General features: G+C 41.1%; 2 protein-coding genes across 3 annotated transcripts; one reads left to right on the forward strand and one right to left on the reverse strand.

The window, feature by feature from the left end:
• The first annotated feature begins 573 nt into the window (after positions 1-573).
• On the forward strand, positions 574-14,685 carry cenpj (centromere protein J). Of its 2 annotated transcripts, none has more exons than XM_017702999.1 (17): positions 574-677; positions 2,009-2,359; positions 4,648-4,762; positions 4,896-5,039; positions 5,814-5,967; positions 6,056-6,140; positions 7,155-8,508; positions 8,830-8,953; positions 9,750-9,915; positions 11,395-11,658; positions 11,739-11,850; positions 11,949-12,079; positions 12,837-12,911; positions 12,999-13,139; positions 13,294-13,378; positions 13,456-13,576; positions 14,302-14,685. In XM_017702999.1, the coding sequence occupies exons 2-17, from the start codon at positions 2,021-2,023 to the stop codon at positions 14,492-14,494; spliced, it is 3,603 nt and encodes a 1,200-aa protein (XP_017558488.1). In that variant the 5' UTR covers positions 574-677; positions 2,009-2,020; the 3' UTR covers positions 14,495-14,685. The 2 variants fall into 2 exon arrangements, with proteins under 2 accessions (XP_017558488.1, XP_017558489.1); XM_017703000.1 differs by having other exon boundaries at positions 4,899-5,039.
• rnf17 (ring finger protein 17) lies at positions 14,686-50,237 on the reverse strand. Its single transcript, XM_037539673.1, has 37 exons — positions 50,144-50,237; positions 47,084-47,199; positions 46,471-46,568; positions 45,999-46,086; positions 45,804-45,884; positions 45,582-45,685; positions 43,604-43,772; positions 43,013-43,089; positions 41,217-41,291; positions 38,792-39,060; positions 38,465-38,554; positions 36,888-37,049; positions 35,751-35,922; positions 34,915-35,041; positions 33,828-34,006; positions 32,451-32,586; positions 32,027-32,183; positions 31,817-31,932; positions 31,212-31,326; positions 30,912-31,035; positions 28,541-28,771; positions 27,863-28,007; positions 27,579-27,691; positions 26,797-26,887; positions 26,594-26,712; positions 24,615-24,931; positions 23,580-23,743; positions 23,357-23,476; positions 23,183-23,263; positions 21,466-21,588; positions 21,320-21,376; positions 20,494-20,601; positions 20,288-20,402; positions 19,480-19,618; positions 18,223-18,409; positions 15,143-15,252; positions 14,686-14,909 (listed from the first exon to the last, which is right to left on the reverse strand). Exons 1-36 carry the CDS (start codon positions 50,196-50,198, stop codon positions 15,157-15,159), a joined length of 4,716 nt encoding a protein of 1,571 aa, XP_037395570.1. The 5' UTR covers positions 50,199-50,237; the 3' UTR covers positions 14,686-14,909; positions 15,143-15,156.
• Between the last annotated feature and the right edge of the window lie 2,344 nt (positions 50,238-52,581).

A 52,581-nucleotide genomic window follows, 5' to 3' on the forward strand; every position in this document is an offset into this window, starting at 1 on the left:
TGCACTGGGTCGGTATGACCAACAGGTCAAAACCAGCTCTAAACAAAGTGACCGCTGGGCCCTGATTGGTGCTCTGGCTTTACGCTTCTTTTGTTTTGACATGTTACATTTTTATACATATTTTATAAATACGTCAGTAAATTGAGGTAAATCTGCAGTGTCTGAGTGAAATTTGTCAGTAAATTGAGGTAAATCTGCAGTGTCTGAGTGAAATTTGTCAGTAAATTGAGGTAAATCTGCAGTGTCTGAGTGAAATATGTCAGTAAATTGAGGTAAATCCGCAGTGTCTGAGTGAAATATGTCAGTAAATTGAGGTAAATCTGCAGTGTCTGACTGAAATATGTCAGAAACTGAGAACATTTCATCGGTTATCTGAATCAGTAAAATTTTAATGTGGGATCCTTATGTATAAATAACATGACTAAAGTAACAACAAAGACATTATAAAAATATCTGTGTGTTGTAAACAAAAGAGTGGCCGGCGTTTGCGTGTTTCCATGGTGACCAGCCACTCTCCGCGCTGTGACTACATTGCCCATAATGCTCAGCGCGGAGTCTCGCGGGCTTCCTGTTGTTATGGCGGTTTGTTTGGAGAGTCGATGCGGAGTTGAGGAGAAAACTTTAAATGTCCAAATCACAGCGCGACTTTAAACACACAAGTCAGAAAACGAGCTCAGGTAGGACAATCGGCACATGGCTGTCGGTGTACAGGTGTACACGGAGGCAGTAACCGAAAAACTCATTTTCTCTCGTTTCTTTCACGGGGTGGGAGCTTCAGTCGTTCTGCCTCTCGGTAGCGACCTTCTGTTTAGCTCTGAGTCCTTCAGCTGCGCGGCATTGACGTTCTAGTGACTATTTCTTCACCTAAAGTACACAGTATTAGTGTTATATTAATGTTTTATGAGTGGTTTAATGTGATATAACTCTAAACGTGGCGCCCCCCCCCCCCCCCCCCAGACTTAACAATGCTAACAGTGTTGAAGGGAAATTCCACCAATTTTCCCAAAATTCTCGCTACATGATTAAACGGTTGAGACGTAAACAAACTCATTCAGAGCGGTTTGGAGTGAAATGCTCTGTTCTAGAGAAACTGACCGAGTCAGAATGGATCACAGTGGTGGTGATGGGAACCAGACGTCCACCTCTAAAAGCTCCTCACAGAAAGTTTTTGCATGAAATGGTTAGATATATGGTGCCTGGTGTCTGACACGTTGGTAGTTTTGCGAAGTTTTGACCTCAAATGTGATCAGATCCATTCAATGCAGAGGGGTTCATGCAGGGTGTTGTGAGGCTAAATAGTCCCCAAAGAAAACTTATATTTTTCAGATTTATAGCAGTTTTACCCCAGTCAGTATTACATATTGAATTTTAGAAGATGTGTTCAGACAAGGTTTACTGGTTGCTTTGCATAGTAAATATAATGGCTATATTTGTGTTGTAGACATTGTGACCCCGGGTTCCCATCACCACCCCATCCCAACAAATCTGAGTCTTTAAGTTTCTCTACAATGAACCATTTCACACCAAGCCCCTCTGAATGGCTCTGCTTACTTCTCAGGATCTGACTTAATTCAGTTTTGAAACATGGTGGAATTCTCCTTTAACAATGAACAGTCAGGTTATCTAACCTAACACAGCTTGATATTAATCACTTGTACATTAATAACATTAAATAGTTGAGACATTTTTAAACATTTGGGGAGAGTCAGTCATATTTTGTGTGTTATTTTGTGTAACTGAATAAAACTATTGTATAAAGTGGACACAAGCGAGAAAACCATACTTTTTTTCTATATAACCAATAGTTATATAGACCAACCAACCATAAGTCTCAGTTCCTGTCCCGTTTCTGCTTTCTTCATTGTTTTGGAAGCAAAGTCATCAGTGATTTCTAATTATTGGCTGCTTATACTACTTGTAGCAAGAAGTCTTGTTTGCATTGATGGAGTGGAGGCTGTTGTGGTGATTGTCACAATGTCAGATGTTGCTGTAACCTTTCGTTCTGCAGTGTGCCGCAGTCATGTCCTCTCCAGCTGGACCGCAGCCATCCCAGTCTCGCTTCCTGTCCCGCTGGATCCCGAGCAGCTCCCGGGCTGGTGTCTTCCTCAGCGGCTCTCCTGGAGAGGTCAGCTCACTCCAGAGCAGCTGCAGTTCTGTGGCTCAGGAGGTCTCGCTGGATGATTCGTTCTGCTCCCAATTCGCCCCCCTGCCCGTGTCCTGCAGCAGCAGTCTGGACTCGGCCGTGCCCAAAGTGTCTGAAACGGACCCTGAGGCCGAGCCTTCCAGCAGCGAGCTCGATGGTGTCCACAACGTTCTGAAAAAGGCACAAGGGCTTCCACTGATTGAGAAGCTTGAGCAGGTAAATACAGGAACACTTCCATTCAAAAGTTTGGAGTCACTTGTCACGTTGGGCACTGAAGTTCTCGAATCTCAAGTTTCACACATGACTAGATGTCACACAGGCTAAGAATATGAGGAATATTTCTGTCGTCAGTGCGGACTGACAGCTTGGCTGAATGCGCAGTGTGTTCGATTGGCCTCTTGGTCATAACATACTTTTATTTTCTGTGTAAAAATGTGTTGATTTATAGTGGTGAAAGAAATAATCAGCTATACTAAGCTTTAGGGATGCAGATTGATATCAGTCATATCGCATTTTATTTATTTATTTTTAAATTGTGGTCAGACACGGTCTAGCTCAAATCTTTGTTTTTGACATTTAACATTAACTACTTTTGCCCTGATGATGGTTTGTACACTGTGTGAGTTGTAGGAATAAGTGTGTAATCACAGAACCAACCAAACTATAGCTACGTTCACACTACAAGCCTCGTTTCTCAAATCCGATCTCTCTAACTCGATGGTTCACACTCGTTTAAGTAAGTGATTCAAATCTGGCATTAATGTGATGAACCCGCGTCCTGAAATGAGCCTCATGAGCTCCTCCTACTCAGTAACGTCACCGTCAGAAATGGTCCGAAAAAGAGGAAATATCCAGTGAGCGGTCAGTCGTGTGGACGAAAATGCCTTGTTGATGTGAGAGGTCAGAGGAGAACGGGCAGACTGGTTCCAGATGATAGAAAGGCAACAGGAACTCAAATAACCAACCTGAATCTCTGAGGAACGTTTCCAACACCTTGTTGAAAGTCTGCCACGAAGAATTAAGGCAGTTCGGGAGGCAAAAGGGGGTCCAACCTTTTACTAGCAAGGTGTACCTATGTCTGTTTTTCTAAAATTAGGGCAAAATAGCAAAACTGCCTTGCTCACTGTATGGCAATATATCGCAATATGTTGGATCGTAAACCCTGTATCGTGATATGTATCGTTTTGCCAAGTTCATGCCAGTAGGCAGTCCTAGTGCCTGACCAACGACATGGCATTTTTTTTCCAGCTTCCTTTTATTAAGCTGCATAAAACATTGATGCCCCAACCTTTTGAATGGCATTGTAGCTGCTTCCTAACTTTGTGTTGGTGTTTGTGTTCCTGTTTGTTTGGAATTATAACCTGCAGCCGTACTGGCCTTCTGTGGATAGGATTGGAGACCCTGCCATTAAATTATACTGAGCTTTTCACAGAAAGCACAGGACGTCCTGAGTTATCTACACCCGCTTGTAATGTTTGTTTTTGGTTCATTGAATAACAAATTTTGGCCTTGACCTTCTTTAAACAGGCTTTTCTGCTACTGTGCCTTTAAGACTGATATATGAGCTCTGTTCTAATTGGGTGCCCTCAATCAAAAAACCATCCAAATGAAAACAATCTTTATCATTTCAGCATAAATGATAGTAGCTATACTATCACTGACTGAATATGCATATTATGTATATATGTATACATGGATATATGTAAATGCAGTTTATTTGTGTGACATCAAAAAACTCAATTCAATAAGCTTGGTTTCCATATATGAACTGTGTGAACACTGATCAACAGCGTTTACAGGCTACATCAGGCTTTGTTATTTACAAAAAAAAAAAAGGATAGGAGCGTCCAGTTCTTCATGGTGTGAGCGCTTTATCTCTGTCATGCACGTTTCATGGACAATCGGCATCTTCATCTTCATAGTCTTTAACCGCTCAGTCCAGATAGGGTCGCAGTAGCCGTTGGGAGAGCAGAGAATCCCAGATGACCCTGTCCCCCGCAACTTCCTCCAGCTCATTCCCGGAGACCCCAAGTCGCTCCCAGGCCAACTTGCCAATCCTAGGACGACCCTGGGCTCTAGGGATCTTCAGAGCTAAGTTGTCGGGAGTAATATGCTCCTGGTAGGGTCTCCCAGGGCGAACAGGTCTGGAGTGAAGACCCAGACTAACTTGATCCGAAAACTCCATGCACAAAGGACGCAATCAGTCATGTACCCTGCCCGGAAGAGGGTCACCAGGACCTACCCCTGGAGCCAGGCCTGGGGATAGCGTTCCTTGGCGATTGCCTGGTTGCCGGGCAGCCCACGTAACACAGCCGGGCCTAGCCCGAAGAGGCAACGTGACTAGACCATGTGGGCCCACCACCTGCAAGGTCCAGCATGGAGGAGTGGTGCAGTGCCGTATAGGCAGTAGGAGATTGCAGGGAAGCCCTTGGTGGCCTAGGCCCCTGCGGCAGAAACTGGCAATCAGCAAGTAACATTGAAATATGTGAAATGTATTTTTCTAGCTGAAACAACTGCAGCAGCGCATGCAGGAGCAGCTGAAGGTGCATCAGCAGGAGCAGTTGCAAAAATTGCAAACTGAACAGCAAAAGCTCCTGGGGATGGTACAGACTGGCGCAGGTAACGTCACCTTTTTTGGCAGATTGTACCATATTTTTGTTCAGATTTCAAAACGATTTCAAAAATGATACTTTATTCCAAAAAAACTGGTGATACCCAACCTGTAATAGACTTTTTTTGGCTGCTTTTTCAGCAGAATACAGCCAAGAAAAACAGCCATACAACAAAACCACAAACATGTTGCAGCCACTCCAGACAGCATCTACGCTCTCAAACCCTCAAGGCAGTGTTCCATGGGCCCAGATCACACGCCAGCAAGAAGCCGCAAAGGCACTTGGTAAAAGTGGCAAGAGCGTACATCACAATATGCAGTGCTGACGCAGCATGATATGTATTGCATTCTCTTTTTTCCCCCAAAACTAAATAATTTCATTTTTATGGTTTATAAAAAGCTTTTGAATACAGTGATAAAGTAAATAAACCTATTTAAAAAACGAACTGTGGGGGGGATCAAACTGGTAAACATAAATTAATAAAATAATTGCAAAATGGACGGACTATCCAGTGTATACATTACTGTACACTGGCTGTTGTATTGTACTGATTGTTGTATTGATTAGTTGTGGAACACTCCAGCTCATCCCAAAGTTATTGGATGGTGCTCCATCATTCCAAAGACAGGAAATTCACCACTCCATAGACCAATGCTAACCCTAACCCCAGTGCTGGCAGCTTTAGACCCATATTGCTACAATTTGGCATTGGGCATGGTGACCTTCAGCTCATATTCAGCTAATCCAGAGCATCCCATTCCATTGGTCGGTGCTTTTCTATGAAGATTATGCAAGCTGTCTGTACTAAATTCACTAATAGTCTGGATAGTTGTGAACATACATTGTTCAGTCTTCTAGAAATACTTATGATGTCCATGCTTTACTCAGAATAGCATATTTTGCAGTTTTACAGTTTATCATGATAACCATAGTTTATTACCATTACCCCTTTCAAACTACTCATTACAATACTATGTACTTTTTTCATGCTTGTCATTCAAATTATTGTAATGCTTTAAGAAGAATGGTATTTAAATTGAAGAAATGTGGCCCAATAGTGTCAAGTATGTGGGACCATCAACCAAGTGTGGAGCAGTCAAGATCTGGACACGAAGTTGAGGAAGATGCTATTCATGAAGAAGAATCACTACAGTCAACAACTGAGGACCAAAGTGTGCACGGACAAGACAGCATAACTGAACTGCAAGACAGGTTTGTCTCGTCAGTGCTGGACAAATAGGAAAGAGCACTGTTATAGTGTAATTGGATGTTTTGTATAACGTGACATTCCTGACTGCAGGCCTATCAGATCAGCTACCAGTGGGAAGACATTTGAAGAGATGCTTGAAGAGCAGCTGAAACTGGAGAACGAGAGGCTAAACAAGGTGGGATCTCATACGCGCCCTGTCGTAATCATGGCTTTTTCATGGCATAATAATGGCTTTTTTCTTTGCTGGTTTCATCGTTACGCTATTTTACGGATGGCCTGGTTGATGGAATATTAGTGTAATAATATACTGGTTAATAAGGTTTTTGTAGTTGAGATTAAAATGTAAGTTTTGTCAAGTTGTCAGCAGAACGGTCAGGTACAGACAACCTCATAAGCTCTAGCTGCAGGCAGTCATGTTTATTTTTTTTATAATGTTTATTATATTTGGTGGGGTCGTAGCTATATTGGCAAGGGTACAGTCATTCCCATTTGTCTACTGCAAGTCACCTAGACTTGCAGCTTCAATAGAAATCTATGTTTTCTGTGGAGTAAACAAACGTTTTAATTGTGAATCACAAAATTACTGCTGCAATAAACCATCTGAAACGCAAAATACATCAGAATTTGTACGTAGACACATTTGTGTCTGTTTAAAACGCAGAGGAGGAGGATTTAAAGAAGGATATAAAGTTTGAATCGGCATCAAATCCACAGAACTTAGTATTTCCACAGACACTTGACCAGAGAATGTGAGCGGTGTTTCCTCTCTTTGTTCACACATTAGAGAAAACCTGCGCCGAGTTTGCTCCATATCACTTTTTTCTCATATTTATTTTATGTCCAGGCAGGAAGGACATAAGACAGTTTTTCATTAGTTATATAATTTATGGCTGTTAAATAAACTAAAACATTTTACACAGGCTTTTTCTGGAAGGTAACGGCTTGAAGTGACCACCCAATCACAAGTTAGAAAACTGCCAAGGGTAAACAAATGCTCCTGCTTTAAACACCATCTTCGTAATTCTCGCAGTAAAACGGATCAGTGAGAATTTCCAGGATAGGTCTGCTGAGCTGTTCCACAGTGCAGACACTGTGTATGAATGACAGTGAGCTGTACCAATCATTCATGCCAAGCAGAGGTCTTTGTGGGGCTTGAGCCATAACTTGTATCTTCACGTTATCCTTGCAGAGCATTCTTACTGAGACAGTGAAGGTGAAGAGGCCTTTTTTGAGGCGAGGGGAAGGCTTGTCCAGATTCACGAGAGGAAAAGCTGCTGGACCTTCCAGAGAGAGAACAGCTCATTCAAGCACCAAGTCCACTTTATGTCTGGACCCTCCCACCTCTCAGGGCCAGTCCACTAGACCCCACCACCAAAGCTTAGAGCCAAAGAAGCCTTCTCCTAAATCTACAGCCTCAACGAATGTTGTGATCCAGCGGAAAACAGCTGTTCTGAACAAAGAGAACTTGCCTCAGAACAGGGTTGTAGTACCAACCAAAGCCACCAAGGCTGCTAAAGCTCCTGTTCTTGGAGCCCACCAGGGTCAGAATGTGAGTGCTGGAGCTCTCCAACATCTCAACAAAAGCTATAGGAGGCCTGACCCTCAGCAGAAGATCATCTGTGATGCCGTGGATGATGTCAGTAAGGGAAAATCATTCAGGCACGTTGAGAACACGGTAGATCCTAGTGCGCATGTTGCGGAGAATTCGTTTGAGGTGTGGCTTGCAGAGCGAGGTGAGCATTGGGATAAAGCGCGTCAGCGTGAATGTGTTGAGCTTGGTGAGTTTGAGCTGCTGGAGAGAGCAGCAGATGAGCTGTCGTTCTCCAGCAACTCTTCCTTCATTTGCACTCTTCTACGGAGAGATCGTAGACGTCTGTCCTCCACACCGGTCAAATCACCTCAGCAACCCACGTTGCCTGGCCATCGTCAAGACAACTCTACAAGCCCAGTGCAGCGAAGTGGCAGCAACGTTCAGCAGAGTCTTCCGGACCTTCCTGTAGACAAGGTGGCAGCGAGCGTGAAGCAGATTGTAGTAATCAACGAGAGCTCTGAGGATGAGGATAAAGTAGATGAAGTCTCAGATGTTTCTCTTTGTAGCAGTTCAGACATTCACCAAACTGCTTTTGGACCAAGCCAGCCTTTCAGCCACTGCTTCCAAGTTTCTCAAGCTCTTCCCTACAATAAACACTCCTACCAAGATAGAGACAGAGCTGCCAGTCGAGAAGACGAAGAGGAGAATAACGGAGATTCTACTCTGGTTGACGTCAAAGGCCACGTAGACTTTGACGATGATGACACCTGGAACGAGCTTGAGGATTTGCCCTGCGTTTCCACCAAGACTAACGAACAAGCAGGTAGGGCACTGAAGAGGAAAGTTGCAGTCTCAAAGGGGGCGGAGCCTGACGCTTCCTCTGCCAGTTCTTTGGACCATGAGCCAGAGCCCCCGCCCACATGCCAGTTGGTTGCCAAGCTGTTCCCAGCTCTCAAGCCGAAACCAAGCCCTCCACCTCCACCAGTAGTGCAGGACAACGAACAAGCAACAGGTGATGGGAACAATATTTCAAGCAGTGTTTTGGCCAAAAATGAAATTTGCTGTTTTGTTGTAGTTGATCTGACACTTTTGTTTTCATGCTATGAGGTTAATGTAACAGTACAAACTTATAATCCACTAGTTACCATACAGCTACATGCTTTAGCTGATCAATAACATCTAGGGTTAGGAGAGATTTCTGTACATCTGTAGATCATAAAATGGTCATTATAAAGTAGTATGATTAGAGGTCAGAAGGAGTCAAATGAGTAATGTTGTATCATCTAATAAATGTAAGTCTTGCTTTCTTTTATATAATCATGGTGCAATCCAGCCCAGTCAAGGTTACTCCGTGAGCGTTTGGTGGAGCTGGAGACTGAAATCGAACGTTTCAAGACAGAAAATGCAGCGTTGAGCCGGCTCAGACGGGAAAACGAGGGCATCAGAGAAAACCTGCGGTATGTAAAATATAGAAACTCTAATGCAATAACTCTGGTCAGTTTCACACCCATTAATCTGGTCAAAATGCACACATATAGGGTGATTCACAAAGATTTATCCGAATTCAAAACAATTTCTTCCACTAGTAAATCACTACAGAACAATGCGGTGAACTGTAAATGGTTTAAATGAGCATGAAGTTTATGTAATTTTACAAGTGCTCAATATGAACCTTTGCCTCAAATGTAGATGACCACACAATGCATATTTAATGCCTGAAGTTTACGGTTTTAGTTGTGCACTGGAGTTATGAGGCTAATTTAATGAAAACAAGTAGCTTTTAACAAATAATGGAAGCGTGTAGCCCCCAGTTACCGTCTTGGAAGACGCCCACCTAAACCATCACACATTCGCTTCAAACTGCACCAACTTTTTAAGTAAATTCAAGTAGATTTGCTTGTGTGGATACTGACACTGTACGACTAAGTATCAGTAAAATTTTGCCTTTATTATGTTTTTTTTAATTATGCAGTATGCTTATGTCCAGTTTTGCTTATGTCCAGTTTTGCTTATGTCCAGATTTCATCACATCATCCAGTGAAGGAGTCTTTATGACTACAAGCACTTTGAGAGAAATGTGTGATTTAGTTTTCACGAAGTTCATTTGAGGGGTATAAGCTTCGTTAGCCTTTTAGCTCCACTAAAGAAGCAAAGTTTGGAAACCTTCTGGCTGATGGACTGTTTGGGGTAAGAGGACCACTGTGTTAATCACTCATCTGTGTTTAAAATGAGGACTTTACCTCTTCCCTGTAGTAAAGAGAGGGCAGAGTTCCAGCAGAAGATGGCAGATGACCTCACTAAGTGGGAGGAAATGAAGCGTGAGGAAAACAGAAAGCTGCAGCGCGACAAGAAGCTGTTTGAGAAACATGCGGCAGCTATCAGAGCGAGACCTAACAAACAAGAACGAGATGAGATCCAGGTGTCCATTTTTCTTTCATCCCTTTACTTTGTAGGTCTGGGGTGGGGAACTGCAGACCTGGAGGGTCAGATTTGCGCAGGTTGGGGGTTTGATTTGGTGCCAGAGAAGGGAAATCACATAGCTGTGCTGGTCTCCAGTTCTCAGTTCCCCACCACTCTTCTAGGTATCGGAGATGCTTTTACGACAGTTTTCCGCCCCACCCTACATGTCAATGTATGTGGAGTTTATTAGGTTTACATTGTAGCTTCACTCATTGGCCATTTTATCAGAAATACCTACTACAGGTGTGCTTTGTAGGTTTGCAGTTGCAGACTGTAGCCAATTCGTTACAGCACAATTGATCACCCACCCTCTTACATGTTAATCAGAGGAAAAGGACCACCACAGGACCTACAGATACCATTTGCGCCACATTATTACATATCTACTAGGGATGCACTGATGAATGAATTGGGGGCTGATACCAATATCCAAACGAAAGTTCATAAATTGGAGACTCGTCTACCTGAAATAGCATTTCAGTGAAGTAAAACATTTATTGTTATGGTTACTACAAAGGCAGTAAATGAATAAAATGCTGATATTTTAGTGCAGCAGCCCAGCGTTGCTTCAACATTCTCTGGACATCAACATGGTCTGGACGTCAAGGGGATGAATTGTGCAACAGATGGGCTACAAAGTGCACTATGGTAGGTGTTCCAGATATAATGGCCAGTGAGTGTAGGCAGATTAAAGTTTGTAGGCACGTTAAAGTTTGCTGAAGTTGGGTTGTCCAGCATGTTTTTCTAAAATCAAAGATATTGAGTGGGAGTTTGACCCAACCTTAGATGCGCTAAACGTTAGAACATTGGTGTAATAATTTGATTGCAGCCAAAAGAGCATTAGTGAGGTCAGGTGCTGATGTTGAATGATTAGTTTTGGATCACAGATGCCACTCCAAATCATCCCAGTTGTGTTGGATGGAGCTATATCACTTCAGCATTCTACTGGTCCGTTCTTTCCTATGGAAATCATACAAGCTGTGTGTGCACAATCGAACACCTGTGTCAGCAAAGGATGACAATCCTTGTGTGTTGTTGATCTGTTTGTTACTCAGTGGTCTGCTGGACCTGCCACATTGTTTATATCAATACAGCCATAACAATTTATGTAAAAAATACCAGATGTTTAAAATATCACAAGTGTCCAGCGGAGGGTTCTCCTTTAGCAGCTGTAGCCAGTCAGCAGCCTGTCCGAGTTGTTCCGGCCTCTCTCTCACACACACGTACTAACAGCAGGCCATGTAGGAGGAGAACAGAGTGGAGGACACGGCGCATCATTTTGTCTTTGGATAAACAGTGAAAATGGGTCCCACAGACCTGAACCACACAAGGGTTAAAGAAGCTAAATTCACTCAATCGGAGGGCAGGCTGGACATTTTTGGACCCTAAGAAACTGTCACCTGTGTTGTTGATCTAAACCTCGAGTTTTCTGTGACAGTCTCTAAAACAGCAGCTGAACACTTTGCAAGAGGACCTAAGAAAACGTGAGGCTCGCTGGACCAGCACCCACCACCGCCTCCGGCAGCAGATGGACACCCTCAGCTCCGAGAACACTGCTCTCCGAGACCAGGTCCGCATGATGGAGAAACTTCGCCTGACCGCTTGGAAGAACGCCGAGTGTGTCCGTGAAAGAGAGAAAGAGAGGGAGAGGCCTGCTGCGTCCGGTAGCAGCACCACAGCACAGAAGAGGACACAATCTAAGGTAGAGAAAACAGCCATCCAAACTTACCAATCCTTCTCTTCAAGAAATGTTACTTTTCTTATATTTCTGTTTGCTCGTAGAGTCCTTCCCGTAGCATCAAGAGCAGCAGCAGCACCAGTAATAGACGGGAAAGCCCAGAAGTTAAGAATCCCCCCAAAGCTGCGGTCGTGTCTTCAAGTGCACGTTCTGCTGGTTTGTACTTGATATGTAAACTGGTGTGAATTTTTTTTGTACATATTCGTTTCACTGGTCTAGTTTAACAAGTAACACTGAAGTTTCTTTTCTTCTAGCTTGTAACTCAAAGCTTCAGAATACGCAGCGTCAAAAAGAGCCCTGCCCAGTGGCCGACCCGTTCCCCATCTCAGACGGACAAACTGCGCCTGAAGGGAGTGACTATGAGTCAAACACCGACTCATCTTCAGTGAGTAAAAACATTCAAAAGAACATTAAAAGATTAAGCAGACTTGGGTCTGGTTTGAAAGATCCTTAATCTTGCACTTTTGTATATTTGTACTTTTTCCCTGAGGTCTAAGTAACAGGCTCATTTCTTTCTTATATGGCCAGTTTAACTTTTTTTTTTTTTTTTAACCTCTTAAACAGACTTTTTAGTGTAGCATCTCTTTATAGCATCACTGGGAAAGGGCTTACCATCAAAGATGGGCTGGTTTCACAGTTTCTATGTATACAAATTGGGCAAGTGAATGGTATGTTTTAATAATGAATGTGAAAATGATATATTTGAAAATAAGTAATACATGTGCAGGGATGAAGCTTGCCCTTTCATTATCGAAACCCAGGTTAGTTTACCCAGCTGCACCACCTTTCCCTTTCGCCAAATAGCCCCTAGCTCTGGTCGCTATCCCACGTACCTGCTCTCCTGTGTGCGAGGAAATAAAATCCTAGCCTGCTGTTATGTTGGTATGATTGTGACAGTTGTATTTTGATTGTGCAGCTCAGCCAAATGAGGCCTGTCCCTACTTTTAAAAAGCTAAGCAATAGGAAATGATCAGAAATCGTCCGTAGGCTTCACTGCATATTTGGTCATGGGTGAGCAGCACCAGTTTGTCAATTTAAATTTAGTTCAGTTCTCCATAATATGGATCTTTTTTGGAATTTTTTGAGCAGAACAACCTCACGGAGTTCATTTTCATGTTGACTTCTTATATGACCTTTCTCAGGAACTGGACAGTCCTGGAGCTGATACAGAACAATCACAGATGGAGCAGGAAGAGATCACACACGTGGATGGCAAGGTGGAGAAAAAGCTCTTTCTATTAACGCATTTTTAGGCTGATTGCTTTTATGTAGCACAACGGCAAAAATGTTCATCCCTGTCCCAGATCGAGAAGGTGCTTCCTGATGGAGGACGACTTATCGTTTTCCCAAACGGCACAAGAAAAGAGTTGTCTGCAGACGGGCTGTCGATCAAAGTCACTTTTTTCAACGGAGACATCAAACACATCATGCCAGATCAAAGAGTGGTGAGAGAGAGACTGGTTCCAACCTTGTTAATTGTAGTAGTAATGTAAAGTGTGCGCACTGTACATCACTGTTGGCTTGGAAACTGGCCCACATTACTGAGGTACTGTGTTCCAAGTGTCCAATATTTACTATGGTTTGTTCTCTATCTTGTAGATTTATTATTATGCAGGAGCTCAGACGACACATACTACCTACCCTGATGGCATGGAAGTGCTCCAATTCCCAAACAACCAAATAGGTAAGTCCCCAGTTTTTTAGAAAGTGCTGCTCCAAGTAAAAAGGTCGTTTTTACATCCAGCTGGTTTTGCATCACAGAAAAACACTTTCCTGATGGACGTAAGGAAATCACCTTCCCTGATCAAACAGTTAAAAATCTCCACCCAGATGGGAGGGAGGAGAGCGTACTGGCCGATGGCACAATAATACAGCAGAACCCGTAAGTACAAATGGATGAATTTTTGTCAAATAACTGTGGGTTGATTTCAAGACTTGGGCTACACTTACACAGCAGGGAAAAAGTGGCCTAAATCTGATCTCTGAAGAAAAAAAAAAAAATCACCCAAGTGACAGTCTAACGTTATTTGAACGAGGTTGGTAATGTCAGAATGTAAATCAGTTTGGACTATAAACCTATGATGCCAATTCATACCAGACTTAGGGGGGCAGTCATGGGCTGGAGGTCAAGGAACGAGCCTTGTTGCCAGTCTGATCCCCTGAGCTAACAGGACATGACTGAATTGCCCTGGAGAAAGGCACCTAACCCCCAACTGCTCCCCAGGTGCTGTGGATAGGACTGCCCACTGCTCTGGGCAGGAGTGCTCACTGCCCCCTAGGGTGTCTGCACATTCCCTAGTGTGTATGTGGGTGTTTCACTGCACAGATGAATTACATGTGGACATGAATTTCCCCACTGTGGGACTAATAAAGGCTAACTTAGTAAAATTTTTATTACTGGGCCTGTCAATCCAGTATGCAGCTGCAGTGGTTTTAGTTTAAGATTTCCAATCTTGTCGATAATCAGAGTTGAATTAGAGGCGCAGGTTCTGTAAATTGAAACAGGGCTATAGATTTGAGGCATCATATTCACTCTGCACTAATATCATAGACATCTAGTGGAGTGTGAGAGCAACGCATCACATGATCCTTCTTGGTCTTTCTCAGGGATGGCAGTAAGGAGATCCAGTTTAACACGGGTCAGCGGGAGCTCCACACCGCAGACTTCAAACGTCGAGAATATCCAGATGGCACAGTTAAAACAGTTTACTCTGATGGACGCCAGGAAACGCGCTACCCCAGCGGTCGTATGAGGCTCAAAGACCCTCAAGGACGGGTAGTCATGGACACCAAGACATGATCTAATGTGGACCTTCTTAGTCAAATGCTGGATTTGTAGAGAAAGTGGAGAGGAAAAAAAAGTTCTCCCGAGTACTGTGAATGTGCATTTTGTGTGGTTTAAACATAATTGTTAAGTATTTATTTGGAATGTACAGTTTTGTAAAATAAATATTTTTATGATTCGGTGTGAACATTAAACACAAGTCAGAATATTAGCAAGAATTTACTTAGTCACAGACAAGCTGAATGAACATTGCCATTGGGTAGAACAGTAACACAAAGTACAGCTCCAATGAGTCAGAAAACCTACAACTTAAAGAAAAATCAACATAAAAGCTGTAGCAATACAGAACAAACCTAAAACTACTGTCCAACAGAGGCTTGATTGCTTCTAATCCAACCAATGCACGTAAGGAATGGAACACTGGTACAACCTGCAGAGCAAAAAAAATAATGTTCTTAAGACCTGAATGCATCCAGACAGAAAACCTCATATCTAGAAAACACCTGCTATGTTGGCATGGTTACCGTAGGCTTAACCAAGACTTGAGAGATCTCATTTTGTGCTGCATTGAGCAGAGAAAATTTCTAAACAGCGCAGTCGTCATGCAGGACCGGGATTAGGAACAACAGTTCCAGTTGTGACTGACCAATTTGTAAAACTTACCTTAATCCGTTTCATCACTCATAGTCAGCTAGACCTTTCTCCACTAGGGGCATATGAACCAAAGTTCCATCCATGTTGTACAGGACCACCGTCAGCTGTGGCTCTACAGCCTGAAACATCATTTACATCGCAATCAGACTTCAGACATAACTGTTTTGAGGGAATCTGAGTAACTGTAGATGTGGTAGTATAATGAGTCGAAGTAGCCTTGATAAAGGAAATGTCAATATACACCAGGCATAACATTAGAAACAAGGTGGTCATGCGCTTACTGTCCATTTTATCAGCCTACTTTTTTGCCAAAAGTATTCACTTACCCATCCAAATCATTGAATTCTGGTGTTCCAATCACTTCCATGGCCACAGCTGTATAAAGCCGAGCCCCTAGGCCTGCAGACTGCTTCTACAGACATTAGTGAAAGAATGGGTCGCTCTCAGGAGCTCAGTGAATTCCAGCGTGGTACCGTGATCGGACGCCACCTGGGCAACAAGTCCAGTCGTGAAATTTCCTTCCCACTAAATATTCCACAGTCAACTGTCAGTGGAAGCGATTGGGAACGACAGCAACTCAGCCACGTAAAATGACAGAGCGGGGTCAGCGGATGCTGAGGCGCATAGTGCGCTGAGTAGCTTCACCAACTTTCTGCAGAGTCCATCGCTACAGACCGCCAAACTTCATGTGGCTTTCATATCAGCTCAAGAACTGCGTAGAGAGCTTCAGGTCCTGACCTCAACCCGATAAAACACCTCTGGGATGAATTAGAGCGGAGACTGTGAGCCAGGCCTTCTCGTCCGACATCAGTGTCTGACCTCACAAATGTCCTTTTGGAAAAATGGTCAAAAATTCCCATAAACACACTCCTAAACCTTCTGGAAAACCTTCCTAGAAGAGTTAAAGCTGTTATAGCTGCAAAGGGTGAGGCGACATCATATTAAACCCGATGGATTTAGAATGGAAAGTCACTCAAGTTCATATGAGTGTGAAGGTAGAGGAACAGATACTTTTGACAATATAGTATAGCTGCACTTTGTAGTTCTACAGTTACAGACTGTAGTCCATCTGTTTCTCTGATACTTTATTAGCCCCCTTATACCCTGTTCTTCAGTGGTCAGGACCCTCACAGAGCAGGTATTATTTGGGTGGTGAATCATTCTCAGCACTGCAGTAACACTGACATGGTGGTGGGTTAGTGTGTGTTGTGCTGGTACAAGTGGATCAGACAGCAGTGTTGCTGGAATTTTTAAACACTGTCCACTCTGTTAGGCACTCCTACCTCATAGGTCCACCTTGTAGATGTAAAGTCAGAGACGATGGCTCATTTGCTGCTGCACAGTTTGTGTTGGTCATTTTGTAGTCCTTCATAGTTACAGGACGCTGTTGGCTGGATATTTTTGGTTGGTGGACAATTCTCAGTCCAGCAGTGACAATGAGGTGTTTAAAAACTCCAGAACTGCTGTATCTGATCCACTCAGACCAGTGCAACACACACGAACACACCACCACATCAGTGTTACTGCAGTGCTGAGAATGACCCACCACCCAAACAGTACCTGCTCTGTGAGGGTCCATGGGGGTCCTGACTGCTGAAGAACAGGGTAACAGAGTATCAGAGAAACAGATGGACTACAGTCTGTAACTGTAGAACTACAGAGACCAGCTATACAGTAAGTGGAGCTGATAAACTGGACAATGAGCGTTGAAACAAGGAGGTGGTCATAACGTTATGCCCGATCGGTGTACGATACTCTGTTCATGGAGCAAAATAAATTAAGGGTTAACTGCTGCTACATCCAACTTATCCACTTTTGTGATATAGAGGGCACAATTTTTTCAACATTTATGCACAAGCACATCATTCCAAACAGTCTGTAAACATTCATTTAGAGTGGTTCAATGCAAAATATCCTTCTGAAGTAACCGGGCCATTACAGAAACTTCCTATTGTTAGTCCCAAGTTGAGATCTGAGCAGTCAGGAGAAGATTTTCCACAAATTAGTATTAGACTTGCTTCTGTTTCAGGAATTTTTATCCAATCTTACAGTATATTAAGTTAGGAAGTTCTAAACTACTCAGTCAAGATCAATCATCAAGTATGTCTGTCACCAAAACGATCTATATACAACAAACAAAATAATGTGAAGAAAAAAAAAAAAAAAAGTGAGTTAGTTAGCCAGACAGCTGCTAACAGCGCCGCTCTACAGCTGTAAAGTGTCAAAACAGAAGTGCAATAAACTGGAAGAACATTGAGAGCGCCCCCTGCTTTTTATCAGAGAGCTGCCACAAATCAGTTTTAGGAAAGGTCACAATAACGTCTCCCTGTCTCTGCTTGCACATCAGCACCAGCCTCTTATTAGTATATGAAACGGCTGAGCAGAAAACTACTTAGAATAAAGAGCCAGACGGACTCGGAGGAGACTGTCTTTTGTTGAAGGAGAATCACAGGAAGGGTCACCTACACAGGTATCGAGGGGGCTACATCTTCGCACCATTCAAAGAGCGCATGAAGTTTCACAGACAGGGAGAATGATGATCAAAATGATCCGCAAAGAGACAATCCTCCAAATATTTCAACACTGGCCCTAAAACACCTTCACAGTAATACTGTTTTCTTACCTGGAGTTAATGATAAAATTATTAACTTAGTAACTATTGTCCTATAATAGCTTTTGTCCTTAATTCAGTCCCAACTAAAGTTGTCAGAGATGGGATGTTTCTGTAATACGGCCCCAATTTTGTAATTTTGTTTACAAAATGCTGCCTGATACAGTGTTTTATGATGGTTTTAAGAAAGTTTTAGCCTAAAACAAATTTTTACAAATCCATTTATGACCGAGAAGTACATAAGGTAAGTAAGGTTATTGTGAGGCAAGACAGTACAGTAAGAAAACGCTTTTACCATTATCAACATAACACACTGCACCACTGTAAAGAACTCTGAGTCTCTGTAATGAACCATTTCACACCAAACCACTCTGACTTTACATCTCAATCAGTGAATTATGCAAATACTTAGGAAAATTAGTGGAATTCCCCTTAAATAACCAACAATGAAAACACGTTCTGATGGGTCGAGGCCTACCGTTACCACTGCACTGAGGTCGCCATGTAGCAAGTCAATCATCTCTAACATGGACTTCATGCTCCACTCTGGCCGGTAGGAAATGCGCTCCAGCTCAACACACACACGAGGTGGCTTGAAGCCCGCCAGCCGAACACACACTGCCTCGCACGGGAATCGGAGGAGTGCTGGCGGGAGGCAAGACAATCTGACATACACAGGAGCACAAAAAAAAAATCAGAAATCAGAACATACAGTCCTGAGATGCAACAAAGATGCAACGTTAGTTTGTAACCACCATGGTCATGCGTTTTCATTATGGGTGAAGGTGGAGCCATTTTCGGCATGGCATTACCACCTCCAGCCTCAGGGGTGAGCTCTCAGCTGTTTTGACTCCTTGAGGCAGGAATAAGTATAAAGGTTTGAGAGACAGGAAGCAGGGAAAAGTTGTTTGGATTCCAACACTTTATGCCGTGTTCAATCATCTCCTTTTCCAGGAAACGCTGGTGTGAGTATCATTTTGTGTTTTCTTTTGTTCGAACCAATTTCATGTATTTAGGATGAAATGTGTTGGTTTTCTTTGTAGTAGCTGTTAGCATACTATACTAACTCCATGCCTTGTTTGTTTAAATGCCCCATTGTTGTTGTTTGGTTTGCTCATTAGAGTTACTGGTATGTTTATTAGGAGGAGACTTTATACCGCCCATCAGTTTGCTACTGGGCAAGGCAGTACCTCTTCTTCTGTTTGAACATACCACTACAGACCGCACAAGAAAACGTCTCTGGGCAACAGCTTTCGTCTTCCTGTGGATTATACAATTCTCCAGTCGTTCCTTTTCATCTTCCTCTCTTTTGCTTTCCTCCATCATTGCATCAAAACCGGTGAGACTGTTCCTTATTTAAAGCCAATTTGTACAGTTGTAAAGCTGAACTCAAGGACTTCATTTTCTGAAGAAAAAAGGTTTTGAGACAATTTTTGTATTTGTCGGTTGTTTGTTTGTCTGGTAAATCGCATTTAATACACTTTGGGTTTTTTGGACACATGGGTATGATTGAGTGCTCAATTCTCGTTGCTGTAGAATGTGTTAATGTTACTCTGACTTATCATAGGCCCTAGTAGTTAGATGGTTACAAGTTCTGTTTGGTTGTTTTGTACTTATTTTTGGATAATATCACAAAGAAATTATGATGTGCATAATACATTCCCCCCCTCTTGCATTTTTGGCACCTCAAATCGAGTGTTTTCTGCTTGTGCAATCTTGTTGTAAGAGATCATACTTGCATGGTGGCAGGATGTCGTCTGAGCCAAAGTCCACATGCCTCACAAGAATCTTGACGCAGGGGTTGAGCTCGGCAAAGCCCAGCAGCTTGGCGCGGTAATATTTACCATCACTGTATTCAGCCAGACACGGACCCTCTACAGACAGAGACACAAACACAGTAGCTATTCACACACACTGAACTGTAAACGGCTACCTCAAAAGAAAGTCCGTCACAGCGGGCGTAGTAAGGAGTGAAAACCTTTAACCAGTTCTTTAATCTTCATAAAATCTCATTAAATTATTCTGATTCTATAAAGAGATTTCATAATTATTACAAATACATTAAAATAACTGATTACACAAGAAGAAGATTACACAGAAGACCTGATTACACAGTATTGGAATATATTTCCATTTCATGTCATGCTATGTTACTGCTTCCATTTTGAGGACTGAACAGGGGGCTGACTGCTCTAAGCTAACAAGATGCCCATTTGCTGCTGGTAGCAGTAACAACTTCAAACAAAGGGTTGTAACTTCTCATGAAGTCAGTTCTTCTCTCTCATGCATTCTGTGTACTGCAAAATACATTCAGAATAACCACGACTAATAGCAAGGTCAGTAAGAACAGTCTGGCTGACCATTATAAGCTTCCTTCATTCCCTGTTGTGATGATCAGACTTAATCAATTTGTCTTTACCTAAAACTACCACCAAACATGTCTTAACTGATCAGGAAAAAAAAAAATCATGTGAAATGGATTTTTCACCAAACCATTCCTTTAAAATCTGAACATCTGTTTCAGCAGTATAGAGTAATGTTACCAATGGGGAAGTCTGTCAACTGGGTCAACGAGCCTATGTCCCTGTTCACTTGTTGTAAGGCTTCCACTAAAGGTTCCTGCTCAGACGCCGTTAAATCCAACAAACTCAGGAACACCTGCAAACAGCACAAAACAGGAGTGAGGGAATATTTCATCTGAATGCAATTTTGCACACAAGCGCACGCTGAAAACTTGTTTTTGCACTACCTCATTAGGGGTACGGATGTGCTTGATCGTGACTCGGAAGTGTTTCCCTTTATCCTGAAGTCTGGGGTTGGTGTACACACCTAAAACGGTCTGGGGTTCCTCCAAGCCCTGATGGAAGAAAGTGCGAGTTCACTGGTGTTTGCCCTGGGAGTTGATCTGGCACTTTAATTAGGATATATTACAAATGAATTTTAATGTTTAATATTTAAAGCCAGGTTTGGTGGACAAAGCAGCCCTTAAATGTCACCGAGAAAAAAAAAAAATATGGAACTATAATAACTCCTGAATAAAAAGGGAACGTATATATTCCCTGGGGGTCTGGGACCCCTAATTAACCTCTTTGACTCCTTGAATGTCTCAGGATCAAAATTCTAGGGGGGGTCTCTGAAATAAATTTATTTATTATAAACTTATTGACATTACGCTCTCCTTTCAGGAAAAAAACAGCTCGAATACACATTCATCGCTTAGCTACTTTAACAATCGGCAAGCTTCTGTCTTTGGTATTCTTAGCTAACTAGAGATGCAACACTGGTCCGCCTTAGGGTGGCGCGGTAGCAAACTGGTTCACCCAGTTGGTCCTTCAAAGCTTAGTAACTGCAACTATGTTGGAGATACTTCTGCAAAACTTTATATGCAGTAGCATATTTGGAAAACTGAAAACTTGCTGATTTCCCTAACCCCGAAGACTAGTGGGTATTCTACATATAGATGCATAAAGAAAAAAAAATACAAATCTGTAAGGTAAACATACAGCTCAATCATAAAACTTACAGCAATATTAACACAAGCCATAAGAAGTGAAACTGAAGTATGGCAGCTTTACCTCTGTGTTCAAGTCCCAGTTGTCCAAATCAGGTGCTGGAGGCTTCACCACGTAGTCCTTTTTTTACACACAGATACATATGTATTTATTAAATTTAAAGATAATTCACATGAACTGAAATGACCTCACCAAACCCACTATCACACCTCAAGGCTGCTGATGGGTGGGTCTATGGTAGCATGCTGATGGTGCACCATGATTCTGCTCAGTGCCATTCCATCCAGCATTATCTCCACGGTAACCATGCCTCGCAGATTTTCTGGTAGTTCCTGAAAAACGACACAAAGGACAATGCCTATACAGAGGTGTATTTGAATACTGAGTAGCTTACTGGTGATTCTGTTGGTCAAAAAACGATCAAAATCCAACACTTTTTGCTCCAAGCACACCATCATCAGTTGACTTATTTGCAAGTTCATCCATCTGTGTTGCACTACGATCACACACACAAAATATTGGGACACTAAGCTTCTATTACATCCCATTCCAAATCCATAGGCATTAATATGGAGTTGGTCCCTGTTTGCAGCTACACTAGAGTTCCAAAGGTATTCGCTCCTCTACCTTCACACGCATATGAACTTGAGTGACATCCCATTGTTAATCCATAGGGTTTAATATGATGTTGGCCCACCCTTTGCAGCTATAACAGCTTCAAATCTTCTGAGAAGGCTTTCCACAAGGTGTAAGAGTGTGTTAATGAGAATTTTTGACCATTCTTCCAGAAGTGCATTTGTCAGTTCAGACACTGATGTTGGACGAGAAGGCCTGGCTCGCAGTCTCCACTCTAATTCATACCAAAGGTGTTCTGACCTCAACCCGATAGGACATCTATGTCTTTATTCCATAAGGCTCTCTACACTGTTCTTGAGCTAATCTGAAGGCCACATGAAGTTTGGAGATCTGTAGTGATTGACTCTGCAGAAAGTTGGCGACCTCTGCGCACTATGCGCCTCAGCATCCGCTGACCTCGTTCTGTCATTTTACGTGGCTGAGTTGCTGTCGTTTCCAATCGCTTCCACTTTATAATCCCACTGACAGTTGACTGTGGAATATTTAGTAGTGAGGAAATTTCATGACTGGAAAGCTTAATACAAGATTTTGGAGAGTGTCTGTGGAATTTTTACCCATTCATCCAGAAGAGCATTTGTGAGGTCAGACACTGATGTTGGACAAGAAGGCCTGGCTTGCGTTTTCTGTTGTAGTTCATCCCAAAGGTGTTTGATGGAGTTGAGTTCAGGGCCCTTTGAGGGCCAGTCAAGTTCTTCTACACCAAATTCAGCCAGTCATGACTTCATGGACCCTGCTTTGTGCACAGGGGCTCAGTCATGCTGGAACAGAACAGGGTCTTCCCCAAACTGTTCCCACAAAGTTGGAAGTGTACAACTGTCCAAATGTTTTTTGCTCTGCTGAAGCATTAAGCGTTTTACAGCACACCAGCCGACATTTGGCTTTGTCCTAGGTGATGCAAGGCTTGCATGCAGCTGCTCAGCCATGGAAATCCATGTCATGAATCTCCCAGTGCACAGTTTTTGTGTTAATGCCAGAGGAGGTTTGGACCTCTGCAGCTATCGAGTCAGCAGAGCGTTGGCGAATTTTATGCACTATGCACCTCAGCGACCCGCTCTGTAACTGTTTTCTAAATGCTTCTACTTTTCGATAATGCCACTCACAGCTGATCCTGGAAGATCTAGGAGGAAAGAAGTTTCACACACCGAGTTGTTGCAATGGTGGCATCCTATTCTAGAACCATGCTTGAATTTAGCAAGCTCTTTAGAACAAACCCATCCTTTCACAAATGTCTGCCTTTCACAAATAAAAATTCTGGATCAGTGCGCCGAGTGTCATTGCAGGTTTACTTACTATGACTTGAACACTGACTGAGCGGCCAAGCAGAAGATCTTTCATGAGCGCCACTGCATCCCACTGCCACGCACCTCCTATCTACACTCACAGCAGACAGGAGACACGGTGTACCAGGAAGAAATCATCTTTTAACGTCAACTAATTCCAAATGATGCAATAACATCTACTCACCGGAACAACTCCATTTATCTGACAAGGCACACACAGCTGAGGAACATCCTCACAAAGCACCACTGGATACACATGGCACACTGGAATGTTCTCCACTATGCCCTGATCCACATACCGCACCTTTAATACACAGGTGAAAGTCTCAGTGGCAAAGCTGTAGTCAAAAAAAAAAGATAAAAATAAGAAATTTTAGACGGCCAAGATTTGCAGCATTAACATCAACCTTCACGTGGCCTCTGATGACCTCCAGCACCTGCCCTCGGTACCAGAGCATGTCCGAGCCCATGACGGCACAGCCCAGCACACTCTTCCAGTTGTAGCGCTTCTGTTGGGGCAGCGTCTTAATGTGTTGCTGCAGGCACTCCATCAAACGCTCAAACTCGCACTCTGTTCTCACAAAGACACACAAATACACACGTTCATGATGTCATTTTGAATCTGCATTCCTCCAAGGTTACAAAGTAAACGTTGAAATATTAGTTCACTAAACAGGAATAATAATAATAATAATAATAATAATAATAATAATAATAATAATAATAAAGGCAAACACAGTAACAAAATTCATCTGAATTAAGGTTTAAAGCTTAAATTTGGTTAATGATCATTACAATCACAGACATTTGTAATGTTTACAGACCTAGTAGCATTTTACTACTTTTCCTTCTTAAGACAGTTTGATTGACTGGTTGATTGACCCAGTAGCATAAATCAGTCAAGCTATGTTTGCTTTTCAGTTCAGTGCTGGATGTGTGAGCTAAATGTTGCTAATGAAAATAAATAAATAATTGCAGCCCGTCGCAGACATATGGACACCGGATTACATTTGGGATGTCTGTTAATTCAATTAATGAACATAAACCTTGAGTTTAAAATTCAAAATTGACAGTTATACATAACACGTGAAGCGGACTCGGGAATAAAGCACAAACTCTTGTTTAAATTGCCTGCTGGAGCGTTCAGCTACACAGTGATACCATGTCCTAAACCACTTTGGAAAGTCTGTGCAAGCTTAATGGAGACTGGGATAAGGTTTGAGAGGACTGAAAGAAGTTGCGAAGATGTATTTTTTTTTTTTTTTTTTTAAATATAAAAATTTAGGTGACAACTGTATGTAAGCAACATTAGCCCCATAGGTTCAGCGCTAACTAAACCAGCAAAATATGGACATCAAATACACCCTAGCTGCATCTGAGGGAAGTGTAAAACTGCAAATTAGACTTTTCCACATGCCATTCCAAACTCTCCTCTTACGCACCTGACTGCGGGGTCATGGCATAGATGACTCCGTCATCAGAGACCGCAGAGATGCTCATGAGTGTGTGTCCGCAGGGTGGCAACTCTGGGGGCAGATAGGCCTGTGTTTTCACTCTCTCCGGAGGTGGTGCAGTGCGGGGGGCAGGTCTGGGAGGACAGGAGTATGAGGGAGTCGGTGTTTCATTCGTCACACCCCCTTCCTCACACACACTCTCTTCCAGGGCTGGCACACACTCGTCCTGCACCAGCAGAGTCACGCCTGACTCAGGGTTGGATTCCTCACATTCAGCGGAGGCTGGTTTGAGTGCAGGAGGAACTCTGCAAGACACAGTGTGGGTTTGTTTTAATATATATATATATATATATATATATATATATATATATATATATATATATATATATATATATATATATATATATATAATATAATATAATATAATATAATATAAAATCAACCGTGGCAATAAGCAAATGTGTCTACATGCACTTAAGTGATGTGACTTGTCATCAGAAAAATGGTGTCAGAAAAAAATTGCATAGAACCACATCAAAAACACTGCCTGAGAGGCTACTATTAATCTAAAGGCCAATAACCTCTTCCAGCATATCAATGCAATAATGCCAAGCCTGTTCAACCCAGAGCAAGTTTCCTGGTCAGAAACTTGCAAAGCTAACTTTGTCTGGTATGGTTAAAATCACACTTTTACAGCTTATTAAAATGGCTAATGCTCACTAAGATGGCCCACTACTGTCTACTAATCTTTAACAGCTTTGATGGATCCATTGATAAGCCCTCATTCATGTTTTGTTACACAAGGCATTTGGCACATGGTACGCTGCAGCATGGCTTTAACTTAAGGACAACAGCTAGAAAAAAAGATTATACAATGTTCTGAAGCTAAACACAGGAGGGTGACATGGAAAAAATACCACATCACGATACTGAAAGACATTCTGATGATACACTATACATCATTTAATTTCCTGACACACCGACAAAAAGCAGTAAGTGTGCCACATTAAACTGCCATCAAAAACTCTAGGCATATTGATTGTTATTCAACATAATTTATTACTTACATTTGATATTTACAATGTGCCCACAAAAGCATTTTTCAAGATAAAATGTTCATCCCTTTCTAGTAGAGATAAAATATCAAGACTGTTTTATTCTCCAGGGTATACGTTGTTTTTTTCATCTGAATTTACATGACCAAATCTTAAAACGAATCATTCGGTAACTGCATGAAATAAGTGGGTTTTTTTTCCTGGAAAAGCTCCCCTCAAATTAACAGAAAACGTGTTTTATGATGAACATAATGCCATATGCTTACAATTTACTGCTGAAAGCCAACAATCATTTTACACACACACACACACAGAGAGTACATGTAAAGTGCATTTCACTGAAGACACACCATCTGACAGATCCAGTTTATAGCTCAGATTTAAACTTTCAGTATAACAAAATTGTGAGTTCAGCTTCTTTATTATAAAGTTTTAAAAATTACATTACCCATCTATTTGGAAAGAAGAGAGTTACAGCTCTCGTATGACACACACCCTTTCAAATGTAGCTTATGAAATATGAAAGTTATGAAGTTAAAGAACAAGACAGTGTGTTTTGGAACCACCGGTGGTTCCACTGAGTTAAAGAGGTTAAAAGAAAACGGATTATAAAACACATGCACTTTCCAGTTCTGCACCTGAAAGCTGTGGACGGTGTGCTTTCTGAACTTTAAATTAGCTCGACGGCCATCTACCCGTTTAATTCCAGACACTACCTGCTCAAGTCTACTACACGATTCACATTTACTTGTGAACGTGTTCTATTTGTGTTACTAGCTTGAACACAACTCTGTGGAGAACACCTGTATGGTAGTGAAACCCATATAATATGTGATCTGTTCCTCTTCAACCCTGTAAAGGTAACACAGCCAAAGAGCCCTTCTTTCTATAAAACATTAGAAACGGTCATACCTGACACTTCTCTCTCTTAAGGCAAGTCCTTCACTGATTAGGAAGTCTGCGATGCTGACATCTTGACCTGATCGGTTGGAGCAGAACAGCGACACTAGTGCTGGCCTGGCACAGGGATCCTGCAGGAATCGCACAAGCACACATACCGATGAGGACGAGCTCACACTCTTTTGAGTGGTCTAACACAGTAAGCACTCGCTCACCTTAATGGTCATTACGGCCGTGGCTCCAGTGAGGTAGTAGGAGATGAAGTCACAGGCTGTAGCCGTCCACGTGGAGCGACCACCTGCTGGTCTACAGACAACAGCATTTAAGCAGAGTTTTTTCAACGACAAAGCGAAAAAGCACTGTGGCCGCAAAACCCACATAAACATGGCGTGTTTCTAAGGATGCAGCTTTTTCTATCAATACAAATTCTGATATACAAAGTCAACAGAGTACCAACCTGAAACCAGGGCTCTGTTAAGGAACTTGTTTATTGTAGCAGCAGCAAAGCGACACTGTATAGTGTAAGCTAGACACTACTGACGCATTCTAACAGGTATTTAGATCCAAAATGCAGAATGTATGTCCAAAATGCAGCAGCTAGGTGACTGACTAGTACCAAGAAAAGACGCCATATACTAATATATTCAAAGTGCTTTTATTTGTTTTTTTTTTTTGTTTTTTTTATAAAACTTACTAGGCAAAAGTTTTATTCTCACTAATTTAGCAAAGGCAGCAAGCAAATGAACATTCAATATCAAAACATCTATTTTCTAACAGTCATGCACCAACAATCCTTACAGGAAGGTGCAAATATTTAATTGCTCTGTAATGTTGATATTTGCACTGTCAATTTCATGACTGACTGTGAAACAGCACCGAATGCTGAGCTCAGCTCCTGGGTCTAGTATAGGGAATATAATGCCCATATGGGTTTAAAAAGGTCAGTATCCACTAGAACTGATCCTGTAAATCAGATCAGCACATCACTGTCTTTTACCTTATGTCACTGAGGCAACACTCCAGTAGCAAGGAGCCAACAAGCTCAGGGAGGAGAGGCCTCAAGTTACTGGTGTGGAGCTTTACAGTATTACCAAAGTCACAACGCAGCACCTGTGGACATCAAGCATTTACCAAAGGCAGAGTCAATTATTTATTTATTTATTTTTAATCTTACGTTGGTAGTATGTCTATGACAATACTCAGCAGTGATATTTGTAATATTGTTAAATACATTACAAATTTACATAAGAGTTTAGAAATATCAGTGTCTGTGTGTTTTACCTCAGAAATGTTGCTGGAGGACACCGTGCACACCTTTCCTCTCTCCCAAACTCCATTCACATTGGCAGCACAGGGCATGTCCACCTTCCAGTCAACCTCCTGCAGATCTGACTTTGAAAACTCTCTCTTCAGCAAGTCATGAACCCTAATAAGGATCACATTTCACAAAGTTATGAGCACAAAAAAACACCAAACACTTCACAATAACACTAGTTATTAAAGTAATATGGTAGCAAATAAGGTATGGATATCCTTATGGCGGGTGTACAAAATAAATAAATACCAACTTGAACCAACTGCTCATCGGGCAGAAACAAAGCGCACCTTTTGGGACGCTTTTGGGGCAGTCGTGGGCTGGAGGTTAGGGATCCAGCCTTGTGACCGGAAGGTCGCCGGTTCGATCCCCAGAGCCGACAGCACATGACTGAGGTGTCCTTGAGCAAGACACCTAACCCCCAACTGCTCCCTGGGTGCTGCGGATTGGGCTGCCCACCGCTCTGGGCAAGTGTGCTCACTGCCCCCTAGTGTGTGTGTGCTCACTAGAGTGTATGTGGTGTTTCACTTCACAGATGGGTTAAATGCGGAGGTGAAATTTCCCCGTTATGGGACTAATAAGGGTCACTTAATCTTAATCTTAATCTAATCCTGCATGTCAATCGTTCAGACACAGGTCAGTACCTCTTCAGGTGGGCATCAAACTGCAGCAGCTGTACATAGATATGGCCAGGCGAAGTCACATGGGTGACCTTCACCCTCAGGTCTTTAAGACAGGTGGGCAGAATCAAGCTAAGCAGCAGCTCTGAAGGCTCATCAGTGTGGGACGTCAGCTCGGCTGGAGACGAAGTCACCTCATCAAGGGGGGGGTCCCATACTGCAGCCTCCAGTGGGGGAGGGTCTTTCAGCTGAGTTCTAGATAGAAAAGGACAAAATAAGGGTCAGATGTACCAACACTGCAGCTATGAGGGATGCCCAGAAAACCATATTTTGGGCTGCAGAGCTTTAACAGTAATCAACAGCAAACAGTGGAAACTGAGCTTAAGGCTGAGAAAGTCATTCAGAAAACCTGCACCCGACAACCGTGTGGAAAGCACATCCGCAGCTTCATCCACTGTAAATTCTGAATCTCTAAGCAACAGGGTTCATACACCTTTAAAACAGTGGAACTGCATGACTTTTCCATTTTTCCTTTTTCAAGCATTTATCATAGTGCTGAGTGATTATATGATCTATACTGGTATACTATGATACTGACATTGACCCATTTCCTGTCAGTGATATTTTAGCAATATATTTAACCATTTACCTTTGTGTACTTTACACATGGTATACAGTCCTTGATTTACATTTAACTAATTTGTTTAAAATGCATAAACATAAGGAAACTCAGGAAGCAAACATTCCTTAAATTTGGTAAACTTTAATATCTCTGATCACATTACACTGTGAAATGTTTGAAAATATCATGATATTGAATCATATCAGGAACCGCCCAGCCCTAATTTAACATATGTAACAGCTGTTCTGAGAGGAAAAATGATCTAAACACTAAATATTTATTATTAGCTGGCAAGCCAAAGCAGTTTAAACGGAATGACTGCGAATGAAATTGAAATCGGACCCTTGTACAGATACTTGCCCCAGGTTTAACACTCCACAGAGAATGGACCTCTTACTTTGCTTGTAAAAAGAAAAAAGGTTTCGTCTCTTGCCGTAACACAACACAGATGCATTGTGCACACACGCACAATCACGATTAGGTAAAGCTCAAGCTCGAAACCAGATGAGACCTATTTATTTAGCCAGCGAAATGAGCTTTCTAACTATAGTTCTATCTGGGTGGGATTAGTTCTATATGGTGTGGGTATGTACTTATTAGGCTACCATAGTTTTCAGTGATTTCAGTCCTCTCCAAATACACAATGTCGGCGACTTCCAATGCCATTTTGACACTATTTTGGAGTGAGATGTAACGAGTCAATTCACAACTAAACTCAAATCAGTGGGAGTACCTCAGCAGTTAGATCACTACATCTTAACGCAGCTGCAGCATGGCGCTTACAGCACAGCTGTCGTCCATCTACCAGCCCCGCTAGCCTCTCTTAGCGGCTGGCTAGGGGTAACAGCACAGTGCATTCACAGATTAACCAGCACTTCACAGAGCCGGTCTAATTCAAGGCACAAAACACAGACATCACAGGCCTAGTAAGAGTCAAGTATAAGCAGCCACCCTGAGAAAACTTGCTGTCCAGCACTCCATTAACACGATGTTCACTGCTGTGAGTGAGCAAGATTTCAGGTTCTCAAGCTGAGAAAGTATATATTTCCAGATTTTAACAGCATAACTGAAAAATATAAATATACAAAATTTGTGGCGGGGGGGGGGGCATGACGTGTTTATTTCTAATGCATAAGCACTTTGAGGCAGGACTGTGCAGAATGTGAAGGATCATTAAAATAAATTTAAAAAAAGAGATTAGAAGTGGAGCAGTGATAATGCAGCTAATTAGATATTCTAACTTTAATTATGATTCATTTAAGTCTTTTCAAATACTGCTGGCCAGAATGGCATACAATTTCTCCAACTTTTAAAATCAGGCATAAACTAGAAGCATGTACATTAGATTCCAATCTGTGTTTTTGGGAGACTTCTTTTAACAGTGGCAGCAGATGCCATGGCAGGATACCAACAGAATAACACTGTTTCAAACTCCCAGAACCTCTGTGGAGTTTGCCCAGTGCCACCTAAGTTTCCTTACCTTGCTGGGAAAAGATTTTATTTATTAACACTTCTTTTAACTAGTATTTTGCCTGTGTCTTTTGTCTAGTTTGCTGACGTCACTACTATATTACTGAACATAGTGTAGAATACTAAAGGCTGTGCCTCATAGTACAGTTAGTACTCATTACAAGTCCACCCAGCAGCTGCGTGAAGGTGTATTTTTCTGCTTTGCCTATGCTGGAATGTACACGTCGCCCTCTAATGTGTAAACGTTACAACTCTACAGAGAGAGACCGATTTCTCCTACAAGAAGTAATATTATGCACATACTGTTTACTCCAACACGCCAGTCCTTGTCTGACCAGGGTCTCCCCAATGCTGGCCTGAAGCTCAGTAAAACTCTCGCTGACCTCAAACAGGCGAACAGGTAAAGCTGCGGATTGAGGCACAAGCTCTGCAGAAGAAAAAGACACGCTGCCATGTCATATTGATTTAAGACTTTGAGATATTTCTAAGAATGGCACACATATAGGATTAAAAAAAGTTAACTTCAAAGCCATTTTACTGAACAAAATTTAATTGCAGGTATTTTTGAAACCAGTACTATTGGTCAAGACTGTATGCTCTCACTTGTTACCACCACAATGACCAACTTCTGTTCCGTCAGTTTGCGGAACACTTGAATGCTTTCGTCACTCCAGCTGTCCCCCACACTCAACACATCTGCCAGAGAACACCACACCGCCTGAAGAGGAGAAAAAAGGTTTAGGAGACAGAAATAGATATCCTACTTTAAGTTACAGGTCGAGGTGGCACCACTCATGGGATCTGAACTCGATGACAAGGTAAAACCTTACAGTGTTACGTTACAACACTGGGTAGGTCAATATGAGGCAGCTCAAATGAAAAAGCACCACAAATGCAGCTAAATCTTACCTTCAGCATCACAATAACGTTATAAGCATTTTTAATAAACAGAACTAATGGGGAAAAATAAGTGTAATAAAAATCTAAGCCAATATATTATTCAAAGTTCCCAGGTATAATTGAGTTTGTAAAGTGTGACCACTGAGAAATGACAGTTATATAGGTCACAGCAAAGCACTCTTTAACTGAAACCATTGGCCAATTTCATTACTTTTCAGAATTGTTAGACCCCTTAAATCAATATCAGCCCCAAAAGATTCATACCAGTCAAACCCTACTTACACTACGACACAGTGATTTCAGCTTACCATGGCTGGCAAGGCAAAGAACTCATCCTTTATCTGCCTGAGGTCATTCACAGACAGAGTTTTTCTGTTGCCAAAATCTACATATCGGACCTCCACCATTCGTCCACCAGGAAAACCTGAGAAAACACACACTCGAAGTGACAGAGAGTGACCTCTACAAGACACTTCAGGCCAACACAACACATGCATAACCAAAACACACACACCCACCAGTGACTTGAGCCCTGCACCAGTCTTTTTCATCATAGATGGCGACACAGGCCTGGCCCTGAACAGGACAGTAAATCTGCAGCTCGCTATCGCTCCCAGGAGACCCGTAACAGTCTTGCAGTTTTGAGTTCAGAAGCAGGAACTCCATATTGTCCACCTGCATGGTAAGAAACACAAAATAATTATACTATAAATTAATTACACAATGAACTACTCAAAATTTCCAGCATCTTGTAGAATCCACAAAGAACTGAGACTGTTCTGTAATCCAGTATTAGTATAGTGCTCCTGATAAAGTGTTCAGTGAGTGTTTTATTTTCTATTTATTTATTTTACATACACCTATTACAGGCAAACAAGCAATCTAATCTTTTGTTGCATGTATTACATTTGAAATAATACTGCAGAAGTGCAGTGAACTCACTAGCTGTATGTAAAAGTCTGATGGTGTGTTGACATGGGAAACCACAGCAGGCAGTTCTGTGTTCAGTTTGGGATACACAGGCGGATAAAACAGCAGTGGTTTACCGCCTCCGGGGGCTGCCAGAGGGGAATAGAACCTGCCCATGTGCATCCATCCGCACACACACACACACACACACACACACACACACACACACACACACACACACACACACACACACACACACACACACACAACACATTTGGCATGAATGAATGATAACTGGGGTACCTGTAAGTCATTAAAACACTGTAAGCAAAAGACAATCCACAAGGGGAGGGAGCTATTAAAACTCAAATCACTTCTGAGCATCACTGAAAGGGAGAGAAACTCACACCAGCAAAGTCTCACAAATTTATGTTTGCAGTTACAGATTGTGTGTGTACATAAACTGTACATGGAGTAGGGATTATTGTTTAACCCGGTCTGGTTATTACAAGAGACAACTAAGAAGCACCTCCGAAAATATTCAGCGTTGTAATATTCAGTAAAGTATTCACGGTAAAACGTGACACACACAAATGCCAGAATAGCTGCAATAGATACAAACTGGTTCAAATTAAATGGAAAACTAGCAGGGAACTGTACATTAGAACCAACGTTCTTCAATTAGTGTTTTGATGATGGCGATGCATTTAAAATCTCCCTTTGGCAATCAAATGAGGCCAAAGCATATGATTTATATCATTTTCATACTCCTCAAACCATTCAGTGACCCCTCGTGCCTTATAGATGTGGGGAACTGTCATCCTAAAAGAGACCACTCCCATCAGGTCAGAATTTTTCATAGGGTTACTTTGCAATGATTTGCAGTAAACCTCCTCTCTAAGGCAGTGGTCACCACCCTCCAGAATTCAGCTCCAGCCCAATTAAATGTACTGATCATCTGGATCAGCTAAGTTCAATCAAGTACAGAAAGGTAAATATCTATGAGCAGGGTTAGTGACCACTGCTCTAAGGGGACCTCCTAGTGTGATTACACCACTTTCGCTTATTTTTTTCCCCCCTTATGGATTGCTTTATTTGGTTAGTCCACTCATCTCCTTTAGCTTACCTACACATGTTCAAATTGTTAATAAACAAAACTCAGTTGATTCTAAACACTGGTGAGATTAGGGTTAGGACCTGGACCAGGGTTAGGGCTGGGTTTAGGTTTTGGGGTTGAGGTTAAGGTCAGAGTTAGGACTAGAGCAGGTTTAGAGTTAGGTAAAATTTAGTTGAATGTAACTTGAAAGTAAATTAAGTGTCTGCAAAGCATCAAAAGTGGACTATCCAAATTAAGTGTTACCAGTGCTAATACAATCAGCAGCCCTAGTTAATAATGGTTGCACATCATACCTGGCAAGCTCCATGAACACAAGATGTTCTCTTAGAGAAAGCAGAGTGTCGTCTACGGACGGTTTCTTCAGATCCACCAGCAGAGTGTCTCTGTCCTCACCAAACACCTGCATCTCCACAGCACTCGAGCCAATCACACGCCTCATCTCGTCACATGCTTCCCTGCTCCAGCCGTTCACCTGATACACACACACACAAAACCATTATCATAAATCCATAATTTATGGAACTGGACCTTCATTTAAATGACAGAGGACTAAAATGAATCTCTGACAGGCCAGGCTAATGTGGACAAAAATAACACACAATGCAAGTCTGTTTAGATGACAAATGTCATAAATAAACGCTATAAAATATCTAATTAGCCTCACGGAATTGTACATGTTGCAAATACGATGTTTAATACAACTTAACAGCTCGCTGACATTACCATAAACAATATTATCAAAGCACAGTAAAGTTTAACTGATACTCTGCATTATATTGTTTATTATAACACAAATTCCAAAAACCAAAAGTCAGCAGAACCTTTCAAAGCCAAATGTCAAATATTCTGTGTTCAAACCAATTGTGTTGGTGCACATTATTAGGTACTGAAAATCACTGTGCTTTCATTTAATAATCTGTCTTGCATTAATCTGGCAACTAGGGATGCAGAATGACATCAGACTAATACGGTGTTGACACATACTTGCATACAGCATCAAACAGAAGTTTAGATTTGCCCAATACGTCAATCCCACATTTATATTTTTATATATGTACAGGACTGGTATCAACATTGACGAAAGGTATACATGGAAAATACTGGATACTGGCACCAGTCCACCACTCTCATATCAGTGCATCCCTTTACTGTTATACACTGTTTGGCAAAAAACCGTTGTGTAGTTGTTAATAATAAATGAAACATTTATCGAAGAGTTGTGTACATCATAGTGTTTTCTCAGTTTTTTAAAAGCTACACAAGGTTGAGAGTTGTAGTAATTTCAGAGAGGTTAGTCTTGTGCCTCAACCATGGTAAAATCACTGTAATGCATGGCCTAGAGTGAACTATTGAAATGTTCACAGCTGTCCAAGCTCTTACCAAGTCTGAGGGGATGATATCTTTGAGGGAACATTTGATGGCCTGAGGAGCCCAGCGATGCAGCTCTGCCTTAGCAGCAACATCAGCCTTCCGCAAACACTCATTCAGCCCACTCAGACTGCCTTCACTGTGAGACAGACAGACAGACAGAGAGACAGAGGGAGAGGGAGGAAAAAACAACTTTGTTGTTATGGCTCTTTGGGGAGAAAGTATTTACTACATTTCAATCTCAAACACTTCCCAGATAGGGCACAGAGACACGCAACTTAGGGCTCCACCTTGGACAGACGTGACAAAGCTGACTCCAAATTACTTTCAATCAAATACGCTTGAATATCAAAGATCTAATGCCCACTTTTTGGCACTCAAGCTGAAAATTACTTTTATTTTCAATTTTCATTTTTATTTTCAATTTTTTAATTACAATTCATGATACCAGGTTCTTGATTTGATAGGCTTGTGACATTCTGAACAAAAACTGAATAATAAATAAAAAAAATTTAAAAAAAGAGAGAGACTTATGCTGCTGTGCAACTTACAATGCTAGAGCTGCAAGGCAGGAGTGTAGCACATGAACATGCAGATACTGGCTGACCGAAAAACAGTGTTTAAATGGCAAAATTATTACGGTCATTCTCTGTGATGCACTGCCCCTTTTCAATAAAAAAAAAAAAAAAAAATTTAAAAAAGCAAAAAAAAGTCAGGGCCATTTTGTTGGTCCTGTACATAAGTCCTGTTATTTCACCGGCTTTCCTACAAAGTTGGGACATTTTTGCCTTGAAAATGGGCAAAAATAAGCACATGCCTACAAACACACATACACATTCTGTCCTCACCCTGAGAAGCTAAATCCTTTAGAGAAACCATAATCCTGGAAGAAAACTCGCAGACGAGCAACCTCGGCAGCAGGGCACTGAGTCACACTCTCCAAACAGCCATTCTGGAACAGCTCACACACCACTGCCCTGCACCAGACATCATCTTTCCACCTCACTAACACCAGCACACCTACATACACACAAAAACAGTTAGACCGGGTCAAAAGTCAAATTAAAAACAGTTGGTTTGTTGTAGGTGAAAGACGGGCAGCAAACACTTCCCAAATAGGCAGGAGTGACAACTTGGGACTCCACCCTGGACAGACATGAGAGTCAAAGCTGACTTACAATTTCAACAATTCAATTCAATCTGCATGTTTGCAACTGTCTGTACAGAATCCAGTACTGTGGCCAACACGTAGTAGGTGCAGAGATGAGTGTAGCTAGTGACTGCATGAGAAACTCATGAAAACAGAGAGGATTCACAAATATTGGCTGGTTAAAATTCATTGCAGCTTTTTCCTCTGTGCTGGTGTGAAGAACTGCTCTTATGAAGCGCCGATTTTTAATGTAGCCCTACAAAAATTGTGTGCATGTGTGTATTATTATTATAATATATATATAATACAACACACACACACGTAAAGTAGTATTTAGACATTTTAAATATGCTATTTTAAAATATATTTGCATTATCTGTAAATATAAACTTGGACAAACTGTGGTATTTCTTTTACTTTGGCTACTGCAACATTTACCTAAAGCCTGTCTAACTGTGTCACAAGCATGTCAAATCAGAAACCTGTTATGATTTGTGTTGTAATACTCCAAGTAATTTTCAGCTTGAATGTCAAAAAGTGGGCATTAGAGCATTAACGTTCAAGTGTACTACATGTTGGTCACAGTACTAGTTTCAATACAGATAATTACAAACATGCAGACTAAGAAAACTGTACTGCTGACTCGTTAACGCTACAGAAGCAGTCATCACAGGGGAGTGCAATAATCTGTCACCAAGCAGGGTTGTTTGTTGTCAATCCCAAAAAAAGTGTATTACTAAAAAAAAAATTGGGTTCATGTAATATGCAATAAAAATAAATAAATAAAACACAAAGCCTTTCTTTAATCTTCTGTGACAATTCTCCACACTCTCACCTGTGTTGATTTCGTCTTCAGCAGTGAAGCAGCTTTCCTCTCCAGAGCACAGTTTGTTGATCTTTCTGGCCAGCGCAGTTCCAGCTTTGCGCTCCGACACATGTCGCACATAGAAGTGTGTTGGGTTGATTATGTGGGTCAGCACAACCCACTCCTGCAGCGCTGTATCATATTAACAAAACATATTAATAAAAACTATGATATTTCGTAAATGTATCACAGTACACCACAGTGAAGGGAATCACAGTACCAAGGATGCAATCGCATTTGAGCCATGATAAAATTCTACTTTGACAGCAAAGTAGATGCAACATACTGCCAAAAGTATTTACTCATCTGCCTTCAGACGCATATGAACTCGAGTAACATCCTATTCTTAAGCTATAGTGTTTAATATGATGTCGGCCCACCCTTTGCAGCTATAACAGCTTAGGAGTGTTTATTTTTGACCATTCTTCCAGAAGCACAATTGTGAGATCAGACACTGATGGTGGACGAGAAGGCCTGGTCTCCGCTCCAATTCATCCCAAAGGTGTTCTATGAGGTGGAGGTCAGGACTCTGTGCAGGCCAGTCAAGTTTTTTATGGAGCTTGCTTTGTGCACTAGTGCACAGTCATGTTGGGACAAGTAGGGGCCGTCCCCAAACTGATCCCACAAAAGTGGGAGCATGAAATTGTTCAAAATCTCTTTCTGGAACTAAGCGGCCGAGCCCAACTCCTGAAAAACAACCCCACATCATAATCCCCCCTCCATCAAACTTTACACTTGGCACAATGCAGTCAGACAAGTAAGAAGCGTGATTGGTCACTCCAGAGCACACGTCTCCACTGCTCTAGAGTCCAGTGGCGGCGCTTTACACCACTGCATTCGATGCTTTGCATTGCGTTTGATGATGTAAGGCTTGGATGCAGCTGCTCGGCCATGGAAACCCATTCCATGAAGCTCTCTACGCTGTTCTTGAGCTGATCTGAAGGCCACATGAAGTTTGGAGGTCTGTAGTGATTGACTCTGCAGAAAGTTGGTGACCTCTGTGCACTATGCGCCTCAGCATCCGCTGACCCCGCTCTGTCATTTTACGTGGCCGACCACTTTGTGGCTGAGTTGCTGTCGTTCCCAATCGCGTCCACTTTATAATTCCACTGACAGTTGTATATTAGTAGTGAGGACGGGACTTGTTGCACAGGTGGCGTCCGATCACGGCACCACGCTGGAATTCACTGAGCTCCTGAGAGCGACCCATTCTTTCACTAATGTCTGTAGAAGCCGTCTGCAGGCCTAGGGGCTCGGCTTTATACACCTGTGGCCATGGAAGTGACTGGAACAGCTGAATTCAATAATTTGGATGGGTGAGTGAATACTTTTGGCAATATAGTGTAGGTAATTTAATATATTAGATCTAACTGTAAATTATTCCTCAAAGAATAATTTGGATCTCTTTCTTTATGTAAGCATAACAACTGCGAAAAATCCACATAAAATAAAAAAATGTGTATTTACATTTTTACATATAGCATAACAGCCTACCTGTGCCTAGTCTGTCTGTATGCGTTGTTTATTAATTGCTCACATTAAGCTACCTTTTGGTTGTGGAACAGGCATCCTGTCCTGTCCTGTCTTGCGGTTCCTTCGCTGCACATTCTGTATTTCTATGTGCTTGGGCTCCAGAGCTGAGGGAGCACAATAAAAACATCAGTAAGAAGATTAAACATGGGTATGGTTATTCTAACACACAGATATCCTAACTCAGCCTAGTTTTCATGTACTTAATCAGTCATTTGAATTAGGCATGTGCAACTGATTATTGTTTAAAAAAAAAAAAAAAAAGGTTCAAATGATCATCCTCTTTCATAACACCATTTATACCAATAAACACAAGAGACTGAGTTAAGTGGGTGTGTACCCACCCATTCCGTCTCTCTCTGCACCACTGTCCGTCTCCTCAATGATTTCCTCTATAATAATATTTGGGCTAAAGGCGCTGTTCTGTTTTGGGGCGGATCCTGCACCAGGCAGCTTCAGCAAGCCCGACGAGGCCCGAGCTGTTCGGTGGGAGCCGGGTGCTCGAAGGCTGGACCGGCCTCCTCTCCGCTCCCCAGATCTCTCCCCTCCACCTCTCACTGGCCGTCTGCATAGCCGCTCTGCTGGCGGAGGCCCTGGCGACTCCTTAGACACACTGAAATAAATCATCCCACACGACTTATTACATCTACACGTTTCCTTCAAAGGGGCAATGTCCTACATTTTTCCCCCCCGAGGTTAAATGCCATTTTTGTTACATACCAAAAACAGTTCTAAAGCAATTTTACACATTCTTCCTGTTTTCCCTTAGTACAAGCAGGCTGTTTTCATTATGATGCCTTTAAGACTGATATATTTCTTATTTTATCTTTACCCCTTGTTTACCCCGAGTGTTACTTTGCCCCCTGGAACTGAGTAAGAAAGGGTAGTGACTGAAATCCCTACAAAATGGGACCCTCAAGTAAGAAAGTACATTATTAACAAGCTACTAGTAGTACTCTGTATAACCACTGTATTATCTTAGTTGAACGTCGTTTCAGTGTATTATGGTCCTCTTCTTCACAACAAGCATAACAAATTCACTAGCGATATGCGGATCTCTCAACTGGATGTTAGGGTCCAGAAGTTAACTGCTGCACCATTTAAGATGGAACGAGAAATTTAACTAGATAGCTACCGAGGCATCGGCATACTACAAGACATTTTTTGTGCTCGTTATGAAGAAAAAGACCATACGACATAAAGATGAGATAAACCAATGATTATCATAATTTTGTACCAAAGAAATTCTTACATTTGTGGGTTTCTTTGGTCACTTGCACAGCCATCTTGCCCCCCCCCTTTTTTTTTTTAATGCTGCGTTTGGAGTGTGCCTCTGAAAAACTTCCATTTGGAGGGATTTGCATTGTGACTCAAAAAGCAGTCCAGAATGAAACACTCTTACGCAAATGGGCGGGGCTACGCTACTATCTACGGGCTGTCTTGGAGATTATTGGTTTATGTGGCATCAGTTTTTGTATGTGGACTATACGAACTAGCAGAGTGAATGGCATGGTTTTGAATTTAACAATAGCTACATCTACATCAAACTACACAAAAAAAAAGGAAAACCTGCTTTATCTGTGATATTTAAACCATATTAGTGTTTCCTCGAGGTGAAAATAATCTGCCCTTTGAAATGATATGGCTATAAGACTGTAGTATCAACCAATCTGATCTTTGCTGCAATAAGCTGAGCTTCAAACACTGACTTTGCAAGATTTTTACATCAGTGTCATTTCAAATTAATTTAAATCGACTTTTCTTTCTAAAACTTTGTGTCAGACAGTATATTTGTTTCAAGTGCATGAGTATTTTCAAGCAGTTATTTTATGAACTCTTATGAGCTGCATATCTGACCACACTGGATAGGGTCAGGAGTTATATTTCATAAAACAAGATGAAAAGGTGATGTGCTCTCTCTAATAGACCAAACCTAGATTCCCAAAGGGATACACTTTTAAAATCCAATGTAATGCTTTTTAAAACTTCAACATAGCAAAATTAATACCATTTCCTCTATTGGTTGAGAAAAAAAATGCATACATGCTTTGAGCTTGCATGTTCCTCATAGTCTTCTCAGTACAACTGACCTAATAAATTCTGCTGTCAGCTAGTCAATCAGAGGTCAGTTCAGACCAGTTTTGCTGTCTCTGTGGTAGACTATTCTGGATTAGTTAGTATATAAGCTTACTCAGAGGCCCAAAGGATGACCTGATTTGCTCTTGCCGAAACAGAACTGTAATTTGTTTTAACCAATATCCAATCCATTAAAATACACAGGGCATCCCTAAATTTTATTCTTTTAATAACAATTAAAAAAAAAATTATTTATATATATATATATATATATATATATATATATATATATATATATATATATATATATATATATATATATAATTTTTTTTAATTGTTATTAAAAGAATAAAAATAAAAGTAAAATAGATATTGAATAAAAGAATTATAAGAATAAAAAATAAGAATTTTATTATAAGAATAAAAGTAAAATAGATATTGAAAATTGCATATATATATATATATATATATATATATATATATATATATATATATATATATATATATATATATATATATGCAATTTTCAATATCTATTTTAAGACATTAAAAGCCTTGCTATGGATCCGTGGGAACAATTGTATCACATGGAATTGTAGAACTGTAAAGAGACCATAATACAACTACAGCAACAATAAATATATTCATAAAACATCACTGTTCCAATGCACTGAAATAATTTTTAGGACTCACAGCTTAACGTTGCCATCCATGACATAGAGAAAGTTTTTCACACTTTCAGTCAGACAGTCCATTTGGAGAATGCACCTACACACAAACATACATATTTTTACCATTAAAGGTGAAAGGAGTTTGCAGTACTAAGTGGCTCTCAAGTTAAATTAATTAACAGCACTTCAATCACTAAATATTATTTTTTTCTCAATACTTTTAATATTATAACATTTCCTGTTTTTACTACCATGAAATAAGGCACATTGTCTACTGGACTAAGCACTGGTGCTGCCCAGCTTGGATGAGGTACAGACATTAGGATGCAACTGCAAGGCATTCAGGCCAATACTTGCTTCACAGGTTTTGGTTTTTGTGGGTCATGTGCTTTTTTTTGAAGTAAAGGTACACATGCGGAGAATTCAGATCTCCAATCCAGCACAAATCTGATCACTGATATAGTCGCAGCAAGCATCCGTCACTGAATCTCACGGTACATAAAGAAAAACTTTTTATACAAACTTAAATATTATTTTGGGGTGGTTTATGGTGGTGACACAAAACTTCATCTTTGTACTTTTATCAGCAAGTAAAACCAGCGAGAGCTCTCCCTCCTGAGTGTCTGAAGACAATTACACAGATGAGGCATAGCACCGTTTCTACACTCACTGCTCCACTTACTGTATAGCTGTACTTTGTAGTTCTACAGATACAGACTGTAGTCCATCTGTTTCTCTGATACTCTGTTACCCTGTTCTTCAGTAGTCAGGACCCCAATGGACCCTCACAGAGCAGGTACTATTTGGGTGGTGGATCATTCTCAGCACTGCAGTAACACTGACGTGGTGGTGGTGTGTTAAGTGTATGTTCTGCTGGTACAAGTGGATCAGACACAGCAGCTAAGAATAGTCCACCAACCAAACATATCCAACCAACAGCATCCTGTTTGCAGCGTCCTGTGACCACTGATGAAGGACTAGAGGATGACCAACACAAACTGTGCAGCAGCAGATGAGCTGTCGCCTCTGACTTTACATCTACAAGGTGGACTGACAAGGTAGGAGTGTCTAATAGAGTAGAACTACAAAGTGCACCTACACAGTAAGTGGAGCTGATAAAATAGACAGCGAGCGTAGAAACATGGAGGCAGTCATAATGTTATGCCTGATCAATCTAACTCCCTGGCCTTAGTAATCAAATTAGGATTCAGTATGTGTCTTTTTCTAGACTTGACAGTCCAAACAATATTTAGTGTCAGTTTAAAGAGTTATAAACATTTCTTATACATGTCTATAGAAAACACAAAAATATCTTCTAATTATTATTTAAACTACTGTAAACTGTAAAGCTATGAATATAAATTTACAACTCATAAATTAAGTGTCTAACAATGGTTTGTTTTAATGCCTGAAAAAAGCAAACCAAAGTCATTGCTACCAATTACCTTTGTACATACAATCAATGTTTACATCAGCTAAAACCTCCTTTCTAGCAGAGCAGAAGTTAAAACTTAATGTCAGTCTTTCTGGCTGCTCTGAACAGCTTAGCTAGCAGGTCCTTATTCTCAGAAATAAAGGCAGCTCAGAGCATCCCGGCTATCTAAAGGTACGAAACTGCTCTGGACTGAAACTTAAAACCAATATTGACATTCAAGCTCTAAAATAGATACAAACCAACACCTACTTTACTCCTTGTAAAAGTAATTTGGATGATTTTACCATTTTAGACATTAAACTCTGGGTCTGATGAATTTTATTAAATACTTAAATCCTCTAAATTTCATTTTCTAAACGCTTTCAGCTCATTAACAATCTTACTTTAGCTCTGAACACACAGTCAGGCAGCTCATATCATACGATTCAGCATCTACTGGAGTCTGCAGAGTCTTCAGAATCTAAAATAACATGCAGAAAAACCTTTAGTTCTACATAATAAATAAAGCATCATACTTTAAATATAAACACATGATGCACATACACATACTGCGTTTTACATGAGGTTTGGCACATTCAACTTGTTTATGTACTGCAACAATGGTTTAAGATGTTATTTTATCTTCTTGGTGCTGTTCCAAGGCATTCTCAACACATTTTCAACAAATACACAATAAATCGTCTTCCTGAATAACCAGAATGTGGAATATTCTAGAGAATCTGGTTACAGAGACAAATGTAATCTTTCCATCATTGTAAATATGTAGAGTACTTACATGGACTAGAAAGTTTGCTCAAATTTATCAATAAGCAATGGGTAGTTATTTAAGGTAATGAGAAAAGAGGACATGATCTTTTTCTTGGGTTTCCTTTATTACAATTCATAAGCTGTTCACAGCGTTTTGGCTAGGATTTGACAGTTAGCCACACAGGCCGACTGTAAGCAGTGAAATACCGATATGTATACAGATATACCTTGTCCAGATGGCAGTAAGTTCCGAGTGAAGGAACTTGACGAACATGTCTTGCTTTCTGGATGGCTGTAAACAGCTCCTTCCGTCTGTCCTCCACTCTCTGACACTCATCCCACCCGGCCGAGAAGAGCTGCTCCACGGAGCCAATTTCGGACATCAGCACACCACGCCTTCACATCCATTCATACACACAGATCCCATATATTATATCATCACACTTCTATGCCAGGGGTGCACAGCGTTTAGGCGGTGGACATTCATGTGACAACTATACCAATGACGTTAAAAACAATACAAAAATGAATAATTATAGATCAGGGTTATTTAATTACAATTCAATAAGCTCCAATTAAAGAAAGTTTCCTCAAGCAAATGTCCAGAACAACATGATGTCTGACTAGCGTTATGATTCACTGCCATATACTGTTTATTCAAATACCTTCAACATCTTATGCAGTCAATAACGTCAAATCACCAAGTCCAATTCAGTTGTATTTCAACAATATTTGTCAGTTTTCTCTTTGTAAAACACTCATCGAGTCTCAATGCTCATCGTAATGCACAGATCTGATTGGCTGAGTAGCGTCATGTGTGATATTTACAACACATGCAATTGGTCATCGGTTATAGGTCCAGGTCCACATAGGACAGCGCCTGGGTCCAGACTTGGACCGCGGTCTGCCTATTAGTGACTATATAGTAATTACTTAAAGGCTCATTTAATGCAGATTTGTTGCAACAGTCGCTGTTATTGCTTCAAACATTTTGCCACACAGTTTATGCATTTTACACACAACACTGAGTGAGAAGAACCACATTTTAAGCTTTTTGTCATCACAGCACTTAACGTTGTGTTCTAAGGCCTATTCTTATTGTGGTCATGGATGCAGTCCTAATGCCAATGTGTTTACACCGACTTCACATCACTTGGTTTGTGTGGGGCAGAGAGGACTTGACTTGTGCTGGAGATGCAGCATCTACTGTCACAGTTAGTCACCGCAAGCTTTAAAATCACAGGAACTTAATTATCTTTAAATAAGCAAGGCTTCTCTGCAATTTATTTCAGGGGGGTTTACTGAAACAAGATATTCAATAAATGACGTTAAACTCAAGCTTAACCAGTTCTGACATTCTGGGAAAAAATCCGGAGAAAACACTGTATACAAACACAGCTACAACAATAATAGTCATTGAAAAAGACTCCAAGTCTACATTCAACAGCCGTTTTAAGAAGAGTTCATGAACACATACCTGGGGAGCCACTAAAGAAAAAACAAAGCAAAATCAGGTAAAAAAATCTATTTCGTCTGAGGTTAATGACGAGTTGTGGTGTAACCTTTTTGGGGGCTGGCTCTGGCATTACACGTGAGAACACACTTGAAAATATTCATTATATAAAAATAGGAAAATCTGTAGGATTCTGTGTTAGTTGAGTAAACTAGGCTCATTAGAGGAGCCAATAAGTTAAAAATGCAGCTCACCGTTATGACACTGGACGTTGACCAGGAATTGTCATCTTCTACATGTTTTTCCTCTTCAGTGGACATTTGTCTTTTTTTTTTGTTTGTTTGTTTCTGGGCGCAATATCAGCGTAGCTTATTTAGCACTAAAAGCTGCACTGTTCTGCCTTTTTGGACAAAAGTCTGGTTCCACTGACTTACATTAAAAGTAAAGTAGGTTTTTTTTTCCTTCTTCTGTAAAGTTATCATCTTGGAGGTTTTGTTCTGACAACAGCAATTTGCACTGAATCATATAGATGTTTATTATAAACATCTAATTTCGCTCTAACGGCCATGTAGAATTAACAAATTACACATATTTAACCTTTTTAGGCACAGCGAACAAACACGGATTACAGTGTGAATTTGTTTTAAAATTAAAAAAAAAGGAAAATCAATTGCTGACATCAATTTTTTGTACAGGTTATTTATCATCATTCATTATATCTGTTCTATTCCCACCAGTTTGTTTGTGCCCACCTTCTATACAGTATGCCAATTGCTTTTTCTACGCAATCCTCAATTTCCTTTGTGATCCGAGTCTTCTCTTTTATCATCTGAGCCTGTATGCCTGTAACAAGAGTCTTGTAGAAAGAAAGAACAAAAAAAAAACCAACACATTTTTTGATCAATGCAAGCATCAGGCACATGTACAGGCATCTCTAGGTAAAACTTGTAGAGGTTGTAATCAGGGCCTCTTACCTGGTACAGGCTATCTAGTGTATTAAGGTTTTCCGTTGCTTTACACAGAGCTTCATCTAGAACCTCCAACACATCCGGACTCTAGACAAACATATATCTCCAGTATTATGCTGTCAGCTGAAAAGTGATTTTCAGCCAGATCATAGCACCTATGATTTGGCCTAATAAATAATTATCTTTGAACTGGATCTGTACCACTTCGGTGCTCTGCTGCTCCTGGTCAGGTGGAGATGCTGAAGGACTCCTAAATCTGCGAGCTCTGTGCTTATCTCCTTCACGCTCTCTGCAGAGGGTACGTGTGTGTTTTAAAGGTAGACAGTTTCTTGGAGTCATTTAATTAAATAACATTTATACTTTTTAAAAAACAAATTACTTTAGTATTTAGTGAGTGATGAAAGTGTGTGATTAGTGTGTGGCAGCACTGAGGAAAATTAAATATCAAAAATTCTAATTACACTACAGTGCAATGCACTGCATGACATACATAATGCTCATCATTATCATACATCACAAAAACTGCTAAAAACTTAATTAGAAAGTCACGGTCTGTCAATATCACATCATACCCACAGAAACAACTGATGCCCACTGTTTATCAATTATACGGCTAAAACCTAAAAGCAGGGTGTGTTACTATCACAGTATACTGTTACTACTGTGTGACTACCTCTTCTTGGTGTTCATCTTGGCAGTATAGATAAGTCCTATTATTCTGCTGTCCACCTGCAGGCCATCCACCCCTTCCTCACCAACGTTGGTACCCATCTGCAAAAATTAAAAGACTTCACAAAATAGCCAACAGTAGGCTGTAACAAATGTTAGCGCGTTAATTTAAAGGACCCATATCATGGAAAAACATCCCATTTTTCAAATAGAGTCAGATGTAGTATGTAAACACGGTTTAAGTTTCAAAATGCTCTCTGTGAAAACATCAGCTAGATTTCACTGAATTAGCTGTTAAGGTATGTTGCACTCACACTAACAATGTCTTAATTATGTGCAGGTTACGGTACAGTATTGGACTCTGTATCAGCAAGAACTAAAACAATTACTCAATCAGTATGAAATAAAACAGTATTTATATACATACATACAAACGGCACTGGCCAATCACTCCCGATCTAACAGAACAATGCAGACTAGAACTATCGGCCAATGCCATGGAAAAGGGGATTTCACGCATTTTTGTTGTACAAGTAAACACATCAAATTACTACCTTACTGATTTGTGATCAGGGTATTACTGTGCATGAGCAGCATCTTTATGAGTGCACACTCACCTTGCACTCAGGGCAGGCGATGAAGCCACGTGGAGACTCCAGCGTGCGAAGGCACACTGTGCAGAAGATATGACCACAATGCAGGACATGAGGAACATTTCCCACCACTTCATCCTCTGAACACAAAAACATAGAAAAGTAGTAAGAGTTCACACACAGGCACGTATTTTTATTAGTGAATTTTGATCAATTTTTTTTATTCCTATTATTACTGAGACATATTTAAGCAAAGAACAAGGGCCCCACAATATACCATGTATTAACATTTAATTAAACCAAGCAAACACAAATTCTTATTTTAGAAGACATATCAAGTTATGACAGCAACCCTGGGACATTTCATTCCCCTAAACCTCTTATAAAGCTCCCCTCAAATTAACAGAACATGTGTTTTATGATCATACTCATATTTCTACATGCTTACAATTTACTGCTCTTTGTATTATTTTATAAAAATAATTTTTACAGAGCAGATCACCATCAGGACCACAAAAAAACGCTATGGGTTGATAGTTTATAGCCCCGATTTGTGGAAAAATGGGCCGACTTTCAGTAGAAGAAAAAATTTGGAGTTCAGCTTCTTTTATTACAAGGGTTAAAAATGATATTACCCATCTATTCACCTGCAAAGAAGACAGTTACAGCTCTCATGTGACCTGAAAGTAGCTTATAAAATATTAAAAGTTATGAAGAATATGATGAAGTGCATTTTGGAACCAGTGGTGGTTCCAAGGAGTTTAAGAGGCTCCCACACCGTTCAGCTCAGGGTGGGCTTGTTAATTAACTGATGGGTTGAATCAGGTATCCTGAAGCAGGGAAACACTAAAACAGAGGTATTCAAGGTTAAAAAGAGCCAACACACAAAGGGGCTGGTGGGACTGCAGAATTTTCATTCTAACAAAACTGCAGCACACCTGGGGCTCGTCTCACAAAGCAGGATAACTAAGCTTAGTCCCAACCTTACCCCGGATTTTCTGTCTCACGATGGCAGATCTTTTAACACCTAAACTGCTTTAAGGCAGGTTAAGATTGGGAATATGGATAGTAAACAGCACTTCAGCCAATCGGGCACAACCTTCTGACAGTCACTACTTTCTTTTTGGCATCACAAAGATGCCAAAACAAATTCCACTACAGATAATAATACAAAAAGCAATTACAACACTGATCAGCACTGTCAGTGTCACCAGTGTTGCTTTTACCATTATAAATGTTCTGCTGCTTGCAAAGTTACTAATAGAATGATTTCTTTTATAGGCTCCTCATGTTTCATGCAACTGGACGTTTATCATAAACGTCAGGCTTTCTGGTGCACACACACACACACACATTAATCCAAGTTTAATATTCATCAAGCAAAACGGTCTCTCTCCAAACTTACCACCACACACTTTTTGGAAGATTTCAATGCTACATTTAAGCACTAAAGACCCTTAATACAATCAGAGAATGTGTGTTTTGAGCCCTTGGCAATATCTGCATGCTCTAAACGATTAATCCTAGTTTGAGCATCTACACCTGGCTCACAGGGGAACTTTCCACCGATTTTTCAAAATCTTTGCATAATTTCATCGTTAAGGGTGGTGATAGGAACCAGACATCCAAAGCATTTAGTTCCTCTAATCAGAGCACACAATTTTTTGTCTTACATGAAGGTCACTATGTCAGATTAGGCCACCACAGGGCCATAAATCTGTGCTGCGTCTCGGTCGAGAGACTGGCGACACTGTAAGTTTGACATGGACCAATCTTTGTTCATGAGTTCATAGGTCGTCGTGGAGGACAGCCAAAAAGCTGCCGGTAGAATCAGAGAAGAGAAAAACGATATAACTGTGGCCACATCTGTTATGTCTTGTCAGGAACCTGGTCTTAAAGGAGAATTAACCCATTTTTGTGAATAATTCAGTACCCGAGACGTAAAGTCATTCAGAGTGGTTTGACCGAGATGCTTCACTTGCAGAGAAACAGACTACAGTGGTGGTGATGGGAACCAGGGGTCACTAACACAAGGCGTCTCCAACACAAAGCCATTTTATTTCCTATCCAAAACCACCAGTGAACCTGCATATCTTGTGTTTAAATAGGCAAAATTGATGGTAAAATAGTCATAAATGTGAAAAAATAAGCCATTTTGACTTAAAAAGCCCTGCATTTATCCCTCCGCAACAACCTGATTAAGTGAAATGGATTCAAACACATTTCATTCCAAAACTATCACAAAATTACCATAAAACAGTGCATCAGACATCATGTATCTAGTGAACCATTTCACGTGATAACGTTGCGAGGGAGCTTTTAGAGGTGGACGTCTGGTTCCCATCACCACCACTGTGCCTCTAAAGTTTCTCTAGAACAGAGCATTTCACACCAAGCCACTCAATGACTTTAGTCTCATCTCAACCATTTAAGTTAATCATGCAGATATTTTTCTGAAAAATCGGTGGGGAGCCCCTTTCAAAGTTTGTGGCTGCTCATATCTCCGTTTTTATCGTCTAACTGAACAGTTAAGGCTACCCGTCGACAGTTAAGCAGCGTTAGCTTTAACGTTCAGCTTGAGCTAAAACCGCCAAAGACAAATGTCGCCACTTTTATATTCTCAGCCAACCTCAAACCAACGCGGACGATTTCTACGCATTTGCCGTTACATTTGTCGAAATAAAAGTGGAAACCCGCCAAAAAATGAAGACTTTCCCTAAGTCACCAGCTACCTTAGCTAACCTGCTAAGCTACACGAGGCCAGCTTCTTGTTCGAATTTTTCCGTTCCACCTTAAATGGTACTGCTACATTAAGCTACATTCTTAAATGGCACCTGCTGCACCATTTAAGGTGGAACGGAAAAACTCGAACGTGAAGGCGGAAAATAGGAGGCCAACTTTTGGCTTCGTCCGTGCAGCACTAAACGTTAGTTAGCGGTAGCTAAGCTAGCTGCTAATCCTAACGGTTAAGTTCGTGTACCTGGCTAGCAACGTTTTCCCTCTAATTAAAATCGCTCTAACATGAAACTACAACTAACATCAGGTCACCCCGATAACAGCAGTGCCCATTTCCCCAGAGTTTACCGGGTAATGTGTACGATAAGCCGCAGTTATTGCAGGCCACCATTGCGTCCGTCATTTTCTCCCTGCTCCTTCTTCGTTCACAGCTGGGCGAAAGCTTTGCTCTCATTGGTTAATTAGCTGATAAAATTCAACCAATCAGAGCTGCCCTCCCTGAAGAGGTTGTCGATTTCCCGCCAAAAAAACTACGTAAAGCCCAATATAATTAAAATATCATGTTTGATCATTAAAAAAAACAAACTTTAGTTTTCAGTTAGATTCTTTTCATTTGGAACGGAGCCCCGCTGGTGACATCCTGTATAAATAAAAATAATGTGTGGCTACAACTTAGTGGGAACGGGATGATTAAGTCGTGGCACCACTTAGTAAAGCGTGGGAAGAAGATCCTAATGCGTGGCCACGACTTAGTAAGCCATGATCTCGTTCACATACCTTATTAAGTCATGGCCACAACTTAATCATGTCATTCCCACGCCTTACTAAGTCGTGGCCACGCATTAAGATCTTGTTGCCGCGACTTAGTAAGGCGTGGGAACGGGATGATTAAGTCATGACCACCACTTAGTAAAGTGTGGAAACAAGATCCTAATGCATGGCCATGACTTAGTAAGTCTTTCATTCCCACACCTTATTAAGTCATGGCCACAACTTAATCATGTCATTCCCACGCATTAGGATCTCGTTCCCATGCGTTAATAAGGTCACGCATTGTTATTTATTTATACAGGATATCACCAGCGGGGCTCCGCACATTTGTGCACATTATCTGTGAATCACTTTGAATCACTGTACACACAGCATTTTTATTATTAGGCTACATTTTTGCATATTTAAATCTTCCTCATGTCAAGAAGATTAAAGGAGAACTCCACCCATTTTTCAAAATGTCTGCATAGTTGCGATGTAAACAAGGACATTTACAATGGTTTGGAGTGGCATGGTTGGATGTAGAGACTCTGATTTCTTTACAGTGGTGGTGATAGGAACCAGGCGTCACCATGTATACAAAACCAATATAGCCATTTTATTTACTATCCAAAAGTCCATAGTTCATATAAGATCTAAGACTTTCAAAATGTGGTAACAGCTATGTTGAAAAAGAAGGTTTATTTTTTCCTGAAGCTGAGTTCACTTTAAAAAAACTGTGAGGTAAGGCTTTATTATGATTTTGAGTCGACCTGACTGTTATTTCTTTTATTTATTTATTTTGTTAGGTGATACCAATGCCACGTAACACTGCTGGACAGAGTGATCTCCCCCTCAAGCTCAGAGCACCCAGCCTGACAGGCTAAATCAGAATAAAGTCAGCTGAACTCTGAACGTGCAGTGCACAGCACCTTAACACCTTTCAGACACACCGTCCTTGGGCTACTTTCTGAGGAGGCTTTCCACAAGGTTTAGGAATGTGTTTATGGGAATCTTTGACCATTCTTCCGGAAGCGCATTTGTGAGGTCAGCCACTGATGGGTGAGAAGGCCTGGCTTGCAGTCTCTGCTCTAATTTATCCCACAGGTGTTCTGTTGGGTTGAGGTCAGGACTCTGTGCAGGCCAGTCAAGTTCTTCCACACCAAACTGGCTCATCCATGTCTTTATGGGCCTTGCTTTGTGCACTGGTGTGCAGTCATGTTGGAACAGGAAGGGGCCGTCCCCAAACTGTTCCCACAAAGTTGGGAGCACAAAATTTTCCATAATCTCTTGATGCTGAAGTATTAAGAGTTCCTTTCACTGGAACCAAGGGGCCGAGCCCAACTCCTGAAAAACAACTCCACACCATGATGCCCCCTCCACCAAACTTCACACTTGGCACAATGCAGTCAGACAAGTACCGTTCTCCTGGCAACCACCAAACCCAGACTCGTCCATCGGATTGCCAGATGGAGAAGCGTGATTGGTCACTCCAGAGAACATGTCTCCACTGCTCTAGAGTCCAGTGTTGGTGCTTTACATCACTGCATTTGACGCTTTGCATTGCGCTTGGTGATGTAAGGCTTGGATGCAGCTGCTCGGCCATGGAAACCCATTCCATGAGGCTGAGGGATACGACGCTGCACCACAGAAAGTTACATAACATGACCACTCACCTATTAAATGCTAGTTTTTTGGCCAGCAGAAGTGACCTCACTGATGCTCCTATATCAAATCAAACATATAGCCATGCAATTTCCATAGACAAACACTGTCAGTCATCAAACTTCCACCCTGCTAGTGTTGCCTCAGACAACTGTAAGTGCTATTGTTGTGAAATGAAATTGGTCACTAGCTGTAAATATAAAAATGAAGAAATGTTAGATATGTCCATAATGACAAACAGAGCTGTAGAAGGTTCTAAAAAAATAATAATGTTCATGGATATTTATGGCTTGTATAGTGAAGTGTGTAATATCGCTGCCTTGTAGGCTGGGGTTCAATCCCTGCCTGGGCAGTGCCCTACACTATACCAA

The sequence above is a fragment of the Pygocentrus nattereri genome, chromosome 6, assembly GCF_015220715.1.
Source record: "Pygocentrus nattereri isolate fPygNat1 chromosome 6, fPygNat1.pri, whole genome shotgun sequence".
NCBI classification, from domain to species: Eukaryota; Metazoa; Chordata; class Actinopteri; order Characiformes; family Serrasalmidae; genus Pygocentrus; species Pygocentrus nattereri.

Coding starts and splice junctions, on each gene's coding strand:
- cenpj (XM_017702999.1), top strand. CDS start 2,021: ATGTCCTCTCCAGCTGGACCGCAGCCATCCCAGTCTCGCTTCCTGTCC. Junction 2,360..4,647: donor TGATTGAGAAGCTTGAGCAG/GTAAATACAGGA, acceptor GTATTTTTCTAG/CTGAAACAACTGCAGCAGCG. Junction 13,140..13,293: donor TCATGCCAGATCAAAGAGTG/GTGAGAGAGAGA, acceptor TCTATCTTGTAG/ATTTATTATTATGCAGGAGC.
- rnf17 (XM_037539673.1), bottom strand. CDS start 50,198: ATGACGGACGCAATGGTGGCCTGCAATAACTGCGGCTTATCGTACACA. Junction 32,184..32,450: donor CAGACTTTTACATACAGCTA/GTGAGTTCACTG, acceptor CTTACCATGCAG/GTGGACAATATGGAGTTCCT. Junction 27,692..27,862: donor CCTCCAGCAACATTTCTGAG/GTAAAACACACA, acceptor TGATGTCCACAG/GTGCTGCGTTGTGACTTTGG.